The sequence below is a fragment of the Oryx dammah genome, unplaced genomic scaffold (genome assembly GCF_014754425.2).
Source record: "Oryx dammah isolate SB20612 unplaced genomic scaffold, SCBI_Odam_1.1 HiC_scaffold_18, whole genome shotgun sequence".
Classification (NCBI taxonomy): Eukaryota; Metazoa; Chordata; class Mammalia; order Artiodactyla; family Bovidae; genus Oryx; species Oryx dammah.
In genome coordinates, this window is record NW_024070202.1 from 22,877,836 (window position 1) to 22,949,924 (window position 72,089).

Below are 72,089 nucleotides of genomic sequence, written 5' to 3' on the forward strand. Positions count from 1 at the left end.
GGTTATATGAAGTCAATCACTTTTTCCAATGATATTTGAAAGGAAAATTCTTCATTTTAAAAATTGCTCTTTCCCATGTAACTAAAGGTTTCACAATTCTGCTTTATGATATATTTATGAAATAATAAGGAAGATTCTCACTTTATTAGAATAAATACCAAGAGATTGGACAGCTGTCTTGATGGACCACAAATGAAAAGGGTAAGACCCTGTGAAAATATTACTTTTTTTTAATATCTTCTAATTTGTAAGTTCATTTCTGAACATATATGGAATATTAGTGCAAATATAGAATACAAAGTCTTAAGAAGCTACTATTTTTTTACTATGATTATTTCATAAACCCAAATTATGATTGAGTCTTGTAAATTTTAAAAGATTGCATGTTAATGTATTGTCTCAAAGATAGGTTTTTCTGTACAATCTCTTCCTTGTACTACCAAATCTATGAATTATCAAAAACACCAATACTTATAGGTTAAATTACATTAGTATGGAGAGAAGGACTAGCCTATTGGAAAGCAAAATATCTTAAGTACAAAGAGATCGCTACCAACCAGTAAGAAGTAGAATAAAGAATTATAAAGATCAGCAGGAACCTGGGACAATTGCATTGAAGACATGTAACCTGGAGATAAAAAAGCCTATTTCAGAAAAAGATCAAATCACTAACAACAGAGAGAAAAACCGCAAAAGGAAAATTTTGGGACGTGATCATAGAAATAAGCTCTCTAGATTTTGGCACCAAATGTCTCAGAAATTAAAGTTTTACAAAAAGTGAAAAAAAATAATAGAAGTTCCCTCTTGTTGGAATGAACTTGTTGAAATTTTGTTGCATCATTCCCAAAACACTTTGGACACATCATTGAAGGGTTTCTTCAGAGTCTCAATCTATTCAACAGCAAAAAGTTCTTTAGTGGAAACAGGGAGAAGAAAGGATTTTGTTATGTAATGTGCTATGCTTGATTTGGAAATCTTCACAGGTCTTGAAATATCTATTGTGTATATACAGGTTAAGAAAGGTACAAAGGGACACACTCTCTGTAACTGAACTTCATGCTAATTCAGTTTCCACCTGTGAAATGGGACCAACATTGCCCTTTCTGAAGTACAGGCTAGAAGATGGATGTAATAAGAGTAGGAGATATTTTGATACGACACATTTAACAGACTTCTCTGGATTACTGAGAGATTGTGCACACCTCTATTAGTAATATATAGCAATATTTAATTTTGCTAATTGTGAGAGCCAGTGACTTACAGCATAAGGCTGATGGATAGAAAGGAACTTCAGCTAGTGAGTGAGATGACCACTTGATATGTGAGATGATCCACATTCATTGTGGGTTTGAGCTCTTGTCTAATATTTATAGTTTATAAAATTCTACTGAAGTGCTATGAAACTACATTTTATATGAAAAAAATGACTCTGAAAGAAATCCAGCTACCAGCGGTAGAAAGTGTTAGTCACTCAGTCGTGTCTGACTCTTTGCAACCTTATGAAATGTAGTCCACCTGGTTCCTCTGTCTGTGGGATTCTCCAAGCAAGAATGGAGTGGGTAGCCATTCCCTTCTCCACGGGATCTTCCCAACCCAGGGACTGAACCCAGTTCTCCTGCATTTCAGGCAGTATCTTTACCATCTGAGCCACCAGAGAGATTCATTAAAAGTATTAATGTTCTTATCCATAAATTAACACTTTGGATAAATTCAAAGCAGATTGTTGAATTATATGGTGGCTTGGAAATCTGAAATTGTCAAGCCCATTGTTAGTTCTATGTGGAGACATGAAAAAGTGATTTGTGAATCTGATTTGGCAAATTTTCGAAATAGTCCAAAATTTGTTCTTATTGTGAAAGATGAAACTTCAGTAAAATCTGAAAAAGCAATTAACTCCTAACTAACTTTAGAAGGAAATGTGCTTTTGGAGACAGGTATTTTAATAGCTGTATAAATAAACCATAGTCCCATATAACAGATGCATTAAAAACCCAAAGGTATCATAGGCATTTTTCAGTTATACTCAATTGTATTTGAAAGAACAAAATATATGCTTAGAGCTGTTCCTGAATTTGAGAAGGTCTTAGAAAGCATTTTACCAGAATATGAAAGCTCTACTATATTTCACTCATAATTATCAGGAAGAATTCATGGTGGAGTGGAAATAAGACATGATTGGAACCCAGGAAATCTGGATTCCAGCCTTGATATTATTCCAGATTGATGTGTGATTTTCTTCAGGGCATTTGACCTTTCCCAGGTTAGAGCCTTACTCTTTTAACTGCAGAGGTGAAGGGTGGAGTAGTATACGTAGTGGGCCCCTTCTAACTCTTAGCTACCAAGCTTCCTCTGATGTTCTTCTTCCAAAAAAGAAATACCAGGGTCTCAAAGTATCTGCAAATGATTATAAGTCACTTCAGCTGGTCCTCACTTTCCATGCTGGCAGCACTACAACTTAAAAAAAAAAAAAAAAAAAAACCCTTCTTGCCATGAGATGAGTAAGCGATTGGGATTCATCTACTCCTGGCTCTTCTTCCCTGCCACACTCCCTCAGAGTGAGTGGGATGCGCCTGCCAAGCCAAACATGATGAAACTGTGGATTTGAACATTAGCCTAAAATATGAAAAAGTTAAATGCTATGACAACTGTCTGCGGATCCATCTATGCTTCAACTATGACTTTAATGATAGTATCCTGTCATTTAAATCCATTGTGATGTTCAAATATTTCTGCAGTGTCCTCTCTTCTCTGTCAGCAATTTATCCTTGAGAATTGAATTTGTGGCATTATATCTGTGAAGAAATGTAAGGGGCGGGGGAAACAACGGTTTTCATCATACCAGTCACTGATGTTCTGTATTCATCTGTGCCTTTTGTGAGAGAGAATTAAAGAGGAATGAGGCATCTAGAATTGGTGTGAACCCCTCACCTTCTCTTAAAATTGTAAGAGTGATGTGAAAGTCAAGTTCCATTATATATTTAGTTTTATAGGGCAAATATTTTTATAATGTTTCTTGATAGCTATTTAATCACTGAAATACTGCAGCTTGGAGTCAGGCTTCATGGTCAGTTCAGATGGGAGCCTCTGAACCTTGCCTGCCTCCACTGAGCAGACTCCACACTCTCTACTCCCAGTCCACGTGGCAAACATATGTCTTACCACCCATCAGTCCTTGATGCCACCTATCTACTTACTTGTTTGCAAACATGATGGACAGGTCCTAGAGCCCATTTTTTTATACTTTAGAAACTAGAAGCCATCTGGCACTTAGAAGGCACTTAATAAATGCTTGTTGGATTAACCTGTGAGTAATATTCCCTAGATGTTAGTTACATACTCTGGAATTTCTTTGCTAGAAGTCCTGCAACAGACATGGCAGAGCTTTGCCCAACAAATTAATTGCCCAAATTTAAGATGAATTGTGGAGAAGGCAATGGCACCCCATTCCAAGTGCTCTTGCCTGGAAAATCCCATTTACAGAGGAGCCTGGTGGGCTGCAGTCCATGGGGTCGCTAAGAGTCAGACACAACTGAGTGACTTCACTTTCACTTTTCACTTTCATGCACTGGAGAAGGAATTGGCAACCCACTCCAGTGTTCTTGCCTGGAGAATCCCAGAGATGGGGGAACCTGGTGGACTGCCGTCTATGGGGTCACACAGAGTTGGACATGACTGAAGCGACTTAGCAGCAGCAGCAGCAGCAAGATGAATTGAGATTGCTTTTTTTGAAACTGAGAAAAATTTTATTCTAGCTAATATCTATGGTGGCTAATATTCGGGTAGAGCTTAATTCATGCCAAGCTATGTCCTAAATATATGTCCTAAGTATATTAACTTAGTCCTTACTCAACCTTCTGAAAGTTGTCATTATTATTCCCATTTATGGAAGAAGAACCTGAGGCAAAGAGAGGGGAAGTAACTTCAGCAAATTTTACAAACATTGGCAGAGCTGGGAATCAAAGTCACATAAACTTGTTACAATGCTCACATTCTTCAACATTTATGTTATGGTTCTTGGGAGCTATATTCCACAGTCAGCTGGAACCATAATTTTTGAATTAATAAAACTAATTTAGTTCATTAGAAATATATGAAATATTCAGAGGAATTCTTAATCAGATATACAGGTTAAAAATATTCCCTTTAGTCTTGTTTCTACTATTTAAAATGTGTATAGCGGACTTTTGGACTCAGTGGGAGAGGGAGAGGGTGAGATGATTTGGGAGAATGGCATTGAAACGTATAATATCATGTAAGAATTGAAACATATATAATATCATGTAAGAATCGAATTGCCAGTCTATGTCCGATGCAGGATATGGCACGCTTGGGGCTGGTACGTGGGGATGACCCAGAGAGATGTTGTAGGGAGGGGGGTGGGAGGGGGGTTCATGTTTGGGAACGCATGTACACCCGTGGTGGATTCATGTCAATGTATGGCAAAACCAATACAGAATTGTAAAGTAAAATAAAAAATAAATTAAAAAAATAAAAGAAATAACTCTGTAGGATAAATGTAAAGGATTGCCCCATTTAGAAACAGAATTGATTTTGCAAAAAATCTTTTGCCATCAACTTTGCCTTGCAAATCTGAGAAGTGGACTCTCTTAGCTCTCACCCATAGTTCTACTGTAGCTAAGTTTGTTAAACCAATGAGCAAACTCAAGATACATTTACAGATTCTCATATGGCTGGCCACTTGTGAGTTTTGTTTTCCATGGTGCCTTTACTGACCTTCCAGTACTGTGCTGGCTGTCTGAGGATCCTCATGAAAATGAGAATGAAATTGTGATTATGTAGATTCCTGTGATCCAAAGCTTGAAAGTAATCTAGGCAGTCTTAAAGACTATAACCCACACAAACAGACTGCTGCCTTGCATTTCAGCAGTGGAATAAATATATTATGAATGTAAGGCTGCCGTAAGAAATAGAAAAGAAAGGGAAAAAAGGCTAAAAAGTAGACACATGCTTGGCATTAGGCCCTGTATTGTAAAACACATTTTGAATCTGCTGCGTCCATAAATCATTACAGTACCAAGTGAATAATAAATATGCATTTGTAGGGGGGGAAATATCAGTGTTAGTAAATCTGTCAGACTCGAGGGAGGCATTCCCTAAATTGTTAAAGGATTTCCTGTTGCTTCAAATTCAGCTTCTCTTTGATAAACTGATTTTTGTAAACGAGTATCTGAGGATCTTACAGGATCTCTATCAGTTTAACGTTAAATTCCTTTTCCTGAATGAGTTACATTTACAATACTTTTTGTGTGTGTTTTTTTTTTTTTTGTCTTTGAGAATATAATCACTTAAGGTATATTTGCTATATGTATAATAATTATTAGGAAATGGAAATTTGAATTACTAATCCAGAAAGTTTTACATTAAATTCCCGTAGATATTGCATTTCATGTAGAAACTGTGCTGGAAAATAATCAACTGTGATGGATTATTTTACTTTATACATTATTTCTCCACTCTTGGTGAGTATTTGGAGTTTAAAAAGATTGGACTAGCATCTGTACTGAAAATGGCTTTTACAGTGGGCGATGTATTTTTAAACTACTAAACTTAAACATATCTGATAATAATTTATTGAAATTACTGTATCTGAAACAATCTTTTAATATCAATTATGCTTACAGTGATGAAATTAAGATATATTTGAGTATAGTAGAATGATTTCCAGAAAATCTGAAAGCCTAGTAGAGTTTCATTCAGGAAATTTGGGACTACTGCAGAAGTAGGAACTATATTTGTCCCATGTCATACAAATCAACTGATACTTTTGAAACATCTTGCTTATTTACCTTTTGGCAGTATTTTTCACCCTATTGATTTATTGCTCCCTCTTGTTGAATGGGTTTATAGTACAATTTCTTAGGGTTTTTCTCTGATTTCTCTGGCTGTGTCTTCTCAGTCTTTTTTGACATCCCTTTCTAATCAACCCATAATTGTTGATGTTTTTCTATATTCACAGCCCAGATATCTCTCCTGAGCTGTTTGTTTTTTATTTTTTTTACATATATTTAACTCAACATCTCCATTTGAATGATTAATTTATCATTTTCCACTTTCAAAAATAAAAGTAGGCCATAATATCTATGTTCCTGGGGCAATGTTTCCTACATTCAACAATTACACCAATGGCCACTCCATTGCTTAAACCAGAAATGAGGAAGTCATTCTTTTTAATTTGTTTTATCTCTTCCAATCAATCATCAATAGCTGTAATATTTTACCGTTCAAATATTCCCATATCACTCTCATTTATTTTCTCTATGTTTTCCTCTCATGCTAGTAGCAGAATCCAGAATAATACTAAGAGTATTGCTTATAATATTAATACTTATAATCTTATAATTGCATGATACTTTGTATCTCTGTTCATCCTGGTCACCACCAGATGCTGGATCTTTCCAAGTAAGACGTTATCATTCTAATTTCTTCTCCATGCTTGCTATCCACTCATCCTACCTAAGCACCCCCACAACCTTCTTCGCAAACCTCCTACAACAACTACTGGATTACCCACTATGATCAGAAAGCTCCCCAGTACCTTTCACCTTCTCTTGGCATTTTCTTCTCTCCTCTTTGCTTTTTGTGAACACCAGATGTCTACTGGAGTAACTTCCTTCTATTCTTAACTTGAAGTTGTTTCATTTTTCACTCCCCACCAGTTTGAGGCATACTACTCAGAATTTCTTAGTTTCTATTATTCCTTACAATCCACTACTTCAACTTCATTTCTTTCAGATTTATTCCTCTTGGTTAATTCACACATTATTCTCATTCACACTATCATCAAACAGTCTTTTTTGTTTTTCACCCAGCTCTTTCACTTAACACCAGAGCTTAGCTAACAGTTTTTCTCTCTATTGATGTCACTTTTCTTTAAACTTCAAATGTCTAGATCCTCTCCCTAGGTCTTTTAGTTTTCTGCTCTTCTCTTTCCCAGTGACCTTTCATTCATTCTACTGCTGCCATTCCCTCTTATCATAATACAAACAAACCATATTATCACTAGAAAATTTAAATAAATAAAGCAATTCACTGTAAGATCAACAATTTCATTCTTATAGCTTTTCTAGCAAATATTTCTATGTCTACAAGTATCTGACCTCATTGAGACCCCCAGTGTGTTAACTCCACCACTTTTTCAATATCCATCTGCTTCCTGAATCAGCCTGGTTTCTGTGGTCCATAAATAACATTTATCTTTTATGAATATTCTCAATTGGTTGTGTGACTCTTTCTCTATTTTGTTCAGCTAGGAACACAGTAGGTCTGGATGAGCCTAACAACTTCCTTTTCTGTATGTGAACTGAACTGCAATATTGCTATTGAGGAAATCACCCACCTGAGTCCACTGAGACTTTTCTGCACACTTTTGACATTTACGTTTACAAATTTAACATGATAAATTTAAGATTTTCTTTTTTGCACTCAGTGTGGCCCAGTAATTTTATGTCCAATAGACTGATTGCCCCACTATCTGAAAGTATCTTATACTATCTTGGGGCAAAAATTAGTTAACTTTTATCTAAGCCATTTTCTTTTTCTCCTGGACTCACAAGCTGACTATATTCCTCTGCCTCCATTGTAATTAAAAGCAGTCAAGTTCCTGAGTTCTGGCCAATGGAATGTAGGCAGAAGATGTAGCCATCACTTTGGGACCTGGCCCATAAGAATCTTCTATACACAATCCTTCTCTTTTTGCAGGCTGAATGGAAGAGCACAGTGAGGACCTAGATGATGGTGAAGTCGCAGGTTGTAAAGAACCCAAGTCATGAGTGACTGGGAAGAAGATAACTGGCCATTCATGAATATTCATGTGGGCTTTGTGTACACAATAAATAGAAGGGATTTTTTTGTTTTGCTCTCAGTTGCTAAGAATTTGAGATTTGTTTTGTTATGTTCACTAGTATTTTTATTCTAATACAATATGCCTTCCTCCTACTGTATTTTCAGATAATATACAATTTTTGTTAAGAAAATTGAAACCATCAGAATCAAATTCTCTCCATTTTCCATCCCTAAACAATTGACTTACATTGTACCCATTTTTTCCTCTTCTCTTTTCCACAGTGGAATCACTAGCCATCATTGTTTCCAAGGACAATCACCCAGTTAGTGCTCTGGGTTCCATTGTTTATAACCTCTTCAAGGAACCATAGTCCTTCTGTAAGTTATCTCCACCTCACCCTCAGCATCAATTTGCATCTATATAGCATCTCTCACATCAATAAGAAACACGTTATAGTTTCCCCTAATAAAATCCCGGTCTCAAGTCCACATTTTCTTCCAATTATGGCATTTTCTCTGACTTAACCAAAATCTTTTCAAACACACGCCTACATTTATTCCTTCTACTACTTTACTTACATTCATGTTTTATAATTTTTGGACAGTAAAGTGCGGTGAGGAAATCAGAACACAGCAGAAAAAAAAAAAAAAGAAGAAAGTAATCAGTCACATGTCTACTACCCTTAATTAACTGTGATTAGCATTATGAAGGTATTTCATTTTTTAAAAATCACTTTATTGTTTTTCAAAGTGATAAATACAAATTATAAAGTTTATCCATTTTGCAGAAAAATTATAAAGATAAAAGATTTGAGAAAAAACCTCCAAATACCACTTCCCTGAAATTATCTTCATTGACACAAAGCAAGTGCATATATCATTTATACATGTAAAAATGAATGATTCATATTTTTATAAAAATGGAATTATATTGCATGTATTTTAAATAAAATATTTTACTTCATTTGAATTTTGCTATTAATATTTTATACTCTATAAACCTATGACTTACTTCTTCTATAAAAATAATTATTCTCAATGTTATTTACAATTAGTTTTCTGAGTTTTTTGGTCTAATGTTTACCACTATTCATTTTATGCTTTTCTCTTCTTCATTGACGTCTTTCTTTTAATTTTTTGAATTTCTTTGTCAGACATTTTTTCCCTCCAAGAAGCACATTTAGGTTGTGGATTCCCTGAGTTGTTTTTTTTTTTTAAATAATTTTACTTATTTGCTTTTGGCTATGCTGGGTCTTTGTTGCTACACAGGCTTTTCTCTAGTTGAGGGGAATGGGAGCTGCTCTCTACTTGCGGTGCTCAGACTTCTTATCGCAGTGGCTTCTCTCATTGAGGAGTACAGTGTTTAGGGCACACGAGCTTCAGTATTGCAGCAGGCAGGCTCAGTGGGTGCAGTTCCCAGGCTCCAGAGCACAGCTTCAGTGGATGTGGTGCACAGGCGTAGTTGCTCTGCAGCATGTGAGGTCTTCCTGGGTGAGGGATCAAACTCACGTCTCCTGCGTTGGCAGGCGGATTCTTTACCATTGAGTTTCCAATACTTTGGCCACCTGGTGTGAAGAGACAACTCACTGGAAAAGAACCTGCTATTGGGAAAGACTGAGGGTAGGAGGAGAAGGGAGTGACCGAGGATGGGATGGTTAGATAGCATCACCAACTCAATGGACATGAGTTTGATCAAACTCTGGGAGATGGTGAAGGACAGGGAAGCCTAATGTGTTGCAGTCCATGGGGTCACAAAGAGTCAGACATGACTAAGCAACTGAAAAACAACTGCACAAGGAAAGCGCCCCTGATATTTTTCACAGTTGAGAATATATCCCTGTTGCCTTTATACTTGGCTAATACTTTGACTGGGGGTAATGTTTTTGGGTCACACTTTTCTAAGACTGTTGTGGAAACTACTTCCTTGTCTTCTGGCTTTGAAGGTTGCTAAGTAGAACTTTGATGCAAGCCTGATTTTCTCCAATTGTAGGTGATTTGAGTTTTAAGTCTAGATACCCTAAAAAGACTTCTTTTAAAATACTACTTAAATTTCTGACTTAGAAAATACTTTGGTCTTAAAATTTCTGTATCAAATTATCCTTGAATAGGGTTCTGTTTCAAATTGTAGATTTAATGATTTCTTTATCTCAGGGAATTTCTCTGTTGAGTATTTCTAGTTTAAGAGCAAAAATTATAGTTAAGTTCAGCTTATCTTTTTCTACCATCCATGTCCAATTTTTTCATTCTGCTTCTTTAAGTTTTTTTAATCTGTGATTATTTCAAATCCTTCCTCTATGTCAGCAATTTTATTTTTAGTTGTGTCATTTTTGTTCCTTGCTAATTAATTTATTAATTTTATTACAGGGCTTTAATTCTCATTTCCTCTTACATTTGAAATTATTTTCAAACTATTTTTTATCTTATCACTTCATCTTGGAGCTTTTTATAGAAGCCACATTTCTCAATTTGTTCTACAATGTGAAGCAATTGAGAAGAATTTCCTTTTGTGCTTCAAGTAATAATTTCCTATTGGATAAGCCCTTTTTCTTTCTTCCCATGCTTTCTCTCTTAAGCTGTTTGCCATAGTATATTTGCTTGGTTGCCATGACAGTTAATTTTTTCTTTTTTATTCTTGGTTGCGCTGATCTAGACACTCCATTTGCTTGGCTAATTGTGAAAGTAACTTGGCTATCTTCCTGCAGTATCAAGGCCAGGACTGCTTTATTTTCTCCCTGAGATGCTGTGTTAAGGCTGAATAATTGTTTCTGTCCAATTTCTGTGGGACAAGAAACAGTCAGAAGGGTAGAGGTGGTGGTGTTACTTCCAACTGAATCTCTGCTTTTTTCTTATGAATTTTTTATGTACACTACTAAGGTTTACTCTTATTAGTTATAAGCAAGGGTAAATTGAGATTGAGTGAGTTTACAAAAATTTTAGGGCCCTTGTTAAGGAACATATGGCAAAATTATGAAAACAAAATTAGGTCCAATGCCTTAAAAAGGACTCACATAAGTGAGGGAAACCTGAAGCTTAAGCTTTATTGTGTTCGTGAAAGTGCTAGTCACTCAGTCGTGTCTGAGTCTTTGAAACCCCATGGACAATGGCAACCCACTTCAGTACTCTTGCCTGGAAAATCTCATGGATGAGGGAGCCTGGTGGGCTGCCGTCTATGGGGTCACACAGAGTCGGACACGACTAAAGCGACTTAGCAGCAGCAGCAGCAACAGCATGCATGAAGTCAAGGCCAGAGCTGATGAGCTTAGCCAATTATCAGCGTTAATGAAAGGCAGCTGGGTCATGTGGAGCTAGTATTAAACAGAGCAGAGCACAGACTCTGGGGTCAGAAGGACTTGGGTTTGAATCACACTCTGCCACTTAGTGTCTGCGTCGATGCTGTCATATGAAGAATGGGTTAGTGATACTGACCTCAGGAGGATTAAATGGGATGTTGTACACAGAGCATTTAGCACAGGGCTGGGCATGTAATAAACATTCAAAAAAAAAAAAAGAAAAGAAACCCCATGGACAAAGCCTACCAGGCTCCTCTGCCCATGGAATTCTCCAGGCAATAATACTGGAGTGGGTTGCCATTCCCTTCTCCAGGGCTTCTCCTCAACCCAGAGACTGAGCTTGGGTCTCCTGCATTCCAGGCATTTTCATTACCAACTGAGCCACCAGGCAAATCCCTGAGTAGCCTACAGTAAATCTGCCTTAACTAGGTGCTGCCTGAATCCTTTATCCATGTCACTCAAAGTTATTTTTATTATGCAATGTATACTCCTGATACCTTTCTTTCTATCAGAGTCATCTTCTCCATTTTCTTTCCCTGCTTTACAGACTCTACAGAAGTTTCCAGACACAGTTCCCTTTGTTTCACGATCAGAAGAACAATAAGAGAATGTTCCACTTTTGGTGGCTTCACCGATATTTTGCCATATTGCTTGAGATTGTCTGTGCAAATGACAGTGTGTTTGAGACAGGGTTCTCCAGAGAAACAGAACAAGTAAAATACATACATTGATATACATATGAGGAGATACGTTTTAGGAATTGGCTCACGTCATCATGATAAACAAAAAGTCCTAAGATCTACTGTCTGTAAGCTGGAGAAGAAGGAAAGCCAGAAGAATAATTCAGTCTGAGTACAGAGGCCTGAAAAATGGTGAGCCACTGGTGTACGCAGAGTCTGGAGGCCTGAGAACCAGGAGCTCCCATGTCTAAGGTCATGGGAAGATGGACACCCCAGCTCAAGATTGGAACGACAATCCACCCTTCCTTTGACAGTTGTTCCCTCAAGGGATTGGGTGAGGCCCACCCACATTGGTAAAGGCCATCTTGTCTGTGCAATCTGCTGATTCAAACGCTAATCTCTTCCAGAAACACCCTCACAGACACACCCAGAAATACTGTTATACTAGCTCCCTGTGTACCCCTTAGCCCAATCAAGTTGGCACATAAAATTAACCATCACTGGGAGGGACATGGAGAAGGCAATGGCACCCCACTCCATCACTTTTGCCTGGAAAAGCCCATGGACAGAGGAGCCTGGTAGGCTGTAGTCCATGGGGTCGCTAAGAGTCGGACACGACTGAGCGACTTCCGTTCACTCTTCACTTTCATGCGTTGGAGAAGGAAATGGCAACCCACTCCAGTGTTCTTGCCTGGAGAATCCAGGGACGGGGGAGCCTGGTGGGCTGCCCTTTGGGGTCGCACAGAGTCAGACACGACTGAAGCGACTTAGCAGCAGCAGAGAGGGACAGGATCCAGGCCAAGCTCTATCTACTCTTGTGGAGAGTCCTATACACTTTCCCTGTCCCAGTTTCCTAATTTATTATTGTTTGTTTACTATTTATAAATTTTATCACAGGTCTTACTCTAGGAAAGAAGAGACAGATTTTGTGAGAAACTTCTTAGGGTAAAATTCTCCATTCACTCCTTAATCCTCCAAACTGCTCCCATCACTCTTCTGCTCCATCAGGGAGTACAGTAGCCTCCTTGTTGGTTAAAAAACAACAAAAACAACTCCTTGAACCTGTCTGTCTTGATCTCCTGACATAATTCTCTAATATTATCTATTGACTTTATTTAAATATTTTTCCCCTCTGGGGTTTCCTGAAACAAACTGCTCCTAATTCACTGGCAAGGATTTTGCTGTCTTTTGGCTGAATTCTTCTCCTTGACTTCTGAAGAGAAGTTACCTTTAGGGTACAGTCTGGAGCCATCTTCATTTCCTCCACACCTGTTCATCCCTGGCTTACATACCTGTTAGTGGAGCTAAGAGTTCCAAACTGATACCTGTAGTATGAACTTCTACTTTGAGCTTGAGAAACAAATATCTCTCTGCACTTATATATTTCACAGCCATCTGTAACTAAGTGACCATAACAGAATTTTACCTTATCTTGTCTCAGATCTCTACCTTGCATTCCAAGTGATTATACATTTTATTAAACATGACAATTCATATTCTTGCTCATCTATTCATTGTTGAAAATAAAGCAGATGTGCAAAAGATACACGTGTACATAATGTACAATTTAATGACTATTAAATGGCTATTAAGAAAATAAACACATATGGACATGCTGCTGCTGCTAAGTCGCTTCAGTCATGTCTGACACCATAGACGGCAGCCCACCAGGCTCCTCCGTCCCTGGGATTCTCCAGGCAAGAACACTGGAGTGGGTTGCCATTTCCTTCTCCAATGCATGAAAGTGGGAAGTGAAAGTGAAGTTGCTCAGTCGTGTCTGACTCTTAGCGACCCCATGGACTGCAGGTTACCAGGCTCCTCCATCCATAGGATTTTATGCTAGTGACCCTAAAAACAGATTAATATCAGTAACTTTGAAGTCTTGTGCATGCCCCTCTCAGATGCATCTTCTACCCAACTCCCCCATGTAATCACAATCATGATTTTTCTTATGCTTACTGCGTATGTTGGTGTCTGAATGTAACTATTTATATGTATGTTTATTGGAGAGGGAAATGGCAACCTACTCTTGTATTCTTGTCTGGGGGATCCCATGGATGGAGGAACCTGGAGGGCTGCAGTCCTTGGGGTCATAAAAGGTTGGATACAACTGTAGCAACCTGAGACACATACACATATATACTTATATGCATATGATTTGGCATGGAAGCACGCTCAGTTCAGTTCAGTTCCTCAGCCATGTCCCACATTTTGCGACCCCATGGACTGCAGCACACCAGGCCTACCTGTCCATCACCAACTCCTGGAATTTACTCAAACTCATCTCCATTGAGTCAGTGATGCCATCCAACCATCTCATCCTCTGTTGTCCCCTTCTCCTCCTGCCTTCAATCTTTCCCAGCATCAGGGTTTTTCAAATGAGTCACCTCTTGGCATCAGGTGGCCAAAGTATTGGAGTTTCAACTTCAACATCAATCTTTCCAATGAACAACCAGGACTGATCTCCTTTATAATGGACTGGTTGGATCTCTTTGCAGTCCAAGGGACTCTCAAGAGTCTTTTGCAACACCACAGTTCAAAACCATCAATTCTTCGGCACTCAGGTTTCTTCACAGTCCAACTCTTACATCCATACATGACTACTGGAAAAACCATAGCCTTGACTAGATGGACCTTTGTTGGCAAGGTAATGTCTCTGCTTTTTAATATGCTATCTAGGTTGGTCATAACTTTCCTTCCAAGGAGTAAGCGTCTTTTTATTTCATGGCTGCAGTCACCATCTGCAATGATTTTGGAGCCCCCCCAAATAAAATCTCTCACTGTTTCCACTGTTTCCTCATCTATTTGCCATGAAGTGATGGGACCAGATGCCATGATCTTCATTTTCTGAATGTTGAGCTTTAAGCCAACTTTTTCACTATCTTCTTTCACTTTCATCAAGAGGCTCTTTAGTTCTTCTTCACTCTCTGCCATAAAGGTGGTGTTATCTGCATATGAGATTATTGATATTTCTCCCGGCAATCTTGATTCCAGCTTGTGCTTCTTCCAGCCCAGTGTTTCTCATGTTGGACTCTGCATAGAAGTTAAATAAGCAGGGTGACAATATACAGCCTTGACGTACTCCTTTTCCTATTTGGAACCAGTCTGTTGTTCCATGTCCAGTTCTAACTGTTGCTTTCTGACCTGTATACAGGTTTCTCAAGAGGTAGGTCAGGTGGTCTGGTATTCCCATCTCTTTCAGAATTTTCCACAGTTTATTGTGATCCACACAAAGGCTTTGGCATAATCAATAAAGCAGAAATAGATATTTTTCTGGAACTCTTTTGTTTTTTCGATGATCCAGCGGATGTTGGCAAAGGACTACATGCTCAGTTCAATTCAGTTCAGTTGTTCAGTCGTGTCTGACTCTTTGCGACCCCATGAATCGCAGCACGCCAGGCCTCCCTGTCCATCACCAACTCCTGGAGTTCACTCAGATTCACGTCCATCGAGTCAGTGATGCCATCCAGCCATCTCATCCTCTGTCGTCCCCTTCTCTTCCTGCCCCCAATCCCTCCCAGCATCAGAGTCGTTTCCGGTGAGTCAACTCTTCTCATGAGGTGGCCAAAGTACATGCTCAGTCATGTCCAATTCTCTGACCCCATGAACTGTAACCTACCAGACTCTTCTGTCCATGGGATTTTCCAGGCACAAATACTGGAGTAGGTTGCTATTTCTTACTCCAGGAGATCTTTCAGACCTGGGGATTGAATGCCTGTCTCTTGTGTCACCTGCACTGACAGGAGGATTCTTTACTGCTGAGCCACCTGGGAAGCCCCATATACATATACCCTCATTATATAAATACACACATATATGTGTGTATATATGTGTGTGTGTGTGTGTGTGTGTGTGTGGTGTGTACACACACATCAGGGTCCTCTGTCCATGGGATTTCCCAGGCAAGACTACTGGAGTGGGTTGCCATTCCCTTCTCCAGGGGACCTTCCTGACCCTGGGATCAAACCTGTGTCTATTGCATTGCAAGCAGATTCTTTATCATCTGAGCTACCAAACTATGGAATAAATGGTACTGGTACAATTATACATGTGGAAAAATCTAAACTGAATTCCTGTATCACTCTGCTCATACAAAATCCCTGTTTATTTAAAATAAACACATATATACAACAAGACAGGAAACAGGGGTGGCACAGATCAGAAAAGGAAAATGAAAGAAAGATGCCATTCTCTTACACATAATAGCAGGTCTCTCCACTGTTCAGCTTTGGTGAAGATAAGTCATAAAAAATAAGGAAAAGATAACTTTAAGAAGGAAATGCTGTGGTGTGTGTCACTCAGTCATGTCCAACTCTTGGTGACCACATGGACTGTAGCCTGCCAGGCTCCTCTGTCTATGGGGATTCTCCAGGCAAGAATACTGGAGTGGGTTGCCATGCCCTCCTCCAAGGTATCTTCCCAACCCAGGGATGAAACCCAGGTCTCCCACATTGCAGGCAGATTCTTTACCATCTGAGACACCAGGGAACTCCTTAAGAAGGAAATGTGATTATTTAAAGGAACAGAAAACTTCAACCCGATATTAAGGCAAAATTTCAAACCTAACAGAATCGATTTAAATGTGAAAGAAACAACCAAAAATTAAGACCAGGGAGTAAAATTGGGGAAATTATAAGATTAAGAATGTATAAGTTTGAGTAAAATAATACTTAAAATAAGGAAGACTATAAAAGTTAGGAAGATTTTTTTAAGTGGTGAAGTTGAGATATATCTGATAGCCAAAAGATAAAAGTTTAACATTTTGAAGAAACACAGCTGAGAGTGAAGAGAAGAAAAAAAGTAAGTAAACAGCATTAGAAGGAGGCAGGAATCGTGTATTGTGGGGTTTTGAGGGCTCCCCAGCTTCTTTGGGAATATCGTATTCTGCTATGTATTTCATGTCTCCACTTTCTTTCCGGACATCTGAGAAATAGAGTCATTTATTATTACTTTTTTTCATTCCATTTTTCATTCTACTGCACATCACAGACATTTTTTACTTCTAGTATCCTCTCCTGCTTATATTGCCATTTGGGTCTTTCTCCCCCACCCCTTCCTTCAGAAAGGAAACCTCAGTCTGTCCATTGAACTCAAAGTTTGAACATTGTTTCCATGTACAAATAAAACTCAGGCAGCAAACTTTTTACAGTGTACTGAGCATAATTTATATATTTAATGGCCATTTACTCAATATTCAAGGACAAGAAGATCATTAAGGTTATTTAGAAGCAAATTAAGGTTGACTGAGATTCTAATATGAGAAATTTGGATCTCTCTGTCACTCTTCCTCACAGCAGAAGCTGAGGTTTACATGAAGCATGGAACATGGGAGGGTTTGCTGAAATCACAGCAATCCTGTTACTGTTTTTCCTTCCAATCACAACCAATGAACACCTTCTCTTCCTGTTTCTGTCAAGCAATGATGCCTCTGAGAAGCTCAAGGGTGAATCTCATAGCAGGCTTAACTATAAAGAACTTTGCTGCTCCTCTCTAGGGCTCACGTTTGTGATCCGGGCTTCACAAGCATCCTCACTCCACCTCCCCTCCAGCTTGCCAAGAACAAACCATCACTGAGAAAACTACACAGACTGTACAAAAACCTCCTCCATTCCTAGTCAAGGAAGATGAAAAGTATTGCTTTCAGGTCCGCAACCTAAGCTCAGTAGCATCTGTTCACTTCCATTCCCTTCCTACATGCACACACACACACACACACACACACACACCAATGTGTATAATTATATACATTTAAATTCCAGATGATGAAAAATGCTATTTTAGAGGTTGAAGATCACCTCTCTGCATCCAAAGCACAACTCCTGAATCCAAAGGAAAGAGGGTAAAACACACACACACACGCACAGAGGTAACCTTTCATTCTTTCAGTCTCTCACTCTGGTGAAATCACATCTTAAGGGTGAATTTCTGTGTCAACATGATCTTACCTGAATCCTTTTTACACTGTCCCCTTATTTTCCACTCGTGGCCCCACTTCTACGGCTCTCAGTGCCCATGTTCCATGACCGTTTATTTCTGCAATTGCTCAGACTTTGTCAACTCTATTTCTGTGGTTCTAGCTGCTCTGGCCACTCCAACACCTTTATTGTCTAGTCTGCTTAAAATCCTGTCTTTGACCCTTGCAGAGTATGAGGTCCTTTCTCTTTGTCTGACTGTATCTTCACTTTGAATATTTTCTTTGCTCTCTTCTATACTCTTCTACTCAGAAAAACTGGGAGGAATAGTATAGCCCTGCCTGTCTTTTAGATGAAAGAAAGAAGCTTTCAGATCACCTTTGACCCCGAGCCTTCTTTGATACGTCTTGAATTGTAGCATCAAACAGCACCTTCTTTCTCCACTTCACCTGAAATGGTATAAAAATTCACAGCCTAACTCTTTCCTGCCCACCTCCCTGTAGGCTATGTCAAGAGATTCTAGTGTTTTCACATTCAGCCAAACTATGAAAAGGTTTTAATTAGAAACTTATGCTCATCAAAGAAAGCTCACATTTTATTAGCTGACTTTCTTCCCTTCATGACAAAAGAAATGGTGGCAATGTCTCCTGTTAGCAACTAACTCCACCCTTACCTAATCTGATAAAAGGCAGATACGATATTGCTTCTCTCTCCTAGCTCCCCTATTCTTAGGTTTTCCTTCCTTGAAGGTTAGAAAAAAACACTGACAAGGAAAAAAGCAATGGTAATTACTGTTCAGATTTCATGAATTAACTGACTTTGAAATTTTTCTTTTTGTGCTAAAATAATTTTCTGAATGACTAAATTATTTTACTGTTAGACTTTCTTGGTTTGTTTAGAATTTTGCACAATCTAAAATGTGTCTTGGGGCAAATGTTTAAATTTAAACTCAGTGATGTATTACTACAGTAGTTTGCTCTAGCCCTCTGCTCAAAAATGCTACTATTTCTTTCATTGTTTAGAAACATTTGAAAGAAACTTTTCAGTTTCTCCAAAATTGTCTTAAAATTTAGAGCTCTAAAATACAGGATGAGTCTAAAAATCAAGGATCAGTTGGTAATTTCTTTTTTATAAGTCACAAAACTGGCTATAATATTAAACTAACTTATATTAGAAGTCACTATTTTATAATGCAGGCTTCCCTGGTGGCTCAGTGGTAAAGAATCTGCCTGCCAGTGCAGGAGACTCAGATTAGGTCCCTGGGTCAGGAAGATCCCCTGGAGAAGGAAATGGCAACCCACTTTAGTACCCTTGCCTGAGAAATTGCATGGACAGAGGAGCCTGGCAGGCTATAGTTCATAGTGTCTCAAAAGAGTCAGACACGACTTTGTGACTAAACAACATTCTATAATACAAATTAGCACTGCTTTCATACTCACAGGTCATTCCTAATCTTGTAAATTGCATAGAATAAACACTGACAATCATGTTGCTTTTCAATAATTGAGACTGAATTTCTTTTTCATAAGAAACCACTTAAAAATTCTTTCAATGCAAGTTGGGGTGAGAATGTCTACTTTATAACTAAACTATGGGGAAAATATTCAGCTGTCTGAATGTATGCTAAATGCAGACAGTCTTGGATAGCACCTTTCTATTAGTCCTTATTTTATTAGCACTATTTTTGATGTTTATGACCTTCAATGTCACAGGAAGTTCTCTTGATACCAGTCTGATCCATGTGCACAGCATAAACCTAGCTTGAGAGAAGCAAAGGTATTTATAGTTTTCAACAATTCTGCTGGTCTTGGCTAAACATTTTAGCCTTTAAAACACAATTCACTAGAAATTAAACATGAATATATGTTAGTAGTACCTACTGAATTTATAAAAGAATGGCTATATTTTATACTGCTTTATTATGGCTTAGTTATGACAGTCTATGAAACTCTGAAGTGATATTCAGGGAATGGCTCTCTCAATACCCACCTCTGATCACTGTATAAACCTTACTCCCTTATCTCAAACAAGACTGAGGTGATATTTTCTCTTGGCCTAAGACAACAATGTATCTTTTTGTTACAGAGAGGTTCAAGAATTTAGCCACACTAAATAGGAGTCTGGTTTTGATTATATAACAAATGCCACCGCCTGTACTGACGGCAAAGTCACATCGCTCTACTGCAGATAGAAAATGAGAGAACTGGAACTTGCTGTGCGAAACTGCTGAGATCACCATCATGCATTATTAATTAAAATAAATAAGAAATAAAAGAAAAAAATGACTTTTGCTCCTGCTACTTGAAAGGTCTGTAGTCCATTATCTAATCATCAATTCAATTTCTTTTTTACCACATCATGCATCCAGACATCAACTCTGTGGGTGACAAAATTTTCTCTCTGACCTTGTCACTTTAAGTCCCCCCCCCCCCGACCCCAGTATCTGTCTCATTGTCATTAGAAACTCACTTCTTGAATCTTATATTCAAAATCACAGAGCCTTGGGGAAAAAGTAAAGCTGCTGTCATTGATGGGTTATTTCAAAATAACTAAAAATAATATGAGTGAATCTGTCACTGGAAAACTTAGCGTGAGTGTTGCATTTTGCTGGGTGACCTTGGAAGAAACATTTATGTTATGCCTACTAGATTTCCAAACAGACAACTGTGGTGGCCAGTTGAGCAAGACAGCCAATCTTAGAGAAGAGAGGAAAAGCTACAGGAGGAGGAGAAAATAGAAAGGAAGAAAGAAATTCAATTTATTGGAAAAGCCAATTTATTTTCCATTTTATTGAAATAGCCAATTATCTTTTAGTGAAGTTACTAGCTATTAGAGTAAAATAATCAGTCTTTTAACCAAAAAAAAAAAAAAAAGAACAGGAAATTTTAATCCTCCAGATAATCTTCAGTGATTTCAAAATATTTTGGCAAGTTCACTGACATCGCTTGCCTCAAAGGGAGAAGCTTAATTTCCTTACCATTGAATGTGGGCTGGAATGGAATTGTGAATCCTTTTTGGTAAACAGAATGTGATGAAAAGCAATGCCAGGTCTCAAAAAATGAAAACTTTTTTTTTGGTATCACTTCTAGAGGAAGCCAGCTGCTACAACATGAAGATACTCAGGCAGCCCTGAGGAAGGTTTATGTGGAGATCTGAGGCTTCTCAAGACAGACAGCACCAGTTTGCCAATCACGTAATTGAGCCACCTTGGAGGTGGGTACTTCTGGCAGAGTTAAGACATCAGATAATATTTGACCAATATCTGACTACAACATTGTGAGAAGCATCAAGCCAGGACTGCCCATCCAAGCTGCTCCTCAGTTCATGACCCGTACAAGGTATGGGGGATTAAAAGTGTACTGCTGTTTCGAAAGAAAACTGTAGGTCAGTATCTTTGATGAACATAGATGCAAAAATCTTCTACAAAATATTGGCAAACTGAATTCAACAGTACACTAAAAATATCACACACACTACAGTCAAGTGGGATTTACCCCAAGGATACAAGGATGGTTCCACATCTGCAAATCAATTGATGTCATGCAACATATTAACAAAATGAAGGATAAAAGCTTATGATCATCTCAATAGAGGCGGAGGAAACATCTGATAAAATTCAACATCGATAAAAACCTTCAACAAGATTGGTATAGAGGCAACATATCTCAACATAATAAAGGCCATATAAAACAAGCCCACAGCTTTCACTTAGTGGTGAAAATCTGAAAACGTTTCCTCTAAGATCAGGAACAAGGTGACGCCCACTCCCACCATGTTTATTTAACTTAGTACTGGAAGTCCTAGTAACGGCAATAGATAATAATGAGTCATAATAGATTTTCATTCTTTACCATTTACTCTTTGAGGTAATGACGGAGACAAGTGTCTCTTTGTATATATTCAGGCCTTCCCCGATGGCTCAGTGGTAAAGAATCTGCCTGCCATGCAGAAGATGCAGAAGAAGTGGGTTTAATCCAAGGTGGGGGAAGATCCTTTAGAGGAGGAAATGACACCCCGCTCCAGCATTATTGCCTGGGAAATTTCATGGACAGAGGAGCCTGGTGGGGTACAGTCCAGAGGGTCACAAAGAGTTGGACACAAGTGAGCAACTGATACTTGTATATATTCTACTATGATTTTGTTTCTTATGTTTCTTTGCTTAAATCCCCAAACAAAAATAACATAATAGAAACAAATATGAATTCCGATTAAAGATGGCTTTTGGATATGATGTAGCAAATAGTCTCAAGGACTGTGTTTATTTCTCTCTCTACTTTTATTTTTTGCAGCTAACTCATTCAACAGACATTTATTGAAGTCCAACTCAGTGCCTGCTAGTAGGAATCTAGCAGTGAAGACTATAGACACTAAGCAGTTTACAGAGAAATTGATCTATACTGTAATTAATTTATGCTATAATATGAAGAGCCTGAAGTGATTAAGCATACTCATATTGTAGCAAGAAGAAAGGCCCTCCACAGTTAACCTCTTTGCCTGTGCTACTCAAAGTTCTTATCTATGAGGAGGTCCATGAGTGTGCCTGAAGGAAAATCAACACACTGTTGCCTTCATTGAAAAAGTCTTACTAGGAAAAAAACAGCAACTGAAGTTAAGAGCATACTTCATGAGCAGGTAATTTATGTTCTGGTACAAGCTCCTTATCTCATTTTGCACACTCTACCAAGGTCCTTTCTTTATAGCCCAACTCTCATATCCATATATGACCACTGGAAAAACCATAGCCTTCACTAGACAGACCTTTGTTGGCAAAGTAATGTCTCTGCTTTTAAATATGCTGTCTAGGTTGGTCATAACTTTCCTTCCAAGGAGTAAGCATCTTTTAATTTCATTGCTGCAATCACCATCTGCAGTGATTTTGGAGCCCAGAAAAATAAAGTCAGCCACTGTTTCCACTATATCCATCTATCTGCAATGAAGTGATGGGACTGGATGCTATGATCTTAGTTTTCTGAATGTTGAGCTTTAAGCCAACTTTTTCACTCTCTTTCATTTTCATCAAGAGGCTGTTTAGTTCTTCACTGTCTGCCATAAGGGTGGCATCATCTGCATATCTGAGGTTATTGCTATTTCTCCCAGCAATCCTGATTCCAGCTTGTGTTTCTTCCAGTCCAGCGTTTCTCATGATGTACTCTGCATATAAGTTAAATAATCAGGGTGACAATATACAGCCTTGACATATTCCTTTTCCTATTTGGAACCAGTCTGTTGTTCCATGTCCAGTTCTAACTGTTGCTTCCTGACCTGCATACAGGTTTCTCAAGAGGCAGGTCAGGTGGTCTGATATTCCCATCTCTTGAAGAATTTTCCAGTTTATTGTGATCCACACGATCAAAGGCTTTGGCATAGTCAATAAAGCAGAAATAGATGTTTTTTCTGGAACTCTCTTGCTTTTTCTGTGATCCATCGGATGTTGGCAATTTGATCTCTTGTTCCTCTACCTTTTCTAAACCAGCTTGCACATCTGGAAGTTCATGGTTCATGTATTGCTGAAGCCTGGCTTGGAGAATTTTGAGCATTACTTTACTAGCATGTGAGATGAGTGCAATTGTGTGGTAGTTTGAGCATTCTTTGGTATTGCCTTTCTTTGGCATTGGAATGAAAACTGACCTTTTCCAGTCCTGTGGCCACTGCTGAGTTTTCCAAATTTGCTGACATATTGAGTGCAGCACTTTCACAGCATCATCTTTCAGGATTTGAAACAGCTCAACTGGAATTCCATCACCTCCACTAGCTTTGTTCATAGTGATGCTTTCTAAGGACCACTTGATTTCACATTCCAGGATGTCTGGCTCTAGGTGAGTGATCACACCATCATGATTATCTGGGTCGTGAAGATATAAAGAAAGCTGAGCACCGAAGAATTGATGCTTTTGAACTGTGGTGTTGGAGAAGACTCTTGAGAGTCCCTTGGACTGCAAGGAGATCCAACCAGTCCATCCTAAAGGAGATCAGTCATGGCTGTTCATTGGAAGAACTGATGTTGAAGTTGAAACTCCAATACTTTGGCCACCTGATGTGAAGAACTGACTCATTGGAAAAGACCCTGATGCTAAGAAAGACTGAGGGCAGGAGAAGGGGACAACAGAGGATGAGATAGTTGAATGGCATCATTGACTCGATGGACATGGGTTTGGGTGGACTCTGTGAGTTGGTGATGGACGGGGAGGCCTGGCGTGCTGTGGTTCATTGGGTTGCAAAGAGTTGAACATGACTGAGCAACTGAACAGAACTGAACTGAACTGCACCAAGGTCCTTATCTCGCTACAGACTAGCAAGAAACTGTTCGCAGATGGGCAGTCAGTCTTCTGATCTTACGTTGGAATTCACTGCTCTCGACTATATCCAGCCTTATTGAGAGTGATCAAATGTAGCCTCAGTTCACAAAGGCTATAATTTGAGTACATGGATAAGGAAGAGCTAAATCTTAGTAGAAAATGTCCTAAGAAATCCCACTGAAGTATATGCTTTGGGGGCTAGTACTTGCTTATTTCAAACCTGTCACACATGATAGACGAAGGGTAAAATCTTACAACCACAATTTTTAGAGAAATGGTTTCTTTTTTAAATTTGAAGATTTACCATTTTCCCTATCATCCATTATTCCTTTTAATCATTTTTGAAGATTTACATTGGCTACATATTAATAGGAAATCAGTTATTAATATAATGCTGACTAGCATGTATCTTGGAATTTGTTAGGGAAATGAAATATCTAGGAAAATGCTTTTCTTTGCCTGGGGTTAGGGAAAGAAAATAAATTTTATTCTTTTGTCCTGTATATATAGGCATGTGTTTTGTGACATTCATTCACTTGCTTTCTAAAGCAAAACAAAGATTATCTAATGTTATTTTTTGAGAGCTCTCATTTTAAATTATATAAACAATTTTCAAATAGCTTAAAGCAGAGTAGTATAAAGGAAATTTATTATATGAAAACATTTAAAAATTATTTTCCTCATCAGAAGGTTAAGACATTATAATTTTAGAGCCAAGATCTTAGGATTTTTCTGGTCAGACCCTCTCAGCTTATACTGTATATTTTTCTCCTATAGAAAAATCAAAGCCCAGTAAGACTGAGCAAAAAGTGGGGTAAATAATGCTAGAGCTTATCTAGCAGAGGCTTTTCCCACTTCTTTATCATCTTGCTGCTTGTTTTAGATATATTTTTATCAGCATGCCAAATTTATATTTGATATCAGTTACTATTTTATTCTGAAATCTTATACCATTTTCTTACTTTCCATCTGACTACCCAAAGGAACACTCTTTTTCTATATCACAAAAACACTGTGAAACTATAGAACTAAAAATGGTTCAGAGAGACCAGAGGCTGTTCTGACTTTGTGCCCCTGAGCCCATCACCTGGGTCACTAGTGTACAGTTATAGGTGAATAATTAATGCAATTGAACTGCACTGTGGCTCAGTAGTACCTGCATGTATACAGACTATTTCTCCTTTACACCTATTTTCTTGAACATATAACCAAGTTACTAAAGAATAAAATATGAAAATATTTCACTGATCTTTCCACAGTGATAGGTCAGCAGTGAAATCTCTCATGTTCTTCACTCTTCTTTTTTCAAAATTGAAATCTGTCTCCTTGAAATTGTTTCAAGGGGCATAGGTATTTTTCGTCACAAACTGCATATTCCTCTCCTGGAGGAGAGCTCAGTCGCGTTTCTGCTTCTTATTCTTTAAGAAATCCAGCTTTTACTCCCCTGATTCCATGTCATGAGACCGTTCTATCTAGTATCTTTCCTTGGCAGTTGGTATGACTCTCTCATCACTTTTTCACTCCTTGAAAATTTTAATTCCTGGTCCATAGTCACTCTCTCCACCACTACTCCTACCATAGTTCTAAAGAATTGCGGTATCCACTTAGATGGTCCTTTCAATATCTTTGCCTAGAGCTCTTTGACATCCTTTCTTCCAATGCCCATGTCTCCAGCTCCAAAAACTTGTTGTTGACAGTAACTACCGTCCCTCCAAATTCCATTTACAACATCCTTTTTCCCTCCAACAACTATATCCTATCTTTTCAGTGTATTGGTCTAAAATTCCAACACCGACAATCTCTTTAACTCATGGATCTCTACTGTTAACCTGACCACCTTTGTTTATCCCTTACCTGTCCTCCATTTCTACATCCCTCCTTATTCTGCTTATTCCATGTTCAATCATTATAACCACTCCCTGACCTCTGTCTTTAGCTACCCCACCTTTCATTTATCTCCCCTCCTCTCTTGACAAAGCCTACATGTACCTGTTTACATTTCACTTATCTCATTTTCTACTCCCTGCCCAAACCAGACAGCTGAACATCTTGGGGGAAAAGACACCACAATTCTTTAAATGTGACAACAAATGTCAAGTGAGCTTTTAATGACACCTGGGATTCACGTTTTAGTTGCCCAATCTAGTGTCTCTTCTATTTTCCTGGATAACTATTTTAAATGGTTTTCTCTCTCCTCAGATTTCCAACACTTACTCTTTTATGCACATTCTTAGTCCATGACATAGCATATTATGTTTTCTGAGAATACTGAAGCAACAGAAGAAAATTTCAAAGAGCCCCAAACAGATATGCCTACGACGTGTACCTGTGCCTGTGAACTGTGTCTATTGCTATAAACTGCACTCCAAGCGATGATCAGTCTTCCCACTTACATGCCAGCTTCGCTCAACCACACAAGCACATTGCTTCCACCAATCTCCCCCTCTGCTCCATCACTGTTTCTTTTCTACTGAGATTTTCCCATAAACACAAAATAATCTCTTATTATCTCTCTCCGTAAAACAATTTTCCTAGGAGCTCTCTTTTTTCTTCAGATATTACCTGAGATTTTCTTTCATTACTTTGAAGAAAAACTTCTCCAAATAGTCGTCCTCAGTGGCACTCCATTATTTCTCTCCCTATCTTGTACCTTCAACTCACCTCGGTCAGGTTTTCATGCTTCCAACTCCACTGAAATGACTCTTGTCAATATCACTCTTGTTGCTTCTACTCGTGGTCCCCACCTATTGTCCTAAATACAGCATTTGACTGAGTTAATGGGTCTCTCATCCTTAAAACACTATCTTAGCTTGGCTTCCAGAATGCTCACTGCCATGGGTTTTCTCCTGAGTAACAGGTTGCTCCTCCTCAAGCTCTTTTATGCTGTGCTCTCCTCTCCTCACCTATCTCTAAACTTAGAGTGTTCCAGAACTAAATATTTGAACAACTTTCCTGTTTTAACCAACACATTTTTTCAGCCTTGAGAACATTTAAATCTCGATGAATTATAAATGAACATCTTCAGCCCATCCCTCATCCTTGAACTCCCAACTTGAACAACTAATTGCCTACTTGACATTTTCACCTAGGTGTCCTCAGGTGAAAATATTACAAAATGAACTCTTTAAGCTCTAACTTTCCCAATTGCATTTCCCTGCAGTCTTTATCATCACTTTTAAAAAAGCCCATTCTTCCATTTGTGTGATGCCAAAAATCTTTGGAATAATATTCTAACATCCTAAGTCAATCTGTCAGTAACTCCTTCTGGCTCTCCCTTCAAAATATATCCAGAATTTTTGCCCACTTTTCCACACCTTTAAAAAAGTCTCTCTAGTAAAAGACTTCAAGATTATTATTTACTCAAATTAATGCTCAAACCTTCTTACCAATTACTCAGCATCTGCTATAGGCCTCCTCATTCTGTTCTTATCACAGCTGTTAGAGCACTTCTTATAAAATATGTGCTTGTGAATAGTCGCTCAGTCATGTCTGACTATTTGTGACCCCATGGACTGTAGCCCACCAGGCTCCTCTGTCCATGGGGATTCTCCAGGCAAGGAAACGGAGTGGGTTGCCATGCCCTCCTCTAGGGGATCTTCCCAACCCAGGGATTGAATCCAGGTCTCCCACATTGCGGGCAGATTCTTTATGCTCTGAGCCACCACAGAAGCCCAAGAATACTGGAGGGGGTAGCCTATCCCTTCTCCAGAGGATCTTCCCGACCCAGGAGTCCAAACAGGGTCTCCTGTATTGCAGGTGGATTCTTTGCAGTGGAGCTACCACAAGTCAGATCAAATCAACATTCTGCTCAACTCTTCAGAGGCTTCCCATCTCATTCCATGTACAAGTCATTGGAAAACATCTAAATTCCTGTTAAAACCTCTAGCCTCAAAAAAAAAAAGAAAAGAAAAAGAAAGAAAAAAATTACCCTCTGGCCTTGCACATGTGTGCTTAGGCGTGTCCAACTCTTTGCGACCCCACAGACTGTATCCCGCCAGGCTCCTCTATCCACAAAATTTTCCAGGCAAGAAAACTGCAATGGGGTGCCATTTCCTCCTCCAGGGGACCTTCCTGACCCGGAATCCAACCCAGGTGCCTTACTTCTCCAGCACCGGCAGGCAGATTCTTTACCACTGTGCCTCCTGGGAAGTAACAATTGCTCCTTTCTCACTTTGCTTCAGTCACGTTAACCTCCTTTCTCTCTGAGACAAACCAAACAAGCTTGCACACGAGGGCCTTTCTTCTCACTGTTGCCTCTGGTGGCAGTGTTCTTCTTGGGGACCCAATGTCACTTTTTATCTCCACCAGATCTTAACTCAAACGGCACCTTTCCCATGAAGACTTTTGGCAACTGTATTTGAAACTACACCCTCCATGTACTCCCTATAATTCTTTCTTTTTTTTTTTAGTAGCACCATGTAATATGCTATGTATTCCATGTAGATTATTTATGATCTGCATTCACTCACTAATAAACTAAAAGCTTTGTGAAAGTATGGATTCTGCTTTGTCCACAGCTGTATTTCTAGCATCTAGAATAGAGCATGATACAGAATATAAATTTTCATGATATGTATGTTAATTATAGTACAAAGTATTAATGTTATGAAATGAATGAGTCAATGAATCAATGTTGTAAAATGTATTTTTTTGACATTCATGATGGTATGAGCAATGTATACTAAAAGTGTGTTCCTTTTATTCCTTTAGAGGTGGTTAGCACTGGGTGATTCATAACACAGAGTGCAGAGATGATTAAAAATGGAGATTCAGGGTCTTCTCAGACTGGATAGATATGGCAGGCCAAGCTGAAAACTGTTAGAAGGGGAAACATGATGGTAATTAGCTTAGGAAAAGAATCTTTTCTTTGACTTTGTAGTTAAAATTGAGAGTGAATAAACTCAGGTACTCACAGAGGAGGGAACATCAAGGTATGGAGATAATAACATACTCATGTGTCCCATAGTTTTGATGAAGAAAGATGGACAGTTTCATCAACATTTGTAGACAAGCAAGAGCTAGCATTCATCTTTTAAAGAAGGTGCCAAGGACCAACAATCACAGCAATAGCTCTACACTATTTTCAAACATATTTTCACGTGTGTTCCCTTATTTGACTTGGAAAAAGCAAAGAGTCATTTCAACTACAGAAAGGAAGTCTAGAACTCATGTGCCACAGCCAATGTCGTATGGCTTTACGTGAGTAGAACAGATATCTTTGCCAGCCTCTTAGTTCAAGACACTTCTCTGAATTATTCCCATCAATTAGACCAGGCATCCCAATCGAGCTGAATCTACCTGGAGAGGAAGGCCTTCATCTCTGGGGCACTAAGTTGCTATGTGGCCCCTGGGATAGGACATTCTCTTCCCAGCTGCCAAGGCTCTATAGCATGGATTGATCTTTCCAGTGAAGCAGTGCTTCTTAACTGTCCCACACAGAGTGAAAGTGAACATCACTCAGTTGTGCCTGACTCTTGTTAAGTTGCTTCAGTCGTGTCCGACTCTGTGCGACCCCATAGACAGCAGCCCACCAGGCTCCCCTGTCCCTGGGATTCTCCAAGCAAAAACACTGGAGTGGGTTGCCATTTCCTTCTCCAATGCATGAAAGTGAAAAGTGAAAGTGAAGTCACTCAGTCGTGTCCAACTCTCAGCGACCCCATGGACTGCAGCCTGCCAGGCTCCTCCAAATCCTCATGGGATTTTCCAGGCAAGAGTACTGGAGTGGGGTGCCGTTGCTTGACTCTTAGCAACCCCATGATCTATAGCCCTCCAGGCTCCTCTGTCCATGGAATTCTCTAGACAAGAGTACTGGAGTGGGTTGCCATGTCCTCTTTCAGGGGATCTTCCCAATGCAGGGGTCAAATCCAGGTCTTCCACGTTGTAGGCGGATTCTTTACCATCCGAGTCACCAGGGAAGCCCACACATGGTATTGCTGCTATATTAGTCATCTACTGCACATAACAATTCATCTCCAAATTTAATGGTTTCAAACAACCATTTATCATCTTTCAGTTTCTGTATTGCCTGGATTTGAGAGAATCATAACTGAGTGATTCTGGCTTTAAGTCTCTCATGAGATTACAATCCAGATCTCTGCAACCATCTGAAGTCTTGACTGTGGCTGGAGGATCTCCTTGCAAAGTTGTTATTCCATGTAAGCTCTCAAGTTGCTCTTGACTCTTGGCAAGATTGTCTCCTTTCCTTGTCAGTCTGCTTCCCACAGTGTTGCTTGGGTATCCTTCTCTAATACCACTTGGCCTCTCTGTGAGTCAGTGACCCAAGAAAGCAAGGTAGAAGTCTCAGTGTCTTTTATTTTTATTTGTCCATTTTCTTTCTTTCTTTTTGTCCATGCTGTGCAGCATGAGAGAGCCCAGGTCCCTGACCAGGGATTGAACCCATGCCCCTTGCAGTGTGGAATCATGGAGTCTTAACAACTGAACCACCAGAGAAATCCCTTAATGTCTTTTATTACCTAGCTTTAGCTACCACATTCCATCATTTTTGCAGTACCCTGGTGATTGCACAAGTCAGTCCCACTTAATACAGAAGGGCACAATAAGACAGTGATCGTAGGAGGAGATGAAGACCATGAGGGGCCATATTAGAGGCTGGCTCCCACAGCTGCCCATGGGAGAACCAGGTCTCATATTTCTAGCATAAACGTTCTATTTTTGAGAGGATGGATCTGCATGCTGAAGGCCTAGATAAATGGACTTTTCTAAAGTTTTACAAATATTTAACTTAGCAGTTTATGTTTAAAAAATAGTTTTCATACTTCCCTGGCTGCATTTACAATACACCTCAGCACTCAATTCTCCAGGAAGCTTGGCAAGATCAATCAGTTTAGAGTGAAATAGTGAGAAGATGGAATCTCTCTGCTCACATCATAATAAAACATCTATTACTGGCACTCTAAGAGTAGTCATGAGTGCATAATTCTCATTAATTTAACATTAAATATCAAGCAAGCATTACCTCATCATATAGGTCCTGTTGCTATAGCAGTACCACATCAACTGTTTTCTAATCAATTTAAATGTATTTTTGAGCGGAAACAGTGATGAAACCCAAGTAATTTGTAGATTTATAATGTAATTTTTAGGTTGGAGGAGAAAACACACATGATCCAATTGAATTGGATTGATTACACTGAGAATTTCCCAACTCTTAGGGAGTTAGTGTTGTTTTTACTAGTTAACTGATAAGAACATGATTATCTACATTAATACAACAACTTACTTGGAATCTAACAAGAAAAATAGAATAATCACGATTTTAACGCATCCTGTAAAGTTGAAAATAACCTAATCCAACATTTAACCAAATAACCACCAACCCCCAACCTACCACCCCAGCTTCAACATGAATAACAAGTGGTTATCTAGACCAAATCTCAGCCAACTTTTTCTGTAGAATTTGATACTAAGTATTTTCGATCTGAGAACTAGATAATCTTCCATAAGTACTCAAAGAGCCTTGGGCAATACATGAATTAATGAGCGTGGCTATGTTGCAATACAACTGTATTTACAAAAACAGGCAGATACGTGAATTTTACCCATGAGTCATAGTTTTCCAATCCCTGATTTAGACAATGGATCGTACACTGGCAAGCCAGGCCAAACATGAAAACAATAGCAGTTTTCTTTGATTACCATTGAGTTCATGTTTATTTTTAGAATGAAATCCATTAAGCAAACATGTTCTTGGAAATACAGCTATCTTAGACTCTGTTTTTTCAAACTCAGTCAGCTTTTAAACAATTGTATTTATTGTCCATGTCCGAGTGCATTTGAGTCCAATTCACATTTGGCTCAAATGCCTTCTGTGTTTGGAATCTCAGTATCTTTCGAGGTAACTTATTAACTGATTGAATATATTTAAGCAAATTAATCACTATATCCTCGGTTCTCCTTGGGTATATTACATTACTTTCACTATTTATTAACTTTAATAGTATAGAGACTAGTCTCTCCTGCCCAACTGAACATTTTGAGACATGAGGTTGCATCTCATGTACTTTTTAACCTCAGCATCAGGTGCATTGTTCAGCGTATAAAAAAAGGGCTTTAATATTTTTTGCTGTTGTTGATTTAAATATGAAAGTTTATCTTCTTTTGAACTTCTTCCCATGGACCTCTACTGCCACTGGGAGACTAATATCACTTCCAAATCCAAGCCCTGTAGTGAGGACACCACGAGGCCACCACCATTGTGTGTTCTCTCGGGCTTACTTCTGATGACTTCTAACTTCTGATGACTCAACACAGTGCATGGCCTTGGACCTTTCATGACCTTCATCGTCCATCACTGGATGTGCTTCCACTTGTTGGCATCCCTCTTAAGATGCTATGTTCACAGAGGCACTCAACTCTTCAGTAAGTCTTTCTTGAGCACTTACTGCATGCCACTTGCACAGGGCAAGGCACTAGTAAGCCCTGTGCTTAACCAGGGCAAGTACAGGTGGTGTTTCATCTTTTTCTTTTTTTCTTTCCTTTACCTTATGAGTGTTCACAGATTATTTTAAGTATTCTGAAATTCAGATCAAGAAGGAAGATAAGCCCCTTGGTCTACCAGCCCACTGTTTCTATACATCTTTTACCCTTTGGCTTCTCTACTGGTCATTATACTGCCTTCAATAGAATGATAGGGGCTCAAGGAGATTTATTAGAACTCTTGGATACTACGTTTCTGGACCAGAGATAAAACTCTACTTTGCAGTTTAATTGAGATATAATTCATGTCACATTATACAAACTTAAAGAGTACAATGTGCTGATTTGGTACATTTATATTGAAAAATGATTGCCCCCATTGTGTTAGCCACTACCTCCATCCAGTCACATGATTACCATTCCTTTTTTTGTGATGAGAATATGAGATTTACTCAGCAATTTTCAAATATACAATATAGTATTTTTCACTATAATCACCATGCTGTACATTAGATTCTCAAAACTCATTCATCTTATAACTGTTCCCTTTGACTTACAAGAGATAAACCTTGAACAGTCACTGCCCTCCTGTAGGCTCTTTATTTTTTACTTAAATTCAGTGTGGCAAGTAAAGAGTTTGCTAGGTGCTACTGGGGCTCTTTTGAAATAGTGATGATGTAAGACTTCATCTGTGACACACATGTCAGAATATATTACGATTTTACAGACTCGCTGAAAGGAACTAACAGTCTGATTGACAGGCCAGGACAGCAGGGTGAAATTCATAGACAAGGAAGTCTGTGCAGCCCGTAAACATCCTCAATGATCAGGGAAGCCCTGTAACACATATGTGGACACACATAGTCACTTTTCATATGTATCTTATTTACATTCCTTGAGTATTCATGTATAGCAAGAATCTGAGGTTACAATTTGTGTTCCTGATGTCCTTAGTGGCTCAGATAGTAAAAAATCTGCCTACAGTGTGGGAGATCTGGGTTTGATTCCTCGGTTGGGAAGATCCCCTGGAGGAAGGCATGGCAACCCACTCCAGTATTCATGCCTGGAGAATTCCACGGACAGAGGAACCTGGTGGGCTACAGTCTGGGATCACAAAGAGTCAGGCACGACTGAGTGACTAACACATTCACACTTGTTCAGTGTCTTCTGTACTGGCTACTCTGCTTTTCTATTTCTTTTTCTATGAATTTTAACTCAAGCCATCAAGTTTTATTTCAGTCTCTAATCAAATACACACACACACATAGTGTCATGTCTAATTTCTTTATTTCCTTTAAAACCCCCTTATTTCTCCTAACAAAAATTTGATAGCACCAGCAGTGCCCAGGAGACTTCCAATTTCTTCTTATGTGGATCTGTATGTTATGTTTCAACTTGCTTCTAAAAACATTCTAACATAGTAACCTCAGAATTATTGAGACTCGATAAATACTTGCTAAACTGAATGTAAATACATCATGTGCACTGTGTCTTCTTATGAATCATGAAGGTGACAGCAGTGAGCGAGGCTGATATATACCACAGAACAGAGAGATACTTTCCAGCTAGCTGGGCTAAACTTGCCTCATGAGTACCATTCACCAACGGGTATTTTGCAAAGTTCTCTGACAAAAATGAGAAATTTTCAGTTCTCCCATCACCTGAGAATCCTCTCTTCCACCTGAATTCTCTTTCTTCCCAAGCCCTGGATCACTGTTTTGCAAACTAATGTTAGTGAAACATGAAATCGGCTTACAACCAGCATTTTTTAAATCAAGTGTTATTTTTAGCCTGAGTCCCTCTCATGCTCCTCTCCCCAAAAAGGAGAATTTATGTGTCTAGAATATATGTGTAAGTGGTAAATTTAGTGTAAATTTAGAATTTGACCCCATTCCAAGAAACAGTAGTTGGGGATTTAAGAGCCAGGAAGCCAGTACATGGAAAACCAATCCACACGTGCTTTGTCCAGGATGTTACTACAGGCACAAGGGGCAGAGTCCACTGGTTTGACCCTGAAAAGCATGAATCATGCATCTCAGAAGAGGCATGAAATAGAGGATGATTCTCCTGTCCCTTCACAAAAATTACTTCAAAACGAATTAATTACCTGACACTTCTAGTAATATGTATCAGAATAGTTGATAGTACTCTCATCTAGGCCAAGGTAGCAGTGGTTGAGCAGCTTCAGGTTAGACAGAAAGAAATAGTTGACACAGCCGAGGCAAAGACTAGCATTGAGATGCATAGCAAGACCCACAGCAGATACCTGGAGAACATTATGTAGCTCCAGCACAAGTGAAATAGAATACAACAGGATGGATGAAATGACATAGGATATAGTGGGTTAGAAAATGTCAGAATAATGCCACAGGTAACAACGGCAAGTATCATTTTATTAAAGCTTTACCAGGTGTGTGTGTTACTGAATAAAATAAAATATATATTTCTTGGCTTTGGTCTGTGGTTAGAGTTTGAAAGCCACTTTGGCAGTGCTCTTCTACTCTTGTGCATACTGATACCCGAGTTTCCTCTCCAGAACCCAGATTTTTTTCTTCTTACTTCTGTGATCATTTTATATTGAACCATCATAATGTCTAATAAACAGGACCATACAGAGCAGCTGCAACATTCCAATCTTTCTCCTACCATTTATGAGTGGGTATTAATTTATAGTGTAAGCATCTGAATCACATACAGAAAGCATTTGGCCTAGATTGTGGTTTACCCAGGAAGTTAGGCAAAAATATATTGTGCTTTGTTTATAGCTAAGGAACAATGACTGCACCTTGGAATCTACTATGAGAAAAATCAATCAAATGAAATAGGGGCAATGCATTGAATTTTAAAAGAATTAAACTTCTGGAGTATAAAACTCATCTCCATAAAGTGCATTTCATTTTATGCACTTGGTGGATACCTAAGGAGAGAGACAAACTAAGTGATATTTAGAGGCCTTCAAGTAAGGTACAATGTTTTTTAAAAATTCAGAGTTTTGATTATTAGATGATCTTTCCTGATTTCCTCCTCCATGTAAGGTTTTTGGCTACTGTTGGGATATTTTCCAGAAGTACAGTATTTGAGCACAAAGGAAAGCAGTGAGTTGGATCTTTCTCTTATATGGCATTCATGTTGAAAGACTATATTAAGGTATGTAAATTGACAGCTTTGGATAAATTATTTAAAACTCCTCTATGTTCTGGATGATCAGGAGCAGAGCCTTTTTTCTGTAAGGTGTTAAGGCCTTCCTCAGGGAAATGTTGGAGAAGTTAAGGAATGTGTAGACTGGGATGGAAGTTTCTGTTTCATGCTTAACATGTTTACTACTACTGGTTATCCAGTCTGTGAAGTAGGCTAAGAAAAGGTCATTTATTATTTAAATGTTGTCAACATTTTAGAATAAAAATAAAGGTATATACACTTCAAGGATCATCTTATGTTTGTTTGGTTTAGAGAATTTGCTTTGAAAATCTTACTAATGATGTCTTGGTTCTCAAACACTTAAACCACCATCTCAAGCACTAGAAGTCAAGTGTTAAATTGAATTTTCTGCCTGTGTCATTACTGTAGTGTTTTCTTACTAATTCGTGGCCGTCCCTAGCTTTTAAATGAAATAATACTTTCTCAATTTCCATTTTCTATGATACTAACTCTAACAGCTTGAATGCTATTAAAGAGGAGCAGCCACTTCTTTCAAATGTGTGTATCTGTTCTTAATACTGATGGCATTACTCATAGACAACTAACCAGTGGCATTCCAGTTTTGGGTATGTGGACATTTTATCTGGTTTATCATTCAGTCAATGAAGTCAACTAACCAGGGAAAAGGGCCAGAAGTTGTGATAATGTTCAAATTCTCTCTGCTGGGAAAGAAATAATCATTTGGAGATACAAAACAGATGGGCTTCCCCTCAGTGGCTCAGTGGTAAAAAATCTGCCTGCAATGCAGATTCAGTCCCTGGGTCAGGAAGATCCCCTGGAGAAGGAAATGGCAACCCACTCCAGTATTCTTGCCTGGGGAATCCCACTGACAGAGAGCCTGGTGGACTACAGTCCATAGGGTTGCAAAGAGGTGGACACAACTGAAGCGACTTAGCGCGCATGCACAGATAAACAGACAACACATGATAGGGAACCAGAGGTGGTAGTGGTTGGAGATTAAAGTGCTGTTTCTAAGTCATTAAGAAAAATCCCTGATACCTGAGTTTTAATGACTTCCGGTGCTGTTACAGGGCTCCAGGAGGAGCACATGTATATAGTAGAGGATACTTCAAGTAGCGCCAAATCCTTAGCTGGTCTTTCATCTTGGTAAAGTAAGCTGGACTTTATGCTATCTAAGAAAATTCTTTTTGCTTCTTTAAGGCTCAGATTAAGTCAAACTCAGTCTACCCTAATCTTCTGCCCAAGCTTACATTTGAAGACTATCTTCATATAGTAAGAAAGCATGGAAGACTCAGATATGCAGATGACACCACCCTTATGGCAGAAGGTGAGAGGAACTAAACAGCCTCTTGATGAAAGTGAAAGAGGAGACTGAAAAAGCTGGCTTAAAACTCAACATTCTGAAAACTTACATCATGGCATCTCGTCCCATCACTTCATGGCAAATAGATGGGGAAACAATGGAAACAGTGACAGGCTTTATTTTTGGGGGGCTCCCAAATCAACATGGATGGTGACTGCAGCCATGAAATTAAAAAACACTTTCTCCTTGGAAGAAAAGTTATGACAATCCTAGACACCATATTAAGAAAACAAAAATATTACTTTGCCAACAAAGGTTCGTCTAGTCAAAGCTATGGTTTTTCTAGCAGTCATGTATGGATGTAAGAGTTGGACCATAAAGAAGGCTGAGTACCAAAGAATTGATGCTTTTGAACTGTGGTGTTGGAGAAGACTCTTGAGAGTCTCTTGGACTGCAAGGAGATCAAACCAGTCAATTCTAAAGGAAATCAACCCTGAATATTTATTGGAAGGACTGATGTTGAAGCTCCAGTATTTTGGTCACCTGATGGGAAAAATTGACTCATTGGAAAAGACCAATGTTGGGAAAGATTGAAGACAGGAGGAGAAAGGGATGACAGAGGATGAGATGGTTGGATGGCATCACTGACTCAATGGACATGGGTTTGAGCAAGCTCTAGGAGAAGGTGAAGGAAAGGGAAGCGTGGTGTGCTGCAGTCCATGGGTTCTCAGGGAGTCAGACTACAACTAAGTGATTGAACAACATTGAAGACTCAACTCATAGGAAAAGAATACCTCCCTCTCTTAAAAACGTGTGTTTGGCCAGCCACTTCACTCTTTTTGTGGCCCCAAATCCCACCCCATCCTGCTTGACTTTTCGTCAGCAGAGAATCAGGTTTATGCTTACTTTTCCATACTCTCCATTTGAGAAGAAAGAGAGGAGATGGAAACTGCTGCCCAAGTCCATAAAAATTCATGGCCATTAAAAAAAATCTTATTACATGTCAAGTACTGTCCTAGGCTATTTACATTTCATATCTTATATTTATAAGGTGAAAACTATCACTGTTCTCATCTTCTAGATTAAAAAACCAAGAGTGTTGTGATTTGAGAAGTCCAGTGTGAAACAGCTTGTAAGTGGAGGCTCTGGGGTTCAGAAGAGTACCAAAGAATAACATTGCTTTGCTCACCTCCCACTTCCCATCTCTAGCTGTGCCCTCAAACCACATACCCCATCCTGCACACACAGCCGTGTGCCCTCCTTAAGGCAGGGTAGAGAGTGACAGGGAATTTGACTTACATTAAGTGAGTCTTTCAATGTCATTTATTTTTTAACTTATGGAGTCTATTATTAACATTCTTTCCATGACAGTCTCCTTAGATTTCCAAGGAGGGAAAATTCGAAGTCTTTGAGAATGGAATCTGTTGCATTATGTGCACAGACTGAAGTGGCCCTACAAATATTGAGCTCCTGTTTGATGCCAATGTCAAAACATCCTGCACTCATGCACAGCTCGTCATCTGAAACACGTAGCAGAGCTTGTGCCTTTGAGAGTTAGTGTCCTACAGGGATTGCCTGACTTAAGATGCAGTTTCGAAGGGGAGAGATATTTTTACCAACTTTCTTTTACACTTATTTCACTCTCCTGATGAACTTGCTTTTTCCAAATATTCTCTAAGGACAGGAGAAATTAATAGTAATGGGCTCATTTGGAAAGCAATGGGCTCATGATCATTTTGGCTTTGTTCACTCTGCTAAATGGCTCCTGCTCACTTTATTTTAGGGAATTTTGCTTAGGCAAGATGCTGAGTGCAGCAAGGTGGTTTTCACTAAAATAAACTTATTGAATTTTGGTGAGCCTCTGGGACAAAAAAGGAAAGAAAATTGCCTATATAATGTGGGATTGTTATCTTTTGGTGAAGAAGAACAGTAGGTGTATGCAGCTTCTAAGTGATAAACATGTACATTTCTAACTTCATTTGGACACCTGCCAAATTTCCCCAGCAGCTGTCTACATTACAGCCATCTGAGCACTAATAGAAAAATCCAAAATTTCCTCAGCAACATGCATCATAACTAAACTCGAAAATGTTTTTCCTATGATCAGTTGGAAAGTTTAACAGAATGTATAATATATTTTAGAGTACAAAGTTTGTGGAGATTTTTATTCATTTTGTTTTACATAAACATTATGGTTTCAAAGGAGAGCACATTTAACACTCGGGAGTGAAAATGGCAGCAGAGTCTCTTTCAGAAAGCAAAGTACCTGATATTGTTACAGAGATATAGGTAGTAACAGTGAAAGTGTCAGTTGCTCAGTCATATCTGACTCTTTGCAACCCCATGGATTATAGCCCTGCCAGGCTCCTCCATCCATCCTCTGTTCATGGGATTTCCCAGGCAAGAATAGTGGAGTAGGTTGCTATTTCCTTCTCCAGGGGATCTTCCCAATGCAGGGACTGAACGCACATCTCTTCAATTGCAGGAAGATTCTTTACTGTCTGAGCTACCAGGGCAGCCCCATTTGATCCAAAAATGTCAAGAAAATGGTTGTATATAACAGGTTCCTATTCTCCATGAACACAGTTTTGAATTCAGTTTTGTTTGTTTGTTTTTGTTTTTCTGGTTGGGAAAAGTTGGGGCCATGGAAAGGAACCAACACTTCTTGCTGCTCATGGAGATTCTCCAAGGTACTACATGTGAGCCATGGCATTAAAAGACGCTTGCTCCTTGGAAAAAAGGAAGTGACCAACCCAGACAGCATATTAAAAAGCAGAGACATGACTTTGCTGACAAAAGCCTGCCTAGTCAAGGCTATGGTTTTTCCAGTAGTCGTGTATGGGTGTGAAAGTTGAACTATAAAGAAAGCTGAGCGCTGAAGAATTGATGCTTTTGAACTGTGGTGTTGGAGAAGACTCTTGAGAGTCCCTTGGGCTGCAAAGAGATCCAACCAGTCAGTCCTAAAGGAAATCAGTCCTGATTATTCACTGGAAGGACTGATGCTGAAGCTGAAGCTCCAATAATTTGGCCACCTGATGCGAATAACTGATTCACTGGAAAAGACCCTGATGCTGGCAAAGATTGAAGGCACGAGGAGAAGGAGACGACAGAGGATGAAATGGTTGGATGGCATTTCTGATTCGATGGACATGAATTTGAGCAAGCTCCGGGAGTTGGTGATGGACAGGAGGCCTGGCATGGTGCAGTCCATGGGGCTGCAAAGAGTCAGACATGACTGAGCAACTGAACTGAACTGAACATGTGAGCAGCTCAGAAGTTTGGTTACCCGATGGAAGCCTTGCTAGTTTCGGCTTGCATTCCTGATCTTCTCTTGCTTATTCTGTTACTTCGTGTGATTTGTTTTGTCTTTCTGAGTGTACCCACGTGAAAAATAAGGGTGAGGACCAGTGTTGACTGTGTTCAGTTATAATAACGGCTAGATAAGATCACATGTGCCAAATGCTTAGCATATTACCTGGAACATATTGCTAAAGGAAGGCAATTGATCTTACTCATGTGAAAGCTGGAAAAATTTATTTGGGAATTGATTTTCAGTGTTTAGAAACCAGGACTTATTGGTAAAGGGCTTAGGAAGGACTTGAGAAAGTGTCCTGAAGGCTCTACTTTGGCACCATGAGAAGGGACCTGGTAGGAGGTCAGGTTAATGTTGCATAGTGAGGCAAGATACACATCAGAGAAAGCAAGCTTACTCTCTCATGAAGGAAATAAGGCAGATGACTCCATGGGTGTGTGTGTCTGTATAGTGCTTGCTTTTGGCATTTGACTGGGAGAAAGGGAATTCAAAAGCACGTTGAAATTATAGAAGACAGAAATTCCAAAAATCTAACTTCGACCTCAACCCTTAAAGCCAGTAGCGTTGGAACAACATTCAGAGATTGATTTCAGCCTGTTGTTCACTGATATTGGGCAACACGTTGGGATGGGATTTTACATGCTTATAAACCTTTGTTTTTCTAATAGAGGAGTAAATAATTCTTTTCTAGCTTCAAAGTTACATGATCCTTCAGGTTTTATAGTCACCTGATAGACCAGAAAATTGATGGCTTTCAAAGCAGGCATAGCTATGGAGTCTTAGCCAAATCAGTTGCTTTGAACTGAGTGTTCATAAGACAATGAAGGTTTTAATATCTGACATATAAGATTTCTGAGAGAATCAAAGCAAATAATCATGAAACACCCAGGACAGTGCTTGCCTCATTGCATGTGTCTGAGAGACTATATTAGTCTCTTTACATTTCATAATGGATTTTTCAATGTTAACTAGCAGTAACAAAGAGTTTATGGACATAAACAACCAAAGATATTTCTTGTAAAAGAGCAACTGAACCAGATAATCTTAAGAGATGATGATTTGGTAAAGCTATTCGCTTAGTAATACTGCTGTTGCTGCTAAGTCACTTCAGTCGTGTCTGACTCTGTGCGACCCCGTAGACGGCAGCCCACCAGGGATTCTCATCCCTGGGATCCCGTCCCTGGGATTCTCAAGGCAAGAACACTGGAGTGGGTTGCCATTTCCTTCTCCAATGCATGAAAGTGGAAAGTGAAAGTGAAGTCGCTCAGTCCTGTCAGACTCTTCGAGACCCCGTGGACTGCAGTCTACCAGGCTCCTCCATCCATGGGATTTTACAAGCACGAGTACTGGAGTGCGTTGCCATTGCCTTCTCCTTACTGAAACCAAAACAGGTACTAGGTTAATTTCTCACATGTATCCCTAAGGCCAGTCCTCAGATATCAGGAAACATAAACAAGTATACAAGCTTAGAGAGAGTCTGCAGTGGTGCCAAATATTGTTCTTGTTAGTATTGTTCTTGTTAAATGTAGAAGATAAAGAAGATGCAGATACAACCCCATGTACACAAATTAGTAAGTAAGCTCTAGTCCTTTTTAAAAACTATTATTTTCTAATCTGACTTAAAATGGAAGATTAAAAAGAATTTTCTGTAGTTTGGTTTCGAGCAAGACATTAAAATTAGTGACAAAGTTAGATATTCTTTTGAAGTACTACTTTTTTTTTTTTGTAATGACACTTTATTATTAGTGTCTTAAACTTGTCTGTGGGACGTATTTGTAAAAGAGTTTTAGAGTGTCACAAACCTTCTTAAAGGCAGGAAAATGGCCAGAGTAGGCCATAATCTTGGGGCTTTCATTTCAAACCTGTCACAATTTATAACTTTAGCAAAGTGAAAACTTTTTGAACCTTTCTTTACATAATCATTGCAATGAAAGTATGATCTTGATTTTGTTAGATCTCGTCTCCTTCAAAAAGTGTTCCAAGGTCATATAAATAAAACAAATACAAATCATTTGAACTGACTGCTTTTTGGCATAAAGAAACCATAACAGGGAAGCAGCAACATTTTTCCACGACTGTGAAGAATCTGCTGTGCCATTTTTCACAACACGCTGAAGTGAACATTTAAAATTATTCATGAGACATTGCTGCAAGAAATATTCAATTACAATCGTTATTCTTTCAAGGGTTGCAGGCTGGTTATGTACATATTCACTCAAAACACATGTAAATTTAATTTTCCTTTATTTTAGATGCCACTGTTGAATAACGTATCAATACAACCCTTTACAAATCAATCCGTATTGAGTTTTCGAATCCTTCTTTGTTTTGGTCATGTTAAATGCAGATTTTCCTATATGAGATGCACATCGTAAGAATATTATATTGTCATTACTAATACATATAAGAACGGTTCTGTATCAGTTCACTTTGGACATTAGATTTATTCTACCCCTTTCCAGAAGCTTACAGCTGTCATCATAAGAAGATTTTGTTTAAGATTAGAGAGCAAGTATAAAGGTTTCAGAGCTTGGTTCTATGAGGGAAACATTAACAAACAAAATCAACATGATTTGGAGCTTTCTAGGACTTAGTGGCAAAGTTCACTTTAACTCTAAATTATTTATAGCACAGAAGGAGACACTTGGTAAATAACAGGAAAAGCGTAGAAATCAAATGCAGATTGTGGTATCTGCTAACATTAACACTTGGGTTACCAAAACCCAAGCCTAGTGATAATTTATTTACTCTGAATTACTCCCCCAAAATAGTTACATTTCTGGTGGAAAAAAAAGTAGGCCATTAGCAAATGACTAGAAAAACTTCACAGGGAAAAAGAAAAATCATTCTTCTGATTTTATGTTAAAGCAAATTGTACATAATTTCTAGGAATCTGAAAATATTTTTTCTTAAAACTTACAAATGGTTGAAAACAGCCAATCCTATTCAGTATAAATTAACATGGCATGTTTCCATGACATGCAATATACTACCTCCAGGACAGTAAACAAACCCTCACAGGAAAGTTAGAAACATAGATATGGTCAGGGGCTTCCCTGATTGCTCAGATGATAAAGAATCTACCTGCAATGCAGGAAACTCTGGTTCGATCCCTGGGTCAGGGATCCCTGGAGAAGGGAATGGCTACCCACCCCAGTATTCCTGCCTGGAGAATTCCATGGGGTCACAAAGAGTCGGACATGGCTATCACTTTCACTTCAATTCATAAATTGTTACAGAGGTTAGAAAATTTATATATATATATACACACACACACACACACACACACACACACACACACACACACACACACACACACACATATATAGCTTACTTGAGAAAGCTACTAACTAAAGAAAAAAAAATCAAAACCAAATAATTTGTGTCAGCTCCAAACCAAGTTAGAATTATAGAAAAATTCATCTCTTCTTTCATTCAATGCATTCAATCTTCTCTATGGTATGCTAGTAATTATTCTTACTTTTAAAGCATTTTCTTTTAATACTTCAACACTTTTTTATTTCAACTGGCTTCTACTTGTGGATTTCATTTCTGACACCGTGAACTTGAATACTAAGGATATGGTCAGCCTCCTTTTTCATGGAAGGAAATGGTCACAGATGATGTTTCCTTCTATTAAATTTAGTAGAGAAAACTTTCATTGGCATCTGCTCCTGATGACATCTGGTTTATTTGTTACATAGCAAAGTGGGTTTTTTTTTTTTTTAAGCTGAAGTCATAATACTTTTTTTCTTGGAATTTCCCTTAAAGTTTCACTAGGCCTACCTTCTTAAAAATTCAATATTCATTATTTATCTTGTTCAAGTTCATGGCAAACTCCCTTTAAGTATAAATACCACATCATCCATTTTAGTTTCCAAGTGGCAGAGTCCAAATAGAGTAATACCTAGAGCATGAGTGCAGCTTTTCCTTTTTTCACTCATCTTTGGGCTCTTATTCGGTTCTTCCTTTTCCTTCTCTCATTTTTTTCTTAGGAATTTGGAGTCGAGTCAAGCTGACTGCAAAGCCAGTGTACCTTCTGCTACCCAAGGCTGTTTCTTAAAGGAAGGACTTTGTAAAAACTAAAAATCCCTGAATATCTTAGACCTGGTTATAAACATTTCTTATAGACATGGATCATGTTATCAGTTTCTTGATCCAAGAGGCAAGTGAGATCTGTTTCAGTGAGAAACATTATGCATTCTAGGTAGAATGCAACAATTTATAGTTGAGATTCACAAGGGTACCCTTAAAGAAGATGAGAAACATGGAAGGAAAAAAGAAACACTGACAGAAGGTTAAGTTTGCTGAATTTGTGATTTGGACCAAGGCCAGATCAAGACACACATGCTGGTATAAAAGGTACTTGATCAGGCAATGTTTATGATTGTATCTATATATGTGTATGTATGTATGTATGTGTCTTCTCCAAGAAGAGCTGCAGGTAAGTATAGGTTTTATGGAATTGTGAAAGGGAGGAGCTAGGAGAGCAGGAATCCTGAAGAATGGTAGGATAGAACCTTGTGACTTCATCATGACTGATTTCCTGAGGTTCCTCGCTGGTGATGGGGAAGAAGCAAGCAACAGGCATACGTGTGGGAGATTGGAAATCTTGACCCTTGGCCCCTGAAATGGAAAGGTAAAGAGACCAAAGTAGAACAGGATGTTTTCAAAAAGACCTACTGGCAGGGAAAGTAAACATCACTCCTAAAAGAAAACAGCTGTGAGGAAAGGTAAAGTCTAAGGTAGTGTTTACAATAAGACAAAGGTCTAAATGCTTTTGAAGAAGGGTTGGTGTGAATAAAGCTTTCCCTTGGAGGAGGAAGCCCATCCCGATAGAGCAACCACTGCCTGGTGTTATATTTTATACTGGGGGGAAATGGCCAAACACTGTGAATAAAGGAAAGGAAAGCCAACTTTAGAAGCTATGCTTGGGGTGCAGTCACTCCTGTGGCACGCAGGACTTTGCACCAGCAGAAGCATCACCAACAGGAAGTGTGCTGATGAACTTTAGTGGTGTCACCTAGCGGCTGAAACCAGCAATGGCGCAATCGCAGGGGTCAAGACTCCTCTTGGCCTCTCTCTGTACCATCCCCTCATCCTTTCCTCTGCTCACACTACAGGCCCTGGTGATTCCTGCACCAGAAAGAGGTATGAGTTGGGTTTCATGAGAACAGGATATGTGAAAACATAAGCAATCAATTGTAAAAATAAATGCGATGTGACTATTTTAGAATCCTGAGTTGATGTAGAAGGTCAAAGATTGAACACATATACCTTTTCTTCTCTATCTGCCAGAAGAAAACTCTGTTAATCTGCTTGTTTCTGTTCTGAGTCACTAAGTTGTATCTGACTCTTTGTGACCCTGTGGACTGTAGCCCACCAGGTTTCTCTGTTCTTGGGGTTCTCCAGGCAAGAATGGAGTGGGTTGCCATTTCCTTTTCCAGGGGGTCTTGCCCACCCAGGGATTGAAAGTGCATCTCCTGCCTTGCAGATGAATTCCTTACCAATGAGCCACCTGTCCATTAATCCACTGAAAGGGTACAAGGAAGTGATTCAGACATCATCACCAGAAGAGAATAGAAGGAATGCGTGTCCATGTAAGCATGGGCAATGGCAGGAAGGAAGAGACACTTCTGTCACTTCCAATGCAAACCAAAGGTTGAAAACAAGCCTTGGGAGTGACTTTGACCCTAACTTAAAATCCATGTCAGCCTGGCAGAGGTAAGTTAAAAGTGAGTGTCTGTACTACAAAATGTGGCTTCTCCAGTGGCTCAGCTATAAAGAATCCACCTGCAGTGCAGCAGATGCGAGTTTGATCCCTGGATTGAGAAGATCCCCCTGACGGGGATATGTCTATTCACTTCTGTTTTCTTGCAGGGAAACCTCATGAACAGAGGACCCGGTAGGCTACAGTCCACGTGGTGGCAAAGAGTCGGACACGACTGAAGCAACTGAGTACACACAGTACAAAATATATATGAGGTATTTACTCTTCAAAGTGTTAAACTAAGAACTTCATTTTATTGGTAAAATTCCTACAAATCAGTTTTTAAAGAAATGTTTCTGAACCTAAAGGAAGAATAGTATACTCCTCTTTAATCTAAGCATCAAATATTGTTATCACTTTACACTTAATGTTATGACTAGAAAACATACCTGGCTGTAGTGTTTATTTATTTTTATGGTTGTTTGTTTAATTAATTAATTTTTGATTAAAGGTAAATTTCTTTACAGAATTTTGTTGTTTTCTGTCAAACCTCAACATGCAGACTGTAGCCCACCAGATCCTCTGTTCATGGGGTTTCCCAGCAAGAAAACAAAAGCAAATGGACATACCATCCTCAGGGGGATCTTCTCTATCCAGGGATCAAACCCACTCTCCTGCATATAAATATCCCCTATACATTCATCCCCTCCCTTTTGAGCCTCCCTCCTATCTCCCTCCCCATCCCACCCTTCTAGGTTGACACAGAGCCCCTGTTTGAGTTTCCTGAGCCATATTGCAAATTCCCATTGGCTATCTGTTTCATGTATGGTAATATAAGTTTGCATGTTACTCTTTCCATACATCTCACCCTCTCCTCCCCTCTCCTATATCCATAAGTCAGTTCTCTATATCTGTTTTCCCATTGGTGCCCTATAAATAAATTCTTCAGTACCATTTTTCTAGATGCTGTATATATGTGTCAGAATGTGATATTTATGTTTCTCTTTCTGACTTACTTCACTATGTAAAATAGGTTCTAGGTTCATCCATGTCATTAGAACTGACTCAAATGCATTCCTTTTTATGGCTGAGTAATATTCCATGATGTATATGTACCACAACTTTTTATCCATTCATCTATCGATGGACATCCAGGTTGCTTCCATGTTCTAGCTATTGTAAATAGTGCTTCAGTGAACAATGGGATACACGTGTCTTTTTCAGTTTTGGTTTCCTTTGTGTTTTTGCCTAGGAGTGGGATTTCTGGGTCATATGGTGGATTTATTCCTAGTTTTAAGAGGAATCTTCATACCATCTTCCATAATGGGTGTATCAATTTACATTCCCACCAACTCCACACCCTCTCCAGCATTGTTTGTAGACATTTTGATGAAGGCCATTGTGTGAGATGATTATCTCACTGTAGTTTTGATTTGCATTTCTCTAATAATGAGCGATGTTGAGCATCTGTTCATGTGTCTGTTAGCCGTCTGTATGTCTTCTTTGGAGAAATTTCTGTTTAGGTCTTTTTCCCACTTTTTGATTGGGTTGTTTTTCTGGTATTGAGTTGTATGAGCTGCTTGTATGTTTTGGTAATTAATCTTTTGTCATTTTTTTCATTAGCTATTATTTTCTGCCATTCTGAGGGTTGTCTTTTCACCTTGCTTATAGTTTCCTTTGCTGTGCAACAGCTTTTAAGATTAACCAGGTCCCACTTGTTTACTTTTGGTTTTATTTCTGTTACCCTAGGAGGTGGGTCATGGGTCATAGAGGACCTTGCTTTAACTTATGTCATTGAATGTTCTGCTATGTTTTCCGTTAAGAGTTTTGTAGTTTCTGATCTTACATTTAGTCTCTAATCCGTTTTGAGTTTATCTTTGTGTTTGGTGTTTACTGTTCTAATTTCATTCCTTTACATGCAGCTGTCCAGTTTTCCCAGCACCATTTATTGAAGAGGCTGCATCTTTGCCCCATTGTATATTCTTGCCTCCTTTGTTAAAAATAAGATACCCATAGGTACATGGGTTTATTCCTGAGCTTTCTATCTTGTTCCATTGGTCTATATTTCTGTTTTTCTGCCAGTACCATACTGTCTTGATGACTGTAATTTTGTAATATAATCTAAAGTCAGAAAGGTTGATTCCTCCAGCTCCATTCTTTCTCAAGACTGCTTTGGCTATTCGAGGTCTTTTGTGTTTCCATATGAATTGTGAAATTTTTTGTTCTAGTTCTGTGAAAAATGTCCTTGGTCATTTGATAGGGATCGCATTGAATCTCTAGATTGCACTTGGTAGTATAGTCATTTTCAAAATATTGATTCTTCCTATCTAGGAATATGGAATATCTCTCTATCTGTTTATGTGGTCTTTGATTTCTTTCATTAGTGTCTTATAATTTTCTGTGTACAGTTCTTTTGTCTCCTTAGGTAAGTTTATTCCTAGAAAGGAGTGGCGGCTGTGGAGTGCAGGAGTGGCCAAGAGGAGCTACCACATATCCAAGGTAAGGAGCAGCAGCTGCGCTTTGTTGGAGTAGCTGTGAAGAGATACCTCACGTCCAAGGTAAGAGAAACCCAGTTAAGATGGTAGGCACTTAAAGAGGGCATCAGAGGGCAGACAGACAGAAACCACAAAAACAGACAACTAGCCAATCTGATCACATGGACCACACCCTTGTCTAACTCAATGAAACTAAGCCATGCCACGTGGGGCCACCCAAGACGGACAGGTCATGGTGGGGAGGTCTGAAAGAATGTGGCCCACTGGAGAAGGCAATGGCAAACCACTTCAATATTCTTGCCTTGAGAATACCATGAACAGTTTGAAAAGGGAAAAAAATAGGACACTGAAAGGTGAACTCCCCAGGTCAGTAGGTGCCCAATATGTTACTGGAGATCAGTGGAGAAACAACTCCAGAAAGAATGAAGCGACAGAGCCAAAGCAAAAACAGCACCCAGTTGTAGATGTCACTGGTGATAAAAGCAATGTCTGACGCTGTAAAAAGCAATATTGCATAGGAACCAGGAATGTCAGGTCCATGAATCAAGGCAAATTGGAAGTGGTCAAACAGGAGATGGCAAGAGTGAATGTCAACATTCTAGGAATCAGCGAACTAAAATGGACTGGAATGGGTGGATTTAACTCAGATGACCATTATTATGTCTACTATTGTGGGCAGGAATCCCTTAGAAGAAATGGAGTAGCCATCATGGTCAACAAAAGGGTCTGAAATGCAGTACTTGGATGCAATCTCAAAAATGACAGAATGATCTCTGTTTGTTTCCAAGGCAAACCATTCAATATCACAGTAATCCAAGTCTATGCCCCAACCAGTAACGCTAAAGAAGCTGAAGTGGAACGGTTTTATAAAGACCCTCAAGACCTTTTAGAACTAACACCCCAAAAAGATGTCCTTCTTATTATAGGAGACTGGAATGCAAAAGTAGAAAGTCAAGAAACACCTGGAGTAACAGGCAAATTTGGCCTTGGAGTACAGAATGAAGCAGGGCAAAGGCTAATAGAGTTTTGCCAAGAGAACACACTGGTCATAGCAAACACCATCTTCCAATGACACAACAGAAAGTTCTTCACATGGATACCACCATGGTGATGGTGAATACTGAAATCAGATTTGATCATATTCTTTTGCAGCTAAAGATGGAGAAGCTCTATACAGTCAGCCAAAACAAGACCAGGAGCTGACTGTGGCTCAGATCATGAACTCCTTATTGTCAAATTCACTTAAATTGAAGAAAGTAGAGAAAACCACTAGACCATTCAGGTATGACCTAAATCAAATCCCTTATGATTACACAGTGGAAATGAGAAATAGATTTAAGGGACTAGATCTGATAAAGTGCCTGATGAACTATGGACAGAGGTTCATGACATTGTACAGGAGACAGGGATCAATACTATCCCCAAGAAAAACAAATGCAAAAAAGCAAAATGGCTGTCTGAGGAGGCCTTACAAATACCGGTGAAAAGAAGAGAAGTGAAAAGCAAAGGAGAAAAGGAAAGATATACCCATTTGAATGCACAGTTCCAAAGAATAGCAAGGAGAGATAAGAAAGCCTTCCTCAGTGATCAATGCAAAGAAATAGAGGAAAACAACAGAATGAGAAAGACTAGAGATTTCTTCAAGAAAATTAGAGATACCAAGAGAACATTTCATGCAAAGATGGGCTCAATAAAGGATGGAAATTCTATGGACCTAACAGAAGCAGAAGATATTAAGAAGAGGTGGCAAGAATAGACAGACGAACTGTACAAAAAAAAGATCTCAATGACCCAGATAACCACAATAGTGTGATCACTCACAGACATCCTGGAGTCTGAAGTCAAGTAGGCTTTAGGAAGCATCACTACAAACAAAGCTAGTGGAGGTGAAGGAATTCCAGCTGAGCTATTTCATCATCCTAAAAGATGATGCTGTGAAAGTGCTGCACTCAATATGTCAGCAAATTTGGAAAACTCAGCAGTGGCCACAGGACTGGAAAAGGTCCGTCTTCATTCTAATCCCAAAGGCAATGCCAAAGAATGCTGAAACTACCACACAATTGCACTCATCTCACACGCTAGTAAAGTAATGCTCAAAATTCTCCAAGCCAGGCTTCAGCAATATGTGAGTTGTGAATTTCCAGATGTTCAAGCTGGATTTAGAAAAGGCAGAGAAACCAGGAATCAAATTGCCAACATCTGCTGCATCATCGAAAAAGCAAGAGAGTTCCAGAAAAACATCTAATTCTGCTTTATTGACTATGCCAAAGCCTTTGACTGTGTGGATCACAATAAACTGTTGAAAATTCTGAGAGAGATGGGAATACCAGACCACCTGACCTGCCTCTTGAGAAACCTATATGCAGGTCAGGAAGCAACAGTTAGAACTGGACATGGAACAACAGACTGGTTCCAAATAGGGAAAGGAGTATGTCAAGGCTATATATTGTCACCCTGATTATTTAACTCATATGCAGAGTTCATCATGTGAAATGCTGGTCTGGATGAAGCACAAGCTGGAATCAAGGTTGCTGGAACAAATACCAATAACCTCAGATATGCAGATGACACCACCCTTATGGCAGACAGTGAAGAAGAATTAAAGAGCCTGTTGATGAAAGTGAAAGAGGAGAGTGAAAAAGTTGGCTTAAAGCTCAACATTCAGAAAACTAAGATCATGGCATCCGGTCCCATCACTTCATGGCAATAGATGTGGAAAGAATATAAACAGTGACTGACTATTTTTCTGGGTTCCAAAATCACTGCAGATGGTGACTGCAGCCATTAAATGGAAAGATGCTTACTTCTTGGAAGGAAAGTTATGACCAACCTAGACAGCATATTAAAAAGCAGAGGCATTACTTTGCCATCTAGTCAAGGCTATTATTTTTTCCAGTAGTCATGTATGGATGTGAGAGTTGGACTTAATGAAAGCTGAGTGCCAATGAATTGATGCTTTTGAATGTTTGATGCTGTGGTGTTGGAGAAGACTCTTGAGAGTCCCTTGGACTGCAAGGAGATCCAACCAGTCCATGCTGAAGGAGATCAGTCCTGGGTGTTCATTGGTAGGACTGATGTTGAAGCTGAAAATCCAATACTTTGGCCACCTGATGCGAAGAGCTGACTCATTTGAAAAGACCCTGATGCTGGGAAAGATTGAGGGCAGGAGGAAAAGGTGACAACAAAGGATGAGATGGTTGGATGGCAGCACCGACTCAATGGATATGAGTTTGGGTAAACTCTGGGAGTTGGTGATGGACAGGGAGGCCTGGCCTGGTGCAGTCCATGGGGTTGCAAAGAGTCAGACACGACTGAGCTACTAAACTGAATTGATTCAATTCATTTTGTTGCAATGGTAAATGTGATTGATTCTTTAATTTCTCTTTCTGCATTTTCATTGTTAGTATACAGAAATGCAAGTGATTTCTGTGTATTGATTTTGTATCCTGCAACTTTGCTAAATTTGCTCTAGTAATTTTCTGATACTATCTTTAGGGTTTTTTATGTATAGTATCATGTAATCTGCAAACAGTGAGAACTTTACTTCTTTTCTGATCTGGATTCCTTTTCTTTCTTTTCCTTCTCTGATTTCTGTAGCTAGGACTTCCAAGAACTATGTTGAATAATGGTGGTAAAAGTGGACACACTTGTCTTGTTCCTGATCTTAGGGGAAATGCTTTCAGTTTTTCACCATGGAGAATAATGTTTGCTGTAGGCTTATCATATATGGCCTTTACTTTGTTGAGGTAGATTCCTTCTATGCCCATTTTTTAAAGAATTTAATCATAAATGGGTGCTGCATTTTGTCAAATGCTTTTTCTGCATATTGAGATTATCATATGGTTTTTATCTTTCAATTTGTTAATATGGTGTATCACATTGATTGATTTCCATATATTAAAGAATCCTTGCATTCCTGGAATAAACCCAACTTAATCATGGTGTATGAGCTTTTTGATGTATTGTTGAATTCTGTTTACTAAAATTTTGTTGAGGAATTTTGCATCTATGTTCATCAGTGATATTGGCCTGTAGTTTTCTTTTTTTGTGTTGTCTTTATCTGGTTTTGGTATCAGGGTCATGGTGGCCTAGTAGAATGAGCTTGGAAGTGTTCCGTCCACTGAAATTTTTTGAAAGTGTTTTAAAACAGTAGGCATTAGCTCTTCTCTAAATGTATGATAGAATTCTCCTGTGAAGCCATCTGGTCCTGGGCTTTTGTTTTTTGGAATATTTTTGATCACAGCTTCAGTTTCAATGCTTGTAATTGGGTTGCTCATAATTTCTATTTATTCTTGATTCAGTCTTAGAAGATCGAACTTTTCTAAGAATCTGTCATTTCTTCCAGGTTATCCATTTTATTGCCATATAGTTGTTCATAATAGTCTCTTATAATTCTTTGTATTTCTTCATTGACTGTTGTAATCTCTCATTTTTCATTTCTAATTTTGTTTATTTGATTATTCTCTCTTCTTTTCTTGATGAGTCTGGCTAAAAGTTTCTCAATTTTGTTTATATTCTCAAAGAACCAACTTTTTAAAATTAATTTATTGAAATTTTACTTGCCTTTATTATTGTTTCTTTCATTTCTTTTTCATTTATTTTGCTCTGTTCTTTATGATTTCTTTCCTTCTACTAATTTTGTTTTTTTTGGTTGTTGTTGTTCTTTATCCAGTTGTTTTAGGTGTAAAGCTAGGTTGTCTATTTGATGTTTTTCTTGTTTCTTGAGGTAGGATTGTATAATATAAACTTCCCTCTTAGACCTGCTTTTGCTGTATCCCATAGGTTTTGAGTTGTAGTGTTTTCATTGTCATTTGTTTCTAGACATTTTTTATTTCCCTTTTGATTTCTTCAGTAACCTGTTGGTTATTTAGAAATGTGTTGTTTAATCTCCGTGTGTTTGTGTTTCTTACAGTGGTTGTGGTTGTTTTTTCTTGTGATTGATATCTAGTCTCATAACGTTGTGGTCAGAGAAGATGCTTGATATGATTTCAATTTTCTTAAATTTACTGAGGTTTGATTTGTGACCCAAGATGCTGTCTATCCTGGAGAATGTTTCACGTGCACTTGAGAAGAAGGTGTATTCTTCTGCATTTGGATGGAATGTTCTGAAGATATCAATGAGATCCATCTCATTCAATGTATCATTTAAGACTTGTGTTTCCTTATTAATTTTCTGTTTTGATGATCTGTCCACTGGTGTGAGTGGGGTGTTAAAGTCCCCTACTATTATTGTGGTACTGTCAATTTCGCCTTTTATCTCTGCTAGTGGAGAAGGCGCTGGCACCCTACTCCAGTATTCTTGCCTGGAAGACCCCATGGACAGGGGAGCCTGGTAGGCTGCAGTCCATGGGGTAGCTAGGAGTCGGCATGACTGAGCAACTTCAATTTCACTTTTCACTTTCATGCATTGGAGAAGGAAATGGCAACCCACTCCAGTGTTCTTGCCTGGAGAATGCCAGGGACGGGGGAGCCTGGTGGGCTGCCGTCTCTGGGGTCGCACAGAGTTGGACCCGACTGAGGCGACTTAGCAGCAGCAGCAGCAGCAGCAGCAGCAGCAGTGTTTGTCTTATGTATTGAGGTGCTCCTACATTGGGTGCATCAGTTCAGTTCAGTTCAGTCGCTCAGTCGTGTCCAACTCTTTGCGACGCCATGAATCGCAGCACGCCAGGTTCTCCCTGTTCATCACCATCTCCCAGAATTCACTCAAACTCACGTCCATCGAGTCAGTGATGCCATCCAGCCCTCTCATCCTCTGTTGTCCCCTTTTCCTCCTGCCCCCAATCCCTCCCATCATCAGAGTCTTTTCCAATGAGACAACTCTTCACATTGGGTGCATAGATATTTACAATTGTTATGTCTTCCTCTTATATTAATCCCTTGATCATTATGTAGTGTCCTTCCTTATCTCTTGTAATCTTTATTTTAAGGTCTATTTTGTCTGATATGAGGATTGCTACTCCAGCTTTCTTTTGCTTCCCATTTGAATGGAATATATTTTTCCATCCTCTCACTTTCAGTGTATATGTGTCTTTAGATCCAAAATGGGTTTCTTGTAGACAGCATATATGTGGGTCTTGTTTTGTATCCATTCAGCCCATCTGTGTCTTTTGGTTGGAGCATTTAATCCATTTATATTTAAAGTAATTATTACTATATATGTTCCTATTGTCATTTTCTCAATTGTTTGGAGTTGATTTTGTAGATCTTTTTTCTTCTTTTGTATTTCTTCACTATATAAGTCCCTTTAACATTTGTTGTAAAGCTGGTTTGGTGGTATTGAATTCTCTTAACTTTTGCTTGTCTGAAAAGCTTTTTATTTCTCCATCAATTTTGAATGAGATCCTTGCTGGTTACAGTAATCTTGGTTGTAGATTTTTCCCTTTCAGTACTTTAAATATATCTTGTCTTTCCCTTCTGGCCTGCAGAGTTTCTACTGAAAGATCAGCTCTTAAGCATATGAGGTTTCCCTTGTATGTTACTTGTTGCTTTTCCCTTGCTGCTTTTAATATTTTTTCTTTGTGTTTAGTCTTTGTTAGTTTGGTTAGTATGTATCTTGATGTGTTTCTCCTTGGGCTTATCCAGTATGGGACTCTTTGTGCCTCTTGGAATTGATTGACTATTTCCTTTTCCATGTTGGGGAAACGTTCAACTATAATCTCTTCAAAAATTTTCTCATGCTTTCTTTTTCTCATCTTCTTCTGGGACCCCCTATAATTTGAATGTTGGTGCATTTGATATTGTTCCAGAGGTCTCTGAGACTATCCTGTTGGTTTTTTTTTTTTTCATTCTTTTTACTTTATTCCGCTCTTCAGAAGTTTTTTTCACCGTTTTATCTTCCAGCTCACTGATTCATTCTTCTGCTTCAGATATTCTGCTACTGATTCTTTCTAGAGTATTTTTAACTTCAGTAATTTTGTTGTTTGTCCTTGTATGTTTATTCCTTAATTATTCTAGATCTTTGTTAATTGATTCTTACATATTCTCCATGTTGTTTTCAAGGTTTTTGATCATCTTTACTATCATTATTCTGAATTCCTTTTCAGGTAATTTGCCTATTTCCTCTTCATTTATTTGGACTTCTGTGTTTCTAGTTTGTTACTTCATTCGAGTAGTATTTCTCTGCCTTTTCATTATTATTATTATTTTTTTAATTTATTGGGTTTGAGGTCTCCTTTTCCCAGGCTTCAAGGTTGGATTCTTTCTTTTGGTTTCTCCCCTACTATGTATGGTCCAGTGGTTTGTGTAAGCTTCATATAGGGTGAGATTTATGCTGAGTTTTTGTTTTTGATTTTTTGTTTGTTTGCTTGTTTTTCATCTGATGGGCAAGGCTGAGTGAGGTGGTAATCCTGTCTTCTGATGTTTGGGTTTGTATTTTTGTTTTTTGTTGTTTAGATGAGGCATCCTGCACAGGGTCTTACTGGTGGTTAGGTGATGCTGGGTCTTGAATTCAACTAGTTTCCTTTGTGTGAGTTCTCACAATTTGATTTTCCCTAGGGTGGCATCCGGTCCCATCACTTCATGCGAAATAGACGGGGAAACAGTGCAAACAGTGTCAGACTTTATTTTGGGGGGCTCCAAAATCACTGCAGATGGTGATTGCAGCCATGAAATCAAAAGATGCTTACTCCTTGGAAGAAAAGTTATGACCAACCTAGACAGCATATTCAAAAGCAGAGACATTACTTTGCCGACTAATGTCCGTCTAGTCAAGGCTATGGTTTTTCCAGTGGTCATGTATGGATGTGAGAGTTGGACTGTGAGGAAGGCTGAGCGCCAAAGAATTGATGCTTTTGAACTGTGGTGTTGGAGAAGACTCTTGAGAGTCCCTTGGACTGCAAGGAGATCCAACCAGTCCATTCTGAAGGAGATCAACCCTGCGATTTCTTTGGAAGGAATGATGCTGAAGCTGAAACTCCAGTACTTTGGCCACCTCATGAGAAGAGTTGACTCATTGGAAAAGACTCTGATGCTGGGAGGGATTGGGGGCAGGAGGAGAAGGGGCCGACAGAGGATGAGATGGCTGGATGGCATCACGAACTCGATGGACATGGGTCTGAATGAACTCCAGGAGATGGTGATGAACAGGGAGGCCTGGCGTGCTGCGATTCATGGGGTCGCAAAAAGTCAGACATGACTGAGCGACTCTACTGAACTGAACTGAACTGACGGTTAGTTCTCTGGTAGTCTAGGGTCTTGGAGTCAGTGCTCCCACTCCAAAGGCTCAAGGTTTGATCTCTGGTCAGGAACGAAGATTCCACAAGTGGTTTGTTATGGCATTAAGTGAGATTAAAACAAATACCCCAAACCGATAAACCAAAGAGGAATCCCAGACAAATGACAGTTACAGAATCAGGCAAATAATAATTAAAAAGATGGAATATACACATATACATATACACCCATAAGCAAAGTCAAAACAGTCCAATGAAAATAAAGTACAGTACACTGACCTGGAGAACAAAGGAAACCAAAAATTCTATCTACCAGTTAAGAACAAAAGTAACTAAAGCACAACCTGGAAAACAAAACTAAAGCAAGGTGTTAATTGGGGAATAATGCAATGAAAATAAAACTAACAAATATGTTGAGAGGGAAGGAAAGGAAGAAATGAAAGAAAGAATAGGTGTGCAAAGTTAGGTAGAGGTAGAAAAAGAAGATTTGTATACATTAAAGATTAACTACAAGAGGAAAAGAACAGTAGGATAAGAAAACAAAGGAATAAATGTAGAAAAAACAATAATAGGTTTTAAAAGTTAAAAATTAAAATTAAAGAAAGATAAAGAAAAAAAAAAAAAAGGAAAACTCCACAGAACTGCAAGAGCTCAACATAGAGGCCGAAGTTTACAACAACAAAAAAATGTGACTGGGAAAAAAAAAAAAGCTCAAAAGCTTAATTAGATTTCCTAGTCCCAATAAAATTGACAAATTCAAAAGTGGGGTGGTGGGGATAAAAGGAAAAAGAAAACAAATCCAAAGGAATCTACTGAACAAGTCAAAACATAAAATTAATAAATGTTTTTCTTGAGTCACTGCTGTCAGAGTCCTTTCCCTCCTTGGGAGTCACAGTCCACCTCACCTCCCTAGGATGCCCTCCAACACTGCTGGTCTATGGACCTACCATGGGGGAAGCTCAGATGTTAATCCGGCTCCTGTGTGTTCTTGCCTCCAATGTCCACAGCTATCAGAGCTAGTGCATTTTCTTTTGTGGAGCTCTCAGTGTCCTTTTATAAATTCCATAGAGAGAGTCTGCCTAGCTGATTGAGTGGATTTAATCTGTAGCTTGTAGAGCTGGTGGGAAGGTTTAGGTCTTCTTCATTAGCCACACTGCCTCTGGGTTTCAACTGTGGTTTTATTTTCACTTCCTCATGTGGGTTGTCCACTGGGGTTTGCTTCTGAGGCTGCCCTGGAGAACTTGGGTTTGCCCCTGTGAGGGCCAGGGGTGGAAGTGGTGCAGCTGCTTGGGTTGCAGGGGTTCTGGCAGCACCAGGTAATCAGAGGAAATGGCGGCCAGGGCAGCAGGAAATATAGTGTTCTAGAAAGAGATGGCAAACAGTATTGGCCAATACACTCCAGTATTCTTGCCTGGAGAACTCCCCTGACAGAGAAGCCTGGCAGGTGACAAAGAGTCACAAAGAGTTGGATCACAGGGTCACAAAGAGTTGGACATGACCAGTGCGACCCTGCATGCATACACACAAGAATTTTTTCGCCTGTGACATCTCTTTCCCAGTGAGAGTTGAGCATGAAGGTGGCACAGCTGCTTGGCTTGTGGGGACCCTTGCAGCACCAAGTGTTAAGGACACTGACTACCTCTGCTGCAGGAGTTGTGGCCCTGTCAGGGTCTTTTTTTTTTTTTTTTTTTTTTTTAGCTTCTTGTAGCTGATGGGGCCTCTTTGGCCAGTCTTTCTCCATAGCTCTGCTCTTTCAGGCACTTAGAGGGCTCCCTTGCCTGGGGTCCTTCTCTGTTGTTCAGCACATCAGGCACATAGAAAGGCCTCCCTGGCAGGGGTCCTACTCTGTAGATTGGTGCATCAGGCACTTAAAGAGACACCCTGGGTGGGGTCCTACTCTGTAGTTGAGTGTGTCAGGAGTTTGATGGGTCGGCCTCTCCATTGTTCAGCTGCCAATGCTGGCATGTGAGGGGAGAGAGGCTATGATGATGGCTCAATCCCCTATGTGTGACTCAGCAGTATCACTTTGCTTCCATGGCTGCCTGGCTTTCCTCCACAGGCATCTCCCACCACAGTCTCCTCCCTCATATCCCCTCAATCTGTCTGCAGTCAACAGCAGCCCTCTCCCTGGGATTGCTCCACAATCCCTAAACTCCAGCTCCCAGCCTCTGTGCCTTCAAGGGGAGTCCCTGTCCAGGGTACGTATGGCTGTGGCAAGGACTGTCTGATTCTCATTCCATTTAGGCTGCCCCAGATCAGCTGTTTCACTCTCAGCCTTAAATGTTTCTCCTCTGACTTAGATAATTGCCCCAATGTGGGGGATCGGACCCCTGCTTCAGTTCCCCCACCCACTGAGGGCAGGTCCAGTCCTACTAACACTCCTGTTTTCCCCCTAGTTCCTTCCTCCTACCGAGTTTTGTGTGGCTCTATATATTCTTTCCCACTGGTCAGGTACTCCTGTCTGCTCTCAGCTGGTGTTTTGCATGCATTTCTGTGTCTGAAGGTGTATTCCTGATGTATCCAGTGGAGAGACATGTACTCCACAACCATCTACTCCTCTGCCATCTTGTTTTTCTCTGTAGTGTTTCTGAATCAAGTTTTCTAAACAAAACAGAAATAAAAACTTGAAAGAATCTGGAAGCCTCAACTTTTAAAATAACAAATAATCAATAGTTGATTTAAGCATATGCATGCTTAGGTTCCCATATTGTTGTTGTCATTATCCTTAGTTATTTCAATTACAGCCTTCAATTACCTAGCTTATTTGGGGTTTTGCATTTTACCCAAGACATATTAAAACTCTGAATAACCTTGCCAACTCATGTCCACTCCACTCCTCAATTATCCCCATTATCAGGTATCGTTCTTTCAGAAGAAACAAATTTTAATATTTGCCTAATAAAATATAATTATGCAAATTGCCTCTACAATTAATTATTCTCTGAAACCAAGTGTTTTGAAAATAGCTATACTACTATAGACTTTTATTGGGGAATTCAGACTTGACTAGAATTCTATTTGAAAAGTCTCTTAGAATTTTGTATTTTTTAACAATTTGGACTATTTATGGAGAAAGAAGTATCTTGGAATAGGTGGGTGTTTTATTCCTAGTTAACTGTGAGAATGTAGACAAAGAACTTAATCTATGTAAGCATAATTTTTCAAAGTATGTTTAATGAGGGGTTCTCACAGCCCTAAATATTTGGTTCTAAAAGTGCAAAGTGTTACTGGGGCTGATTTAGATAAATTAAAAACATGGTAGACAGTAAATGATAGTTTTGACAAGATAAAGACACCAGAGAATGAGAATTCTGTTCACATACCTGAAGTATAAATCCCAAGACTTAAAAAACAATTTAAAAACTAAAATGAGCTATAAAAAATTGTTTTTTTTTTTAATTTGTAAAAGTCAAATTCCAAAATAGCTCAAAAATGAAATGGATATTTCAGTAATTTAACCATTATAAAATTTGATGCTATTATGCTTGTCAAAAAATATATGGACTAGAAACCAATGGAAGATTGAGTTCTAGGATGGAATACTGATTTGATGCTATTGTTTTCTATTTTCAAATGCCCATTACCCCTTCTCTCAAATCAACAGACATTTCTAGTGTAGGAGCATTTATATATTAGGAGAATAAAATCACTAATAAGGGCAAAGGAGTTAAAAATTTATTCTTGAACTTCTAAATATTGTTCTTAAATGCCAAAACTATGTGTTTAGTAGCAAAGTTATTTGAAACCAAAAGATAATTTAGAAACCTTAATTTATGCATTCATTAAGGAATAGAGTATTACTTTTTTAACCAAAGAATCACCACTGATCTTCCAGCTATATGGACCAAAGGGAACTTCTATTTGGCCTATTTGTTTTCTTTCATAAAAATAAAAAATAAACAACTGAATAAGCATTTTCCAATAACATTTAAAATTCCTTTAACACTATAAAGCTTAATGCCTTGAAATTGATACAGGTTATAACTGACTCCCCCATTCTTCAATTAGATTTACTTTGCCAAATTGTGTGTGAGGTGGCATGTGTTATGTGTGTGTGAATAAATGTGGTAGGCAAAACTTGTGTCTTTTTCAAAGAACCTCTTCAAAAGGTAGAAAACACACAGTGAGAACAAGAAAAAAAAATCTATGATATAAAAACTTTAAAAGACATGCCAGATATTTAGAGTTGCATATGTTAAGGTAATCTAAAATACTACAAGCCAAAACCCAAGTAATTCTTTGTGGATGTGAAAAATAGAGCTCCCAGAATGCTTACTAGAGAGCACAGAAAAAGTTACAAATATGTGCAAACATTTTGAAAATATTTATTAGCCCATCTGCAGCTCTTTATAGATGCTAAGTGTATTAAACTCCTATTTTATCCATTATTTCTTGCACAATTACATTGTAAGTCACAATTTAATGACTGGAGGCAGTGAAACAAGCTTGGAATACATTAATGAGTTCTCTAATAAATAATAGGATATTAAAAGCCCTGCATTTTCTAAGATTACAAGGATGTTAGAGAGTAAAAAAGTATGACAGTAGAGGTCCTGAAATTCCTTGAAGAGCTCTGAGTTCTGCTCAAAGTCTCCTAGGTTAGCTATTGCTCAATGCTTTCCTATATATGTGGTGGCTAAGATCCCTTCTTCACAGTAACATACCTAACTCAATTCTGGACTGTGATTTTGATGAGATGATTGCTGTGTATTTTTATTACTCTTGTTCTTTCCTCCTCCAGTCAAAATAGCTTATTCTATATGCAACAGAGTAAAGATATTATAAGATTTTTAAAGCTATTTGCATGTACATGAAAAAGAATTCATTTTATTCAGCATGTGTTCCTATGTTATTAGTAGTGTATGAGTAATATACCACTGCAAAAGAGTATGGGAAACCACTTCAGTATTCTTGCCTTGAGAACCCCATGAACTGTATGAAAAGGCAAAAAGATAAGACACTGAAAGATGAACTCCTCAGATTGATAGGTGCCCAATATGCTACTGGAAAAGAGTGGAGAAATAACTCCAGAAAGAATGAAGAGATGGAGCCAAAGTGAAAACAGCTCCCAGTTGTGGATGTGACTGGTGATGGAAGTATGTAAAGAACAATATTGCATAAGAACATGGAATGTTAGAAACATGAATCAAGGTAAATAGGAAGTGGTCAAACAGGAGATAGCAAGAGTGAACATCAACATTTTAGGAATCAGTGAACTAAAATGGACTGGAATGGCGAATTTAATTCTAATGACCATCATATCTACTACAGTGGGCAAGAATCAATTAGAAGAAATGGAGTAGCCCTCATAGTCAACAATAGAGTCTGAAAATGCAGGACTTGGATACAATTTCACAAATGACAGAATGATCTCTCTTCATTTCCAAAGCAAACCATTCAATATCACAGTAATTCAAGTCTACACCCCAACCATTAATGCTGAAGAAGCTGAAGTTAAACAGCTCTATGAAGACCTACAAGACCTTCTAGAACTAAAACCCCAAAATGATGTCCTTTCCATCATAGGTGACTGCAACGCAAAAGTAGGAAGTCAAGTGATACCTGGAGTAACAGGCAAATTTGGCCTTGGAGTACAAATTGAAGCAGGGCAAAGGCTAACAGAATTTTGTGAAGAGAATGCACTGGTAATAGCAAACACCATCTTCCAATGACAACAGAAATTTCTTCACATGGATACCACCATGGTGATGGTGAATACTGAAATCAGATTTGATTATATTCTTTTGTAGCTAAAGATGGAGAAGCTCTATACAGTCAGCAAAAACAAGACCAGGAGCTGACTGTGGCTCAGATTATGAACTCCTTATGGAAAAATTCAGACTTTAATGGAAGAAAGTAGGGAAAACCACTAGACCATTCAGGTATGACCTAAATCAAATCCCTTACAATTATACAGTGGAAGTGACAGATAGATTCAAGGGATTAGATCTGATAAACCAAGTGCCTGAAGAACTATGGATGGAGGTTCATGACATTGTACAGGAGGCAGTGATCAAGACCCTTCCCAAGAAAAAGAAATGCAAAAAGGCAAAATGGTTGTCTCAGAAGGCCTTACAAACAGCTAAGAAAAGAAGAGAGGCTAAAGCGAAGGAAAAAAGGAAAGATACCCATCTGAATGAAGAGTTCCAAAGAATAGCAAGGAGAAACAAGAAAGACTTTCTCAGTAATCAGTGCAAAGAAATAGAGGAAAACAATAGAATGGGAAAGATTAAAGATCTCTTCAAGAAAATTAGCGATACCAAGGGAACATTTCATGCAAAGATGGGCACAATAAAGGACAGAAACGGTATGGATCTAACAGAAGCAGATGTTAAGAAGAGGTGGCAAGCATACACAGAAGAACCATAAAAAAATATCTTTATTGCACTGATAACCATGATGGTGTGATCACTCACCTAGAGCCAGATATCCTGGAATGTGAAGTCAAGTAGGCTTTAGGAAGCATCACAACGAACAAAGCTAGTGGAGGTGATGGAATTCCAATTGAGCTATTTCAAATCCTAAATGATGATGCTGTTAAAAGTGCTGCACTAAATATGTTAGCAAATGTGGAAAACTCAACAGTGGCCATGGGACTGGGTAAAGATCAGTCTTCATTCCAATTCCAAAGAAAGACAATGCTAAAGAATGGTCAAACTACCACACAAATGCACTCATCTCACATGCTAGCCAAATAATGCTCAAAATTCTCGAAGCCAGGCTTCAACAGTACATGAATTGTTCAAGCTGGATTTAGAAAAGGCAGAGGAACCAGAATCAAATTGCCAACATCCTCTGGAGCATAGCCAAGCAAGAGAGTTCCAGAAAGCCATCTACTTCTTTATTGAATACACCAAAGCCTTTGTGTGGATCACAACAAACTGTGGAAAATTATTCAACAGATGGGAATAGCAGATCACCTTACTTTCCTCCTGAGACATCTGTATGCAGGTCAGGAAGCAACAATTAGAACTGGACTGGGAGAAACAGAGTGGTTCCAAATTAGGAAAGGAGTCCGTCAAGCCTGTATGTGGTAAACCTGCTTATTTAAGTCATATGCAGAGTTCATCATGTGAAATACTGGTCTGGATGAAGCACAAGCTGGAATCAAGGTTGCTGGGAGAAATATCAATAACCTCAGATATGCAGATGACACCACTTTTATGGCAGAAAGTGAAGAAGAACTAAAGATCCTCTTGATGAAAGTGAAAGAGGAGAGTGAAACAGTTGGCTTAAAACTCAACATTCAGAAAACGAAGATCATGGTATCCAGTCCCATTACTTCATGGCAAATAGGGGAAACCATGGAAACAGTGAGAGACTTTATTTCAGGGGACTCCAAAATCACTGCAGATGGTGACTGCAGCCATAAAATTAAAAGACATTTGTTTCTTGGAAGAAAAGCTATGACCAACATAGACAGCATATTAAAAAGCAGAGACATTACTTTGCCAGCAAAGATCTATCTAGTCAAGGCTATGGTTTTCCAGTGGTCATGTATGGAAGTGAGAGTTGGACAGTAAAGAAAGCTGAGCACCAAAGAATTGATGCTTTGAACTGCAGTGTTGGACAAGACTCTTGAGAGTCCCTTGGACTGCAAGGAAATCCAACCAGTCCATCCTAACGGAGATCAGTCCTGGGTGTTCATTGGAAGGACTGATGTTGAAGCTGAAACTCCAATACTTTGGCCACCTGATGCAAAGAGCTGACTCATTAGAAAAGACCCTGATGGTGGGAAAAATTGAGGACAGGAGGAGAAGGGGACGACGGAGGATGAGATGGTTGGATGGCATCACTGACTTGATGGACATGGGTTTGGGTGGATTCCGGGAGTTGGTGATGGATGGGGAGGCCTGGTATGCTGTGGTTCATGGGGTCGCAAAGAGTTGGACATGACTGAGCAGCTGAACTGAACTGAAAGGAAGTCAGTCCTGAATATTCACTGGAAAGATTTATGCTGAAGCTGAAGCCCAATACTTTGGCCATCTGATGTGAAGAACTGACTCATTGGAAAAGACCCTGATGCTGGGAAAGATTGAAGGCAGGAGGAGAAGCAGACGACAGAGGATGAGATGTCCATCATGGACTCATGGACTCAATGGACATGAGTTTGAGCAAGCTCCGGGAGCTGGTGAAGGACAGGGAAGACTGGCATGGTGCAGTCCATGGGGTTGCAAAGAGTCAGACATGACTGAGTGACTGAACTGAACTGAATATGTGAGTGTTAAAAAAAAATACATGCATCATGCGATAGGATCACTGAAAGCAGAACAAAGTGAAAGTGGGTAGATGAGTTACATAATTACTGAGAAGAGTTCAAACGAGAGATAAACAAGAAAAGCTAGCCAACAGCACGGGGAATAGAAGTAGAAGATAAATGAAAAGATGTGAAATAAACTGAATAGCAAACCTTGGGTAACTGATTAGATATTGAACTGCTATGCTTGTGTGCTTAGTCATGTCTGAATCTTTGCAACTTCATGGACTGTAGCCCACCAGGCTCCTCTGTCCATGGAATTTCCCAGGCAAGAATACTGGAGTGGGTTGCCATTTCCTACTCCAGTGAAATAATGGGTCATACCATTTCCATTAAATTGAAAAGGCAGCTACAGACCCGGGGGAAGTTTGTCAGGTGAGAATGTAGAAGAGTCAAATTTCCAACACAGTGAGTCCATGATACCTGTGGAACATCCAAGTAGCGTTACCAGGAGGCAGCTGGATTAGGTCTGTGGCTTGGAAATGAGATTGGGCTCTTGGTGAAGATTTGAGTATGGAACAGGGCTTTACCCAAACCATTGTCCAAAGTCCTGATGTAATAAACCAGAGAACTCGAGGGACTATTTTCAATGACCTATTGCAAACCTGAAGCTTCACTTTAATATTTGTTCCATTTTAAACATGTGTATGGATTTCTGTTGGTTTTTACATAAAATTTTTTCCCACATTTTAGGTAAATATGGGAATCCCAAAGATACTCGCTCTTTGACACCCTACCTTAAAAAGCATGTATATGTTGAATAATGAGAACTACTTTGTAGGATTTAAGCCCCTATTCAATCTCCTTATAGCTAAAAACTCTGAATTATCTTCAACTCCATTAATTAAAAACAGCAACATCATGTAATACAAATAAAACATCTACCGTATTTATTTGTTTGTCACAATAAACTGTGGAAAATTCTGAAAGAGATGGGAATACCAGACCACCTGACCTGCCTCTTGAGAAATCTGTATGCAGGTCAGGAAGCAACAGTTCGAACTGGACATGGAACAACAGACTGGTTCCAAATAGGAAAAGGAGTACGTCAAGACTGTATATTGTCACCCTGCTTATTTAATTTATATGCAGAATACATCATGAGAAACACTGGACTGGAAGAAACACAAGCTGGAATCAAGATTGCCGGGAGAAATATCAATAACCTCAGATATGCAGATGACACCACCCTTATGGCAGAAAGTGAAGAGGAACTAAAAAGACTCTTGATGAAGGTAAAAGAGGAGAGCGAAAAAGTTGGCTTAAAGCTCAACATTCAGAAAACGAAGATCACGGCATCTGGTCCCATCACTTCATGGGAAATAGATGGGGAAACAGTTGAAATAGTGTCAGACTTTATTTTTTTGGGCTCCAGAATCACTGCAGATGGTGATTGCAGCCATGAAATTAAAAGACGCTTACTCCTTGGAAGAAAAGTTATAACCAACCTAGATAGTATATTCAAAAGCAGAGACATTACTTTGTCGACTAAGGTCCGTCTAGTCAAGGCTATGGTTTTTCCAGTAGTCTGGTATGGATGTGAGAGTTGGACTGTGAAGAAGGCTGAGCGCTGAAGAACTGATGCTTTTTAACAGTGGTGTTGGAGAAGACTCTTGAGAGTCTCTTGGACTGCGAGGAGATCCAACCAGTCCATTCTGAAGGAGATCAACCCTGCGATTTCTTTGGAAGGAATGATGCTAAAGCTGAAACTCCAGTACTTTGGCCACCTCATGCGAAGAGGTGACTCATTGGAAAAGACTTTGATGCTGGGAGGGATTGGGGGCAGGAGGAGAAGGGGACGACCAAGGAAGAGATGGCTGGATGGCATCACTGACTCGACAATGAGTCTGAGTGAACTCTGGGAGTTGGTGATGGACACGGAGGCCTGGCGTGCTGCGATTCATGAGGTCGCAAAGAGTCGGACACGACTGAGCGACTGAGCTGAACTGAACTGAACTTTGTTTTATTATGTAAAGTCATTTCAGGAAAAGTTCTGAGTGAAACTAAGAGTTAATAAAATTTGATTAGGAAAACTGAATAAAGAATGAAAAATGTCCTAAACTTAGTGATAATATGAAAGTTATTACTTCTATAAACTACTTGTTGATAAACTTCCCTAGTATGGCCTCATGAAAGTTTTTAATTAAAACTTTTAGTTACTGGCATTTTAAATGGCTCCATGGTCCCATCAGTTAGAATATATTAATAATCTCCATGAGGACAATGACCTTTGCTTTAGTCACACGCTTCCTGAGGCATTTGGTAAACATTTACAGGCATTTAGTAAACACATTTGGAGAAGGCAATGGCACCCCACTCCAGTACTCTTGCCTAGAAAATTCCATGAGTGGAGGAGCCTGGTGGGCTGCAGTCCATGGGGTCGCTACGAGTCGGACAATGAGAGACTTCACTTTCACTTTTCACTTTCACGCATTGGAGAAGGAAATGGCAACCCACTCCAGTGTTCTTGCCTGGAGAATCTCAGGGACAGAGGAGCCTAGTGGGCTGCCGTCTATGGGGTCGCACAGAGTTGGACACGACTGAGGCGACTTAGCAGCAGCAGCAGCAGTAAACACATACTAAATTTGTTAAAGGAATCAAGAGATACACATCATTTTCATCTTAGTGTTTCAGCATATTTAACCTCAGTTGAAACAACTGACATCAACAATGACCCAGACTTCTTAGCAGAGAGACAGAATGTGGTAAGATAGTAGTGAGTCTTATCATTACCAGGTAGACAGATATCACTATTTTTCCTACAGAAAGTGGCAATTTACAGAAGAAAAAAAATTCTTAGTACTTAAAAATTGGGGGCGGAACAACACTAATACAAGTGTTTTTGCTTGTTTGTTAGCCACACAGCATGTTAAAATTAAAAGACTTCATACAAAAATCTTAATTTGCCATTGCTCTTGGAAAGTGGAAGAGATGGTGATGTCAGCATACCTTTCTCATTTGGTAGCAATCTGCTTGCCCCAATGTGGCTCCAGCCACCTATAAACCAAGTTTTAGTGTGTCAGTTCCGACACAGTTCTCACCTTTATCCAATGCCCACTTACATGATTTAACCAAAGGGCTATGGTCCTTATGTTACCCCCTGTTAAGGCAGGGGGCGGGGGGGGGTGATGGGGAACAGGTTCAAAATAGAGTTGCTTATGTTAAGCTTCACATGAAACAGACTTAAATACAGTTTCAGCTCTTGAGAAATGGAATCTTAAACCAGTCAGTCCAGAATCTCCTAATCAGTAGTTAGGTATCTGCCTGATAAGATTCCGGCCTCTCACTCAAGCAAAGTAACCTTGCAACAAGGCTTTTTGCCTCAGATTATTTCTTTGTTCCTGCTTCCTTCTGTGTATGAAAGGCTTTCATTTTGGACAGGTCCTTGGAGCTCCTTTCTTTTTGCTAAATTAGATGCTGACTGATTCTAATTGATTTTTGCTTTTTTAAAAAATTGATGATTTTAATTGGAGGATAATTACTGTACAGCACTATGACGGTTTTCGCCACACATCAACCTGAATCAGCCACAGGCATACATGTGTCCCCACCATCATGAACTCCCCCTCCCACCTCCATCCCCACCCCATCCCTCTGGGTTGTCCCAGAGCCCTGACTTTGGGTGCCCTGCTTCATGCATAGTCATGAAGGTCATCTTTTTTACAAATGATAATATACATCTTTCAGTGCTATTCTCTCAAATCATCGCACCTTCACCTTCTCCCATACAGTCCAAAAGTCTGTTCTTTACATCTGTGTCTCCTTTGCTGCTCTGCATGTATGATCCTTGGTACTGTCTTTCTAAAATTCCATATGTATGTGTTAATGTCCAGTATGGCTTTCCCTTTGTGACTTACTTCACTCTGTATAATAGGCTCGTTTCATCCACCTCATTAGAACGGACTCAAATGTGTTCCTTTTTGTAGCTGAGTAATATTCTATTGTGTATATGTACCACTCTAATTAACTCAACATGTTTAACATGACTCAGTTTACCTTTTCACATCCTCTTGGCCTCTTTGGGTATTTGTCACCTTTCCCTTAAGCTTTGATAACTAGTTCCCTTTACAAAAGCAGCAGTCTTAGGTAGGATGTTAGTGCTGCCTTTGTGCTCAGAAAAGCTCCCTCAAGACAAGGCTCCCTCCAAAGAAGAGGGAGATTGGGTGTAGGAGATCAGTCCTGGGTGTTCATTGGAAGGACTAATGCTAAAGCTGAAACTCCAGTACTTTGGCCACCTCACACAAAGAGTTGACTCATTGGAAAAGACCCTGATGTCAGGAGGGATTGGGGGCAGGAGGATAAGGGGACGACAGAGGATGAGATGGCTGGATGGCATCACCCACTCGATGGACATGAGTTTGGGTGAACTCCAGGAGTTGGTGATGGACAGGGAGGCCTGGTGTGCTGTGATTCATGGGGTCACAAAGAGTTGGGCACAACTGAGCGGCTGAACCGAACTGAACTGAGTTCATGTCGAAGGTAAAACCAGGAAGCAAAAGTGAGAAACAGAGGAAGGCAACAGACCTAAGGCAAGGTAAAAAAAAGTGTATGTCAGTGAGGGGGCTACTGCTCTAGGCAACTGGGACTCAGTCTCACTGGGAACCCTCTGAGAAACCGCACCTCTGAATTGTCGGGACTAAAAGGACAAGAGAAGCTGGGACATTTATCAGTGGACTTCCACACCAACTGGTTGAAAATTGAGCTGGGGGCTAACACGAGGCTTCACTTCCGAGTGGAGCCTAGGCATGCCCTAGCAGGTTTAATTCCTTGCAGATGAGTGTTCCCGGCAGAGAAAGGTCAGTGTAAGGACCTTTCCAGAGCTGCAGGTGAACTCAGGATCTGGGGTGTATGGCCCTTTGACAAGTGCCTATATCACCAAATTGCAAGCCTTCAATTTCTTTAATCTTTCCAAGGGCAATAGCAGTTATTCCTACATTCTGATTTTTTTTTCAAATTATTTGATTGCATTTAATCAAATTATTTGGAAGATAAATTTCTGAAAGGGAATATTATTTTATAGGACTGGAACTTTGAGACAGTCCTTAGACTCTGGTAATATGCCTTCATTATACAAATTTTTCATTATACCAGAGATTAATGGTAATGAAAACATTGACATTTGTTCCCTGACACTTGTTTAAGCAGGGTAAGAACATCATTATTGGGGCAGGGGCTATGGAGAGAGGTGTAGGAACTGTAACCCAGCAGGACCTCATGGAGCCTTTCTGACTCCAGGGGGCTCCCCACCCTGACTCTCCACCCCTGAGCCCCATGTCTTTCAACTTCTTCTTTGTAGAAAAATCTTAGCCTCCTAGGGCTACACCAGGTTGCAAAGAATAAATTTAATCAGAGAAGTGAGAAAATGCAGAAATGAAGGAAAACAGTCAAGCAAGACAAAATAATAATTTAGCCATTAAATAAAGTCAAGGACTTTTAGTTCCGCCTCAAGGGAACTAAATAATATTCTGAGCCATATCCTTTGAGCTACTTTGCAAATGCTGAAACCCCCACCAGGTGGAAGAAGTTAACTTCATGCTGCCCCAAAGCACATAGACCCCAGACCCCTTGGAACCTGAAGGTTGATAATGTTGTCTCTCAGTGATCTCACCAGCAACCAATCAGAACTTTCTCCATAAGCTGATGACATACCTGGCAACTCTCCCTCACCCTGCCACTAAAAACCTCTCCCTGAAAGCCGTCATGGAGTTTCACCTTTTGCACACTAGTTGCCTTGACTCAGTGCATGGTGCCCTGCAGTAAAAACTGCATTTTCCTTCACCACAAGCCAGTGTTAGAAGATTGGCTTTACTGTGCAGACCCAAGTTTGGTTTGGTAATAGAACCACTGCAACGGAACTTTACAATAGATGAGAGAGGCTGGACTCAACTGTAAATACGACATGGGCAAGTGGGGATTTATAGCTAAGGGGCAAATTACTTAGAATTGGATGGAAAATTACTCAGAAGCACCATCTGGGGCAAGGGGGCATTCTTGCCGAAGGCAGGCACACTAATCAAGTGTCATCTGATGGGTAGTGGTGGGGATGAGAAACCTGATGAGCTATCTCATGATCAGATGTGGAGGTTGGGGAATCTGGCTAAATTGCCTCAACCGGATTCTTGCTGGAGCTGGACAGTGCAGAGACAAAGAAATCCAAAAGTTGAGGCTTAGTTGGAGAAAAGTTCAGGGGAGCCCGAAGTTCAAGGAGGGAATTTTTGTCACTAAACTGTACCAAGACCACCGAATTGATTAATTTCCCCCAGGTGGGTGGGTGGCAATTTCAATGTGTACAACTCACCATAGTGAAGGTTCTGGAATAGGAAAAGGAGTCAGGTTAAATATATGCTAAGTTTAAGTTTTCATCTGGCTGCAATCTTCCTTTGACATGGGAAATTCTTGTTTAGAAATAGAATCCAGTATGTCTTTTACATTGTAAAATCTTGGCAAGGTATCTTAATTTCCCCCTCAAATTATCTGATATTTTTTCACATAAACCAGTCTAAATTAATTAGCATTTACCAAGCACACTCTTTCAAGGCTTCAAACTGGGATAGCATTCCAAAAGCAAAAGTAGGGCTCTGACCTGGAAGAACGGGTGGCTTCACTAGTTGACTCTGTTCAGCTCTTGCTCCCGCTGAAGCTGAGCTTGGAAGGGAACGTGCAGGAGACTGTGGGACTGACATAATAATCTGAGAAGGTAACTTTAAACTTCCCCTTTAAAGTCATCTTTTATCATTCCTTCCTCCTACAGGCAAAAGTAGCAAGTGTCATTGGTGTCCCAAGAAGGGGACAAATCATACTACAAACTTCCAAATAACTAAAACCAGGATAAAGTATATCAACGCACCCTCAAAGCCTCTCCGACTCTGATCTCCTCTTCTGACCTCTGACTGCTTCTACTTTAAAGGGCCCTTGAGATTACACAGGACTCATCTGGATAATTCAGAATACTCTGTTTTTATGTCAGCTGAGTAGCATTCTTGCTTCTTCCTGAGACCTTAATTCCTCGTTGTCTTGAAACATATTCACAGGTTCCAAAGATTAGGGGGCCATTAGTCTGCTTATCATCTCGCCAGCTTTCTTTGGAGAAGGCAGCTGTCACTGCTCTTACTACTGGCTCGGGCATGCAGATCCCGTGAGGACTGACTAACATCCGTCTGTGAGTTGAAGTGTGCCATGTGTGAGCTCAGACTCTTCGCGCCCCCATGGACTGTGGTCCTTGATGCTCCTCTGTCCTGGGATTTCCCAGGCAAGAATACTGGAG